The sequence below is a fragment of the Dasypus novemcinctus genome, chromosome 4, assembly GCF_030445035.2.
Source record: "Dasypus novemcinctus isolate mDasNov1 chromosome 4, mDasNov1.1.hap2, whole genome shotgun sequence".
In the NCBI taxonomy this organism is placed as follows: Eukaryota; Metazoa; Chordata; class Mammalia; order Cingulata; family Dasypodidae; genus Dasypus; species Dasypus novemcinctus.
Window position 1 is genome coordinate 31,694,006 of NC_080676.1, and position 72,089 is coordinate 31,766,094.

Genomic DNA, 72,089 nt, shown 5'->3' on the forward strand with positions numbered 1-72,089 from the left:
TGAAATGCCTACACAGTTAAATTAAATGCATTTCTAAGCAATAATTTGGGGGGCAAATTCTCCCCATGACCTCCAGACTGAGTGGTCATTATGAGTTCAGTTTTGGTACCTACTCCAATCTTGCTACAGGAATGAAATGAGAAAACAGAGCAACGACCATCTTTGAGCTCATCTGAGAAGAAGAATTCTGAGGATTTCAGCACAAATGAGACACTGACATGGTAGCAGTGGCTGAAAAGAAGGATCAGAGCAAAAACTTCGCTTTCATATCCCCTGATTCTTTGTCCTTCAAAGACCCAGTATATACAAAGTTTTATTGTTGAAAGTCATTTTGGTACATCTAAGTTTATTTCTGCATTTTTCTCTCTTATCTTTTAAGATACCTATGAAATTCATTTTATAAAATATTTCCAGATACACTACGATAGTAGTTCTTGCCTCGCTACTTAAATAAAAAAATTAGATGTTCATTAAGTGATAACATCCTTTTAAAACTACAGTAAAATATTATAAATGCAATCTCTACCATTTTGGGATTTGCAATAATGGAGAAATTGCTCAGGTAGTATTATTGTAATTTCATTATTTTATTTTTTTCTGTTTCTCATATTGGGATTCAACATAGGATTTTATTTGCATTTTTAAAAGACTTGTTGAAACATAGTACACATGTAGAAATATACACAGATTATAAATTATAGAGTGAATATAAGTATGAATTTCACAAAATGAGCACTCAAACATTTTTTTCTTAAAGATTTCTTTATACTGTAAATTAATAGTGAAGTAGGATTGCAAGTGTGCTATTTCAAATTCTATACTTTAGATGTGTCAAATGCAAACCATTCTTTGCTACTTAACTTAATTGCTGTTAAGGATCTTCTCTTCACCTGAGAACAACAATACCTACGTTCATAGTAGTTTTTGCAGTTTAATTAGCACTTCAACATACCTTATCTCAATCAATTTCACAACAGCTTTATGAAGTAAGGATTAGTACCCAGTTTTAGAAAGGAGGAAACTGAGGCTCACAAGGTAAAGCAACTAACTGCTTAAAGCCAGGGTCTATGTATTACAAATCTGGAACTTGAAACAAGAGTTTTGGTGTCCAGATCTTGCATCATTTCTACTAGATATACCACACGCTGTGAAGTGATGCCCCGTCAGGAATGAAGGATTTATTCCTCAGTTGCAGAGGGATCTGCTGGCAAAAGGCCTCTGTTTCAACCTGCTTCTGGGACTGCCTTGACTAAAGAGGGAAACCTCACCCAGAGTGATTGCACCTTTCATAGACAGTCACATCCAAAGCTTTATCAGTGACAAAGGCCCAACCCCCTCCGGAAAACTCCAATGGTCATTTTAGCCTCAGCGCTCCCTGCAGCGTTGGCTGAGGCCTTTCAGACTACACTGCAAAATACAACTTCTCCCTCTGCCAACTGTGCTTCCTTTCCTTCTCGTCCTCACGTGTTGATACTCCTGAAAAACTCTTCACTAATCTCCAACAAATTACACCTTGATATTCCAAATGTGGTATCACATTTAACACTGTGGGGGAAAAGATCACTGCATTTGAAAGTTTTGTGTAGAATGCCGCTGATCAACAGATAGTATTTGAGCATGTACTAGTTGCTAGATATTGAAGATACTTAAAAGTAATAAAAGTCTAAAACACCCATTTAGTTACCTCCAAGAAAATTTTTGTACTCTAAAAACAAGAGAGATAAAAAGTCAGTATTTATATTGACCTTAATTGGTTGAGAAAAGGATTTTATGGATTCCGATTTAAATCTTTTTGATAAGTTTGTGGATGATGAATCTGCAAAATGAAAACTAACTTGCTAAGAGGCCATGGTAGTCCTTTCAGGAATTCCATTTTCCTATGAAGTTCAATCATACAGAATCTAAGTTTGTAAAAACATACTGAAGCTTAGATTTGAATAAGGACAGATATCCTGAATTTGAGGACACAGGAGAGGAGAACTCATTTTTTCAAGGCGAGGTTTGAGGATTAAATAAAAAATGCAAAATGAGTTTGTGTCTGGCATAATTTGCCAATATTATCCCACTCTTGGACCAATCCTAGCCAGCTCATTCTAAGATATGGCAGAGAGTTTACACCAAGCACTTTCTTCTAACTTCCGGAGATCTCAGTACATGTAGGAGACAGGGAGGGGGCCATGTGAGTATTTCATTTATCAAAAGCCTGTGAATAGGAGTAGCCTGTCTGAGACATACAAGGGCAGGCAGCTTAGTACAATGGTGAGAGCACTGATCAAGACTTAGATAAGCTGTAGTTCAAGTCTTGGTCCTGCACTTACCAGCTACATGGCCACTTGCCAGCTACAAGACTTTGAGCAGTTTACTAATCTTTTGGAATATCAGCCTCATCTGTAAAATATAAGTTCCATGAGGTCAGGAATCATGTCTGTGTTGTTCACTATTGTATGTCCAGTACCTAACAAAACTGGCACTTTTGCACTTAGTGACAAATCAAGTAATTGTTGAAAAATATATTGAGAAAGAAAAAAAGGGCAGCCCCTGACATTCGGAAGCTGGCCTGGCTTTCACAGCTAGGCCATGTTATTCCTCTATTAGACATAAATAATCTCACAGAACCTCAGACGAGATTACTCAGAGACCATGATAAAATGAGACAAAGCAAGAACACTTCCAAATTTTGTCTAAGCACAGACAAAAAGTCAACTGTGTCATCCTCAAAATACCAAATACTCCTTCCCTCAGCCCAAATGAGTGACTCCATTTATCAATTGCAGCTTTATCCTCCTGCTAAACTCACTACCATCCTATTATTTAGATTTATTGATATATCCAGTCACAGAATAGCCCCTACTTTCTGAGTGCATCTAATCTAGAGGAAACTCCTGCTTCCTTAGATCCTTCCCAAATGACCCAACCAATGCCCAAATCCAATAGGTTTCTTTTAACCCTCTCTTACGGAGACATCCCATGAGTCCCCATGGCATGTGTTCTCCCTCACTGCAGTGAGTAATAAACCCAACCTATTTAAGTACACCAGTATCCCTGGTTTTTGGCTGAAGGGCACTGACTGCACAAATGGAAAAGACTGGGAGAATAATACTGTCTCTTCAGAATTGTGTGGGTAGTCAAATGGATAATTAATTTACCCATACCTTTTGAAGGGGCATGGAATACTGAGAAGAACAAGACCCAGACCACTATCCAGGGGTTTGAACCCGTGGAGCATGCAGAGTAGAAAATTAATGATCCAATTCAAATGTTGTAAACACTACTACAGAGGCATAATCTATAGGCAAGTCATATATCTAATAGGCAGATCCTCCTATAAAGATGTTATAGGACCATAGAGGAACAACTAATTTAGGGAAGAAGAGGATGGAAGAGGAGACAGAATAATGCCCACCTCCCCATGAAGTCCATGTCCTAATCCCCGCAACCTGTGAATATGTTACCACACATATCAAAAGGACTTTGTAGATGCAATTAACTTTAAGGATCTTGAGATGGGATGATTCTCTGGGATTATCTGGTCGGGCCCAATGTAATCAGAAGGGAGGTGGGTGGGTGGGTTAGAGAATGAGATAGGATGACAAAATAATGTGGTGTGACAAACTAAGAAATGCTGTTAATCTCTAGAAGCTAGAGGAGGCAAGGAAATGGATTTTCTCTTAGAGCTTCCAGAAGGAATGCAGCCCTTTCTACCCATTTTATACTGCTGACCTCCAGAACTAAATTTGTGGTAATTTGTTACAGAAGCAATAGATTAAAATGAGTTTGAGTTTAATCTTTAAGTCAGAATGTCCCAGCATAAGCAAAGGGAGACTAATTCCCACAAGGACCTGTCAGCTGGACTATGCGGCCATGTATTTGGGAATGTGACAGGATATCTTGAAGTCAATCCTGGATGTCTTCTTTATATGCAAAGATGAAATAATCCTGACGGTGATCAGAGATCATTGAAGGAGAAAAAGCAGGGGAGTATGACAAAACCAGATTTACATTTTAGAAGAGTGGAGACAATAAGTAGGGAGAATAGAGGGGAGGTTACTGAGGGCCAAAAATGATGAGAGGCTTTCTTTGATTATCCTCTATAAAATAATCTTGCTTATTCCTTGAAATGTGTGGTGAGAAGACCCTGATAAAGGTCTCTTCACACATGTGCTCTTCACATATTTGAAATGCTGTCATGAAAAAGCATGTCATGAGAAGGCATGGTCTGGGTGGCTCTAAACAGAGGTTCTTAACCAGGAGTCCACATGGAGAGATTTCAGGGGGTCCGTGAGCTTGAAGGGGAAAAAATCGACTTATTATCTTTATTTTCTCTGACCTCTGATGTTGAGTATCATAAAACTATCTGCTGCTACATTCTGAGAAGGGGTTGTTGGTTTTCACCTGGCAAAGGGGTCTGTGGAACAAAAAAGGTTAAGAACTCCTGCTCTAAAATCAAGGGATGAAGGCATATGGAAATATTATGAGCCCTATCAGGAAGCACTTCCTAATAAGTAGAGCTGTCTAAAAATAAGACTTTTCCACAGATAATTATGCCTTATATTTCATTATTTCATCTATTCAATAAATATTCATTTGATCACTTAGGATATGCCAGACATTGGACATAAGATGCGAATAAAATAAAGACACTACCCTCAAAGAAGTTTACCCTAATTTCTTTGTGTAATCCTGTATTGTTTACGGATAACTTTCATGTAAGGTTATCACTGAAACGAAGAACCAAGCTCCCGGTTGGGAATATCTGAAAGGTTGTCTATACATGGGTAAGTTGGGTTGGAATAAGCTCTGGCCTGGCAAAATCAGGATAACCCATTTACAAGGGTTGTAACATCTGTAGAAGTCTCAGGCACCGGAGGGTTAGGACAACTCCCAGGACTTCTCTCCCCCTCCTCCCAGCGGCCAGGTCTCTCCCCCTGGGCCCACCCCTTCCCCGCCTCCCGCGTCTCTTTAACACGCGTCCTTCCGGTCGCGGGATTTCGCATCCTTTTCTCGCGAGATCTCCACCTAGCTGGGTGAACCTTGGCCGCTGCTGAAGTGGCTGAGGGGTTCGTTCTGTGTGGGAGATTTGGGCAAATCTGGGTCCTCCTGGGAAGGATTACGTCGGTTCCGGGTATCGCGACCGAGGCTGCCGGCGCACCAGGTCCCTGAGGAGAAGGTGAGGACGGGCTTCCCTGACCGGAACCGGGCTCGGGTGGACCTGGATCCGCGTGTGCGCCGCGTGTTGCCGCCGCGAGCCCGCAACGAGTCGCTCCTGCGGGTTCGGGGTCTGAGTGGCCCACGGGCTCAGGGACCACGCGCGGGGACTCCTGCTGCGACGGGGTCGGGGCCCGGCGGCCCGGGCGGCCCCGGTCCTCCCCACCCCGCGCTGGATCCGCCCGCGTCGGCGCCCGGCGAGGCCTGAGGTCAGCGGCCCCGCCGGTGGGAAGCTCCAGAAGTCACTTCTTCCAAAATTACCAAATGGAATGGGTTTTCTTGCTTGCTTGCTTTACGAGTCTCTTATGCCGTATTTAGAGAAGCAGAAGAAAGACTTACCTGAAGAGGTGACTAGGTGAATGATTTAAATGCCACGTGTTCTCGTCTTCTGTGTTTAAGTTAAGGTGTACAGGACAATGGAGTACATGACGGAGTCCACCGACCGCAGCCCTGGACACATGTGAGTCATGGCCTTTTTTCCCCATCTCCCTTACATTTAAAGATATTAAAGTGAGTTTATGAAACTTATTGCAACTGTAGGGAAAGCTTTTTTGGAGGGGATTCTTTAGTCATAAATGGGAGAAATTGAAAGTCTTAATTCTTTAGCAAATCGAATTCACTTTTAGTTAGAAAGGTGGTTGTAGTAAATATATGCTTTAAGACGGCCTAAATAGTCACTATATAGAGATCTTTCTAGATAGGTAAGGTCCAAAATGGTAGCCTTAGGCTACATATGGCAATCTAAATTAATTAAAATGGGATAAAATGAAATAGTCAACTCTTCCATCATACTAGCTGCATTTCGACCTCCCAGTAGTCATCCTGTATTGGACATTACGGATTATAGAACTTTTGAACAATGATGCTTTACATCAGTGATTCTTAAACTTTTTCTGTTCCAGTATACCTAGGGTTCTGACACTCGCGTCAGCTGAAACGAATCACTAGACATTGATGCTCTTATCCTGTTAAAAAATTTTTTGCTCTGGGTACATGTTTACATTTTGTTAGTCTTTGTGCTATACTAAGGTCTTTTTTTTTTTTAATATTATTTTTTTATTTCTCTCCCTTTCCCCAACCCACCCCCCCCTTGCCTGCCCTCTGTGTCCATTTGCTGTGTGTTCTTCTCTGTCCACTTGTAGTCTTTTCAGGGGCAACCGGAATCTGTGTCTCTTTTTGTTGCGTCGTCTTGTTGTGTCAGGTCTCCGTGTGTGCGGTGACACTCCTGGGCAGGCTGCATTTTTTTTGTGCTGGGCGGTACTCCTTGCGCATGGGGCTCCCCTACGCGGGGACACCCCTGCGTGGCAGGGCACTCCTTGTGCGCATCAGCACTGCGCATGGGCCAGCTCATCACACGGGTCAAGGAGGCCCAGGGTTTGAACCGCGGACCTCCCCTGTGGTAGGTGGACGCCCTATCCATTGGGCGTCCCTAAGTGGAAAGATCCACTTCCCCTAAGGCCTTTTTAAAAAAAAAAATATTGCTATCTAATGATTATTATGGATCATTTAGATTTCAGTTTCTGTTGGTGAAGTTCAGTGGTTTAGCCTTAGCCCCTGTCAAGAGATCAGCAGGCAGTGGTAATTCTTTTTGTGTGATACCTTACTCCTGATCTAAGCTATGAGGTCCTCTGTGGACCCTGAGTAAATGAACTAAGTTCCCATCATATCACTAGGGACAGTGCTCAGAACAACTGAAGTATCAGCTAGATAGTTGCATTTTTAAAGGGTTAGTGTTTAGAGATCTGGGCTTAATTAGAAAGAGGCAACTGTTCTTGTATTTTGACAGTTTTCTCTTAGTTTTAAACAAGGATTTAAAAATTCCAATTTTAAAAGGAATGAGGAATACTAGTGCTCAGACTTTCCCAGAATTTGCTATTATATCTTCAGTTATGAAATAAATATTTCAGTATTTGAAATTTCAATTGATATAAGCTTTGTATTCTCCATAATATCTCTGCATTTGTTTTTATGTAATGTAAAACATTTGCTTTAGTAGAAAAAAAATGTTTAGACCTGTGCTGGCCATTTAAATGTCATTTGGATTAATTGAAATGAGAAAAAATTAAAACTTGTGTTCTTCAGTTGCACCAGACACTTTTCAGGTGTTCAGTAGCCACATGTGGCTAGTGGCTACTTTACTGGACGGCATAGAAACAGAACATTTCTATCATCACATACAGTTCTGTTGAACTATCCTAACTCTAGACCCTTAGGACATCAGCCATCCTTTGACTGTTTATGGAATTGGGGCCATTCTTATGTGTTTTGTTTTTTTTTTTTTGGTCCTAGCTTTCCAAGGTTTTCTTAATGTGCTGTATCTGTGAAGCTTGCTTTATTTCTAAGTCAGTTTCAAAAAGCGGACATAGATGTTATAGCCTTATATTAGAGACCTGTTATTTTGGTAGTATTTATTAGTGCATTTATGAAGTCTAATTTGGAAATTTTATGCTTATTTTATTCAAGCTTGTGTTGCGAATGTGGTGTTCTTATCAGTCCAAATCCTGCCAACATTTGTGTGGCCTGTTTGCGAAGTAAAGTAGACATCAGCCAAGGCATTCCGAAACAGGTCTCGATTTCTTTCTGCAAACAATGTCAAAGGTACGGTGTGATACTATTTTATTCTACTTAGAGTTGAGATGTATAGAGAGAAGAGCTGCCAAGATATGCCAAGATTACAGTAAGATATGTAGAATAAAGCACATGCCAAGATTACAGTAAGATATGTAGAATAAAGCACATGGAAGTGAGATTTAATTTTTATTTCTGTTGGTTGTCACCAAAGATGTTAGAATTTGCAATTTTATCATTTATTTTTCTAGTTTGCCTGGATAATCTGGTAAAGATAGTGTAAAGGTATTTGTCTCTGTTATTTTTCTTTTAAGTTATAGTTTAGGTAGAGTTGATATTTGTAAGGGTAAGGGACAAAGATTGTTAAGAACATATTCCCATTATTTCCATGAGTTGTTTTTTTCTTTAGTGACCAGAAGCGATGTTTGATTTTTAAAAAACATTTTAAGTAATTTAGTAGTGTTTCAAAACTATGTCTTTTGAGGTGTACATATAGTTAAAATAACCATAGTTATGGAAAAGAAAAGAAAATATAGTAGGATAGTCTGAGATAAAAGACTTGATTTGAAGTCAGAAGACTAATTCTGAAAGTTAATGTTTCATGCCCTCTTTACTTTCTTTTCTTGTTGGCATAAACAGAACTGCCCAATGAGTGTAAAATCATTTACTGTGACTTTCCAAATGGACAGGACTCTAGTACTTGTTTTTGGAGGGGAAGGGAAGTGTTCCTGAACTCCTTTGAGAATTTGAAAACTATTTCTCCAGAAAAATGCTTACATGTTTATATATGTACACTAATACATGAAGCTTTTTATACTCTATCAGATAGTTTACAGTTTTCTGCCTTGGTAAGTGTGATATTTTATAAATATTTTATAAATATTTACTGTTCTTAAAAGTATGTTGGGATGAAAAAAGCACTGGACAAAGAATCAGGAGACTAATTCATTTTGGATTCTTTCACAAGGTAGCTTTTGGAAACTCTTGGCCATTTCATCTCTTTGGGCCTAAGATCCTCTTCAGAAAGAAGGGGTTTTACTAGATGATATGTGAAACCCTAACTCCAAAAGTATTATAAGCATGGGGAACTGTGTAAGACTTTTGAATGACATTTAAAAGTGAAAAACAGAACTTTCACTTATTAACAAGAATGGCAAAAAGTCATTCACATAACACATTTGGACATATTATGTATTTAATAACAGTTACTTATTGCTTTCTTACTGTGTTCCAGGCACTATACTAAGCCCTAAAATAAGGGACTAAAATTTTAATTTAGTCAGGTTTTACCTAAGATTTTAAAACTTGAATTGTACAATTTAAAATTTGAAAAGGGACTTGAAACAAATGAATAATACAAGCTATTGCTAAAACATAGTGCTGTGAAGTACTGATTTACCTTTGTTATGAGAAATAAGCAGTTCTCAAACATTTTAGAAGTATACAATAAACCTTTTTTAATGCCATTTTTAGATAATTCTTACCTGTTTTTCAGAGCTTAGCTTCAGGGAACTTTTGGCATTTTATTGTCCTCGCTGGAATTCAAATAGTCAGAATTTTCCTACTGTATCTAAAGCTGCTGGCCTAATTCAAAGCTTTCTGGAACTATTAAAATATGTTTGGGTTAAGTGCTTCATCTCAACTTTGGATATTATTATTTCTGGCTAATAATCGTCGTTGTTTTTTTATTTTTGTTGCATCATCTTGCTGTGTCAGCTCTCCTCTTGCTGTGTCAGCTCTCCATGTGTGCGGCCCCACTCCTGGGCAGGCTGCACTTTGTTTTGCGCTGGGCGGCTCTCCTTACTGCGCGCACTCCTTGCGCGTGGGGCTCCCCTACACAAGGCGTACCCCTGCGTGGCAGGGCACTCCTTGCGCGCATCAGCACTGCGCATGGCCAGCTCCACACGGGTCAAGGAGGCCTGGGGTTTGAACCGCGGACCTCCCATATGGTAAACGGATGCCCTGTCCACTGGGCCAAGTCCACTTCGCAATAATCATTGTTATATGTGCATATTCATGTGGGCATTTCTGTTTTTCCGGAGGGATGTTAGATTTCATTGTTACCTTCTTTTTTCAGATATTTTCAGCCCCCAGCAACTTGGATACAGTGTACTTTAGAATCCAGGGAACTTCTTGCTTTGTGTTTGAAAAAAATCAAAACCCCTCTGAGTAAGGTAGGTCACAAGCTAAAGTTATTTTTGTAGGTGTGCTTTTGTTAAAACTCTCATTTTCAGAAAATCCGTGTATGAGAAGGTTTCCCCAAAGTAATTATTAAATGTTACTGTTGGTAAATACCCTACTACAGCTGCTGTTTTCTTTTTATATATATATATATATTTTAAGGCAAAAGAAAAATGAAAATATCCTTTTGATTTAAGAGATTTATTATAGAATAATTATTTTCTTTATTTATTGAAAACCTCTTATGTGTATTAATTTTTTCTGAAAAGATATAAAACCATTGCTAAACATAATTTAGGAGATTATAACATTAGGGGTATAGTTTGTTTTTATTTTGTTTAGTGTTCTGGAAAGAAATTTTTTTTCCTATTAAAGTCAATGGGAATGTCTCTGAAAACCAAGTAGGGTTTGGTTGTGAGTTCAGTTTACTTCTCAACATACACATACCAGGTATGTTTTTAATGAAATGGACTTTTTCATTTTGAAGGCTGTTCAGATTGCCTCCTCTAAACACTGGATAAATTTTCATCTAATAGTTTAAAATTTCTTCCTTTATTTTCCTTCTTTTCTCCCTTGTAACTCTGTTAGTCAAATGTCGCCTTCCTTGCTTGAAACCTCCTTTACCCCTCATATCAAAAACAAAAGACTTTTTCTTTTTTTCTGTGTTCTTAGAGATTTCTTTGACTTTATCTTTCAATCACTTTTTTGTTTTTTTTGAAAGTAGTAGTTTTTTTTTTAAGTTCCAGTGTTGTAACTTTCATGTTCTTGATGCATTCTGTCCTTAAGATTTTCTGAAGATTTTGATTTGACTTTTTTTTTAAAAATTTCCTTCTATTCCCTTATATACCTATTTTTTGGTCTCCTGACCTCCCCACAGTCAGTAGTCATGTTTTTTTTTGGCCTATCTTGGTCTTTCACTTTCATACTTAAGGCTTTTATGAAATGTCTAGTGAGCCTTAAGAATTCATTAATTCATTCAGTAGATGTTTATTGAGTCCAACTCTGTTCCAAACTCTGTGTTTAGGTTTTGAGACTGCCAGTGGATAAGTGAGACAAAAATCTCTGATTTAGGGAGCTTACATTCTAGTTGGGGGGGAAGGTTGGTGTAGAAAACAAGCAAAATAAATATATAGTATATTAAGAGCTGTTCTGTGGAGAAAAATAAGTCTGTGAAGGAAATAACTCTGCAGGGGAGAGTTGCAGTTTAAAACTGAATGGTTAAGGAAAGCCTTGCAGATAAGGTGATAGTTGAGTAAATGTTAAAGGTGGTAAGGGAAGGAGCTGTGCAGAAATTTGGAGGCAGAATGTTAGGTGTAGAGGATATCGTGTAGAACCAGAGGCAGGGCATAACCATCTGGTTAGAGTGGAGTGTGTGAGGGAAAAGTAGCTGGGATGAAGTTAGAGAAGTCCTGGAAGGCCAGAGCATTGTAGGGCCATGTAGGCACTTGTAAGCACTGGTTTACTGAGTGCATTGGGTATAGAAGGTGTAGAGCAGAGTAGTTATGCTCTACACCTCATGATAAGAAATGGTGGTTTTTGAATCAGCAGTGGATAGATGTGAGAAGTGGTGAGAAGTGGATAGATTGTGAATCCATTTTGAAGGTAGTTAGTAGGATTTACTGGTGTTGTTGGGTGTGTGTAAGAGAGAGGAGTCATGATGACTTAACAAGGTTTTTGTCCTGGGCAACTGTATTAGTCAGCCAAAGGCATGCTGCTGCAAAATACCAGAAACCTGTTGGCTTTTATAAAGGGTATTTATTTGGGGTAGAAGCTTTCAGTTACCAAGCCATAAAGCATAAGTTATTTCCCTCACCTAAGTTTTTTGCCCGTGTGCAGCAAGATGTCTGCTGCCATCTGCCAGGGTTCATGCTTCCTGGGTTCCTCTCTTCCCAGGGCTTGCCTCTATCCAGGCTCATTTGCTCTGTTATCTCCTCAATGTCAGCTGCATACTATGAGGCTCTCTAGGCTTTGCCTCTCTACAAGGCCAGCAGTAGACTTTTAGGCAAATGACTCTGTCTCACTCTTGGGCTTCTGCCTTGTCTAAGGAGCTGTCTCTATTCCTCTGTGTTCACTTCCTGGACTCCAGCATCAAAACTCCAACAGCAAACGCTCCAACTCTGTCCTTTGCCATGCCTTTTATCTGTGAGTCCCCACCCACCAAGGGACAGGGACTCAGTGCTCTACTGACATGGCCCAATCAAAGCCCTAATCATAATTTAATCATACCCAGGTACAGACCAGTTTACAAACATAATCCAGTATCTATTTTTCGAATTCATAACTATATCAAACTGCCATAGCAATCAAAAGGAGGGAGTCACTTTTAGTGGGGGTAGGAAAGGCCTTAGGAGGAGCAGGTTGGAATGGGGAGGTGGAAAGGGGAGTCAGAGCGGTCCACTAGACATCTAAGTAGAAAAACTGAATAGGCAGTTAGATAAATAAGCAGGGGAGACATTTAGGCTGGAGGTAATGAATTTGGGATATAGATGGTGTTTAAAGCTGTACAACTAGATAAGGTTACCTAGATTGTAAGTTTAGATAGAGAAAGGAAGAAATTTGAGGACTGAATCCTGGAGTCTTTCAGTGATAAATGTTGGAAAGATGAAGAACCCACAAAGGAGACTGAAAAGGAGCTGCTAGTGAGGTAGGAGTCATATTACCTGAGTTTGGTATCCTGGAAGGCAAGAAAGTATTTCAAGAAGAAGGAAGTAATTAGTTATGTCACTTTCATTTGATGAGTAAGGTAAGAAGAGTTTTGTGTATTTAATAATTATGGAGGTTGTTAGTGACTTTGACAAGCAGATTCTTTTTAGTGGTGGGGGTAAAAACCTGATTTGAATGGAATTGAGAGAATGGGAGGAAAAGAATTGTAGACAGTAAGTATACATAGTTCTTTGGAGAGTTGCTGCAAAGAGGAACAAAAAATTGAGTAGTGGTTAGAAGGGGAGGTGGGAAGGGGACCTGATTTTTAAGATTGGAGTTACAGCAGTATACTTTTACAGTATCTGGAAATGATAAGAGTTCAAAGGGAAAAATTTGTGAAGCTGCAGGAGACAGAATAATTGACTGGTTGGATGTAGTGGAAAGAGTTAGGATGTAGCATAGTAGAGAAAGAATATGTTGATTTATCCATTCATTCATCCAACAGATACTCAGCATTGACTCTGCCAGGTACCATTTTGTGCACCTGGAATATTTCAGGGAATCAAATGATTTCTTCCCTTTACTAGGGTCTCCTAGGGGCTGATCTTGATAGGAGCAAGGACAGTTCATCTGTATTAACAGGAGGGAATGTGTTGGTAAATGGAAGCTTGCGGAAGTTCTCTTGATTGCTTTTTAAAAATTTTTTATTGAGGAAACAGAAGCATAGGCAGTAGCTATGAGGTAAAAGGTATTAGATGTTTGAGGGGAAGGTATGAAATGGTCCCTAGTTGAGTATGAGAGGGAATGCACTGGAACAATGTTGAAGTTTGCTGGGCAGCACTAAGGGTAATGTAAAATAAGACTAGTCAGTATGGTATGCATTTTCCTAATTCTGTCCGCTCAACTGTACAGGTAAGGCATAGAGAGCAGGCAGAGCACTGGAATTAACCAAGATTGTGACTTTGTGACTTAGTTGTGTTACGAAAGTGAATTCCGAGAGGGACCAAGGGGGTTAAAAGTGGGTACATGAGAATGACTTTGATGATTGACCTTGAAATTATGCTGGGATAGGATGGAAATGAGAAAACGAGGAAGGGATGAGGGATAGTGAAAAGATGGTAGGAGGAATGAATTGTAGGTTGCAATAGACTGAAGGATTTTGGGTCCCCGCAAACTAGAGGCAGTGAGGTGGAAAGATGAGAGGTGGTGGTTAGGGAGTGAGAGGTTTGAAACTGAAAATTTGAAGGTGTTACATTTGTTGATAATACGGGTATGAGTGACTGAGTGGTATGAGGACAAGACCATGAAAGGAAAAGAACTCAAAGAATGGAGAGGCCAGGGTATGGTAAGGATCATCCCTGTGGATATTGAAACCACCGGGTATTAAAATTACTGTTGGAAAGAGTGACAGTGTTGGCTAATATCTTTGAGAAATGAGAGGAAGAGACCCAGCGATTTACAGATGACAACATCAATGAAAATAGTGGGTGATATAGCCTGATGATTTCAAATTCAGAGCAGGGTGTATTTAAGGAGAAAGTGGGGAGAATGGTGTGGAATTAGTCATTAAAAGCAAGTAGAACATACACCTGTCTATGTCCTGGCCCAGTGATAGGAAGGGAATAAAAGAAAATTTAGTCAACACTTAAATTAGCTGCAAGGGGAGCAGTATAGTCAGGAGATGTAGAAGGCAAAGAAGGCAAAGGGAGTGTTCAGCAAAGAGGTTGAAGATTTAAGAGGTTTTGTTGTTAGTGAATGTTGAGTTCCAGAGGTCATGGCAAAAGGGTTTCAGGATTTGAGGAGAGATGTTAGATAGGGAATGGCGGGCAGCAAGGACTTTCTTCCTGCGGATGGAGGTTGGAGGCTAAGTGAAGGACGATCTTACTCAGTGTCCATAATCATTGGATTGTAATTTTGCTCCTGTTGTTGCCATGCCTCTGATGATGAATCTTTTCTTTAGTACTGATAATGTATAGTGATGCTAATCACATATTCTTCAAGCTTCTATGAAACCTGTTATTAATGAACTGCTCTTTTCATTTTCTACCCTCTGATGGGGACTTACGTTTCTTTTTGTTTGTGTTCTGTTGAAGGTACGACTTGTAGATGCAGGCTTTGTTTGGACCGAACCCCATTCTAAGAGACTTAAAGTTAAACTGACTATTCAGAAAGAGGTAAGCAGTACATAAATCTCTCAGCATGGTTATAGCACAGGTATTGAGAGTGAGGATCTAGTGGTTAGTGATTTTATGACTCGAAAAATTTTAAAGGAAAAAAAATGCACTCTTAATTTTAGCCCTTTATTTCCTTTTACATCATTTGCACAAAAATGAGGTTGCTAGGAAGCACAGCCATTGCTCATGATTAGTGGCTGATAATCGTAATGACTCATAGTAACTGAATCAAAAGTCTCTGGGTGTGAGACCCAGGAATCTGTGTATTTTAAAAGCTTCCGAGGTGATTTCTGATGATTGTCTATGTTTGGGAACCATTAAATTAGGGAATATTTTATTTTTTGAGAGTTTCTTTGCCCTATTTTTCTCCTAAGGATGTTTGTGTATTTTGTGAGCATATATACAGTTCCTTAAAGATTGTCTTCATGTCAACTCAGTTATAATTTGGGTAAATTTGAAGTGTTAATCAATAAACCCTAGGAATTAAACCTGTATATCTTTCTTGAAATACTATAATTAATTCAGATGATTTTAAATTTTACTAATTACTGATAGTCTCAAAGCATTCATAAAAAAAAAGACTAAGTTAATCATTAAAACATCTACTATTAAGAAAAGTATTCGTTATTGAATAAAAATGAAAGAATGTAGGAATGGAAGAGTATGATTGTTTCCTTTATCAGGTGATGAATGGCGCTATCCTTCAGCAAGTGTTTGTGGTGGATTATGTTGTTCAGCCCCAGATGTGTGGAGATTGCCATAGAGTAGAAGCGAAGGATTTCTGGAAAGCTATAATTCAAGTCAGGCAAAAGGTAATGAGAGAAGGATGATAAGTGAATCATCCATCTTGTATTCATCATTCGTCTTGTTCAGTTAATAAAATCTGTTCCTTTTCCTTCTTTCTAACTCTTTCAGGCCCTCAAGGTAGTCTTGGTCCCTGGAGCATTCACCTTTGGAGATTGATGACTGTTACAGTGTAGATAACCTTTAGCAATTGTTTTTTGGTTTTTTTTTAGGAGGTACTGGCGATTGAATCCAGGACCTTGTATGTGCAGGACCTTGTATGTGGGAAGCAGGCGCACAACCACATGAACTACATCTGTTCCCCAATTGTTCTTGTTTTAAAAATCAGTGTGCTAGCAGAGTGGGTATGGTTCAATGGTTGAGCTCCTTTTTCGCATGTGCAAGATCCTGGGTTCAATCCTTGGTACCTCCTTAAAAAAAAAAAACCAGTGTGTACTATGTATATAGGTGGTATGCTGGTTTTTGCATTTTATCTATTAATCTAATGCATTTATATTTAGACCTTGCACAAAAAGACTTTCTACTATCTGGAACAGTTGATTTTGAAATATGGAATGCATCAGAACATGCTTCGTATCAAAGAGATTCATGGTAAGTTAAAATTTAAAAGCATTTAAAATGATGTCAAAAATTTTATTTCTTCTTACCTAATTAATCTTATATCTTTACCAATAATATCTAGAGTAGTACTGTTCAAAAGGACTTTCTGCAAGAAAGAAAATAATCTTAGTTCTCTATCTGCACTCACCAATATGGTATCCTCTAGCCATGTGTGGCCATTGAGCACATGTAATATTCTCACTGTAATTTCCAGAGGAACTAAATTTTTAATTTTCTATTTTAACTAATTCAAATTTATATTTAAATAGTCACACATGGCTAATGGTTACAGTAATAGATAGCACATATCTAGAACTAAGATTTTTTCATCAGATTCTCCCCATACCACCAATTTAAGTCATTTATTATTGTTGGGGTTTGATCCATGTGCCCCACAAAATACATGTTCCCATCTTCATCTGTATTTCTATGGATAAGAACCCATTTGTATGTAGGACCTTTTGAAGATGCTGTTATTAGTTAATGTTTGACCACACTGAATCAGGATGGGTCTTAATCCATATTACTAGAGGCCTGATAATAAGGAGAAGCCAAAAGTCAAAGAAAGAAACAAACAGAGGAGAGCAAGGACATAGCCATGTGATGAAGAATGCTACTGACTCTGGGAGAAAGCATGGCATTGCTGTTTTCTTGATTTTGGACTTAAAGCATCTAAACTGTGAGCCAGCAAATTCTTGATTAAGTCAACCCATTGCATGTATTTGTCATATTGTATGGTATTTGTCATAGCAGCCCTGGAAAACCAAGACATTAGTCATCAGTTTTGTGATAGATGCTATTCTGGGTTCTTAGAATATGAAGATGAATTAATATTAGTCCCTGCTCTCAGAGGATTACTCATCTTGCTACTAAATAAGTAAACCATTAACTACATTAATTGGAGTATAAATCCATCAGAGACTTGTTTTTTTTGGCAGAGATTGGGTTCTGATTAGAAAAGTTAATTATTTTTGAGATCTTTTATGTTTTTATATTTTTCATATGCCTAGAGGCATTTGTAATGGATATATTAATTTAGATGCTTAAACTCACTAATTATAAACAGTGATATACAAATTATGTAATTAGATTTCTTAAAGATGGAATTTTAAAAGTTTTGCATTCAAAATTTCATAATGGCTCATTAGGGCTTATTCTGTCTTAGCACTTGTTGATGTTGCATACTTCTTACACATATTAAATGACAGATAAATGTTTCTTTAATAATTTAAAACATAAATATCCTGTAGCAAACTCAAGTTTTATGCTGAAAATTAATGTTTTTGGTTGGTGCTTGCTACTGGTGGACATGCTTTTTATCTTAGTCTCTATTTTATACTATTTAATTTTTCAAGGAATGAATGAAGCTTTTAATAACGGAAGGAAAATTTCCACAACTATGTGGAAATTAATATTTTATGAAATAATGAATGGGTAAAAGGAAATAACACAAAGGAAGTCAAGAAAATTTTTAGACTTGAATGCAAAGAAAAATACAAATACAGTTATCTATGGGCTGCAGCAAAAGTAGTGCTGAGAGAGAAATTTGCAGCTGTAAATGCCTACACTAAAAAAGAACAAAGAACTCAAGTTAATCATCTATATTCTCATCTTGGGAAACTAGAAATAAAGTGGAAATTGTTAAATTTTTAGAATATAGAGAATAATAGAGGTATTGCTGAGATAAATGAAATGCAGAAAACAATAGAAAGAATTAATGAATCCAAAAATTGATTCCTTGAAAAGATCGATAAAATTGACAACCATTAAGTTCATCTGACAAAGCAAATGGAAAAAATGCACATAATTGAAATCTAAAATGAAAATGATACCTTATCTTACAGAAATTAAAAGTATAGGAAGCGGATGTGGCTCAATCGATTGGGCTCCTGTATGCCATATGGGAGGCCCTGGGTTCGCTTCTCAAGGCTTCCTTGTGAAGGCAAGCTGGCCTGCACCTGTAGAGAGCTGGCAGCCCGCACCTGCTTAGAGCTGATGGCCCCCTTAGAGCTGAATGGCCCCCTTACAGCTGACAGTGCGCGGAGAGCTGACAGCCTGTGCCTGTGCAGAGCTGATGGCCCGTCAGTCTCTTTTTAAATGTAGGTTTAGAGATAGTGCTTGAAGGAATGGCCAAATTCTTAAATTATAAGTTCTTATTTTAAATCTGAGTTCCACTGTTACTTGTCTGTTGCTCATTTATTTTGTATGTGTTGAGGAAAGTGTGGTCTTGGGTTCTTAAATGGGGGGTGGTGGTGTGGGAAGGGAATGACTATCACTTATTAGGCCAGGGAATATCTTTTTAGCCTTGCATCTGACCTGAGTGCACCACCACTAGACTAAGGATTAATAGTCTGAATCAGTAAAACAAAGTTTTTGAATACTTACTGTAAGGTAACTTACCATCTGCTTAACATAGTGCCTAGTTAGTTGTGGCCAGACACAAGGCAGGAAAAGTACACCCTTGATTAATTTTACTCTGTATAACTTTTTCAGGGATGAAGAGACCAAAAGATTCTAACTAAGGAAGCAAAATACTATTATTACAGTTGATCACCATGGCGGAACTATCCTCATACTGTCAGTAATTTTTGGTAGCAAAAGGACTTGGGCCTCAAAAAATTAAATATGGAGTTACTTTATAACCTGGCAATTCCATTTACAGGTATATACCCAAAGAAAGTGGGTTCCCTCTGATTTCCAGCTTCTGGCTCCTCCCTGTGGCTTTCTCTGTATAAAGGTCTCCAGTAATAGGATTAAGACCCATTCTAATCAGTTGGCCATACTTTCACTAACATCTTCAAAAGATCCTATTTACAATGTGTTCAAACCCACGGGAATGGGATTAAGATTAAGAACATGTTTTTTATGTGGCGTATAACAATCTTCATTCACTTAATGGTGTCTTTTGAGTTGTGAAAGTTTTAAATTTGGATGAATTCCAATTAAGTCATTTACCAATCTCACTTTCAGGTTGTGTTTAAGAACTCTTTACCTAACATAAGGTCACAAAGATTTCTTCCTTTGGTTTCTTTCAAAAGTATTATTACTTTAGCTCTTACATTTTAATAATGGAAGGAAAATTTCCACAACTATGTGCAAATTAAACAATATTTTATGAAATAATGATCCCTTTTGAGTTAGTTTTTGTGCGTGGTAGGAGGCAAGGGTTTAAATCCATCTTTTTGTATGTGGAAATCTTGTTACCCATCACCATTTATTAAAAAGATTGTCCTTTCCTTGTTGACTTGCCTTAGTACCTTTGTTGAAATCTATTGACAATAAATATAAAGGTGTATTTCTGGAATCTCAACTGTCCTTTTAATCTCTATATGTATGCTTGTTCTGGTACCACACTGTCTTGATTATTTAGTTTTATGAGTTTTGAAATTAGCAAATGTATGTCCTACAGCTTTGTTCATCTTTAGAGTTGTTTTATCAGGTAATTTTAATTTTGATTTCCTATTTGGGTAAGTTATTTTAAACATTCTTAGCAGGTAGGTTTGGTTTTGGCTACCCCTTATTACTGATTTTTAATGCTATTGCATTGTGATTGGATAATGTCTGCAGTAATTTCTATCTTTTGGAATTACTGACTTTTTAAAAAATTCCTATTATTTTATGAATGTTTTATGTGTTTGAAAATAAAATATGTATTCTTTTTGGGGACCATGTTATCTACATCTCAAATCAACCTTGATAGTTGGTTATTCACATAGGTTCTTTGTATCCTTACTATTTTTCGGTCTGTTTGGCCATTTCTATTATGAGAGAGGCTTGTTCTAGTTCCCCACAATAATTGTGCATTTGTTAATTTCTTCTTTTCTTTTAAATAGTTTTTGTTTTCTGCATCTCAGTGCTATTATTAGATACATTTCTATTATCCTCTTGGTAGATTATTCCATTTATTACATAAAATATCCTTTGTTTTGTTTAGTGTTTTACTTTCGTCTTTTGGACTTGAATTTTATTTTGTCTGAAATTAAAATTGTGACTCTTGTTTTCTTTAGTTAATATTTGTCTGATTTATTTTGTACATCCTCTGGCCAAATAAATGTGTATTAGTCAGGGTCCTCCAGACAAACAAAAGCAACAGGGTGTGTGTATATGTGTTATATGTGTTGTATTAGATGTCGGGGTAAGACATTTGGGATGTGGAGACCAGTGATTGCAGGCAAGGATTTGTTGGGAAGTTCTCCCAACCGAGGGTTTCTGAAGAATAAACTTCAGTGCCCCCTGCCAGCATGGCAGGAGTCTGAAGAGACACTTCAGCCCACCCCTGGCAGAGGCAGTCATGAATTTATACAGTACATATAGGCGGGAACATGCTTAGTCAGTGGGAGTGGGTTGGGGCTTAGGTAAGACCCGAGGTCCTATAGGGAGGGCTAGGGCATGGTGGGCTAGGGGCAGTGAATTCTAGGGGTACAGGTGGGGTTGGTGGGGTCACGGGGCTTCTTTGTCTATTCTTGTGAGAAAATGAACTGTATCTGGACACATATGCTCTGAATGGGGGGCTGTTCTATGTCATGGGACGTGGCACCTTCTCAGTAAATGGCTGGTCATGCTGCCATATGGGGCGGTTTAATAAACTTGCAGCTTCTGTAAGTTGTGGCTATTATGGGGGCTAGGGATGGGACCTAGTCCTGTCATGTGTGTATATGTGTGTGTGTGTAAAATAAGAAATTGACTCATGTGATTGTGGGGTTTGGAAAGCCCATGTTCCATAGGGAGGCTGGAAATTCCAGTAGGAGTGATGTTGAAATCCTGAGTCTGAATTTCTTCAGCTGGAAACTCAAGAAGGGAGTGGAGGATATAGAGACAGAACCCCTTACTCCAGAAACCTCAGTTCCTTGTATTTAAGGTCTCTCTCCTTACTTAAAGTCAGCTGATTATAGATGCTAATCACATCTGCACCAGAGTCTCTACAACAAATCTAGGCCAGTGTTTAACCAAACAACACTGTAATCTAGCCATCTAGACATAGAATTAACCCTTACCGAGTATTAAGTGATATTCTTAATTTGTTGTGGCTCCAATATATTTTACATTTTCTAATAATTTGATTTTGTTGTTTGAAACAGATTTAATTTATGATCTAGTCATGTTAGTGTTGGAAAATCTAATTTTGCAGTTATTTTCATGTGGGCTTTTATTACTATTTTTAAGATGGCCTGGACTTCTATTATTCTTCAAAACAGCATGCTCAGAAGATGGTAGAATTTCTTCAGTGTACAGTTCCCTGCAGGTATGTCCTAAACTTGGAGGTGACTAAGTCTAAGGACCAAGGAATGTGCATAGGTCACATTCATTCTTCAGACTTAGACAATTTCTCTTATGTAAAACCACTTGAAAGTGTAGTAGGACTCCTTACCCAATCAGTAGCATTTATTGGATTAGCTATTAGAAATAGTGCCAGAAGAACATGTAAGAATTTATTTGGGTAGTTTGAGCTAACACATATACTAATAAGAGCACTGTAGTGCTGAGCCATTGACTTTAAGTACAAAGGGTTCTCATTATTGACAGTAGTTATGGTCTATAAAGTTGCCATAAACAATGAATTAGCAAATACTGAGCATTTGCTCCTGGGGGAAATTCAGAGTTAAGTTACTATAATGCCCTGATCACAATATATTTGTTAGCTGATCAATATTTATCCTTATTTATGTGTGTTTCTACTTAAAAACACATTATATATATCTCTATATAGATAGATATAATTGATTCATTAATGTAATGCATAAACGAAGCTTATCTGATACATGTATTTTCTCTGTAAGGCACACCACAGCCTGCTTGTGCTTAGGAACACTAGCCAGCCCTTCAGCATTATGTTTGGGGGCCACCAGCAAAAAGCACAAAAATTTGAAGAAGAAAAAAAACCCCACTAAATATATACCATGTAAAGGACACTTGTTTACAGTATGAGAGCTGAAACCAAAAGGCAGGGTATTGCTTTGACCCCAGCTGAGAATGTGACCCAATACTTAGAAATACTTAGACAGTAGTTCTAAGAAACTTTACTACAGGAAATGAGTCAATATTTAGAAATGTGAGGGTGACTCAAATTTTTCACTGCTCTGTGCATATCTGTCAAAGACTGCGAAAGTACTGGGAGTATTGATTTGGACATTACAAATAAATTTTAGTGAGTAGGGAAATTGGAAAATAATGACTTCACAAATAAGAGGATTGAATGTATTTAAATAAGAGAAAGAAAAAGTGGTATTAGAGTACTCATGGAGGAGATAGAACTTACTCTCCAAAAGTTTTATAGGTGTTTATTTTGATAGGTGAAGAGATTAGTGTGAACAAAGTCAAGGTGAGTGTTAGTGTGACTTTTAATAGATTCTATATATAGACTCGATTGGTCTAAGCCAAGGGCATGTTTTAGAGTTTTTTTAATGGGTTAGGTTGAATTGGTAGGGTACGGTCAGATTGATGAAGGTTTTGAAGTACAAGTGAACAAAATTAGGCTTTACTGTAAGTGACATCAGTGAGCCATGTCAGATGATTTGATTTGATGAAAATTGATATTTCTGAGTCTAGACAATTAAGAAACTTTGTTTTTTATTACTCTTAACTTTTTTTTTTAAATAGATACAAAGCGTCACAGAGATTGATTTCTCAGGATATCCATAGTAACACATACAATTACAAAAGCACTTTTTCTGTGGAGATTGTCCCAGTATGCAAGGTACTGTCTCTGAATAAATCCACATTATAAAAAGAGTAAAATAATTAATTGGCTTGTATGTAATTATTAGCCCCTGGTTTCCTTCTGGGTTTGGTTAAAATTTAGAATAACTTCCCTCTTAAGTGATTTCTGACACACAGGCACATAGAAAAGATGTAATAAAGTAATCATGCTTTAAATTATAACTTGGTATGCTATTTATTTTAGTGTATCACAGTGAAAAGACCTGGTTGCAGTTTTTATACATCCATATTCCTTAAAATTTGTGATCCTAGTGAAATGACAGTAGTTCTAAGAAACTTTAATACAGGAAATGACATTAAAATAAATATCAGGGAACCACTTTGTAGATGGAACGTGTGTGTGCAAACTGGGTTTTGGCAAGATGAAATCTAAGCAATATTGTGGAAATCATAGAATCATTTTTAGGTTTTAAAAATAATCTGAATATCACATTTAAAAAGTTGATCATTGTTTCATTTAATTGTGGTAAGGTAAAAACTGCTTCAAAAATATGAATGAATTAAAGTTCACGGTAATAGTTATTGCGTAACTACTGTTAGAAGACTATGTGCCGAAGACTATATATCTATAGATCTCTGCCATGTAGGAACTTAGTGTGTCGAAATTAAGTCACTAATAATGATAGCTGCCATAATTTATGTGACTATTCTACATAAAGTTAATATCTAGGTATTTTGGTATCTTTTACCTCATTTACTTATCATAAACTAAGCTGTACGTCATCATTGCTTTGAAGTTAAGGAAATTGAAACTTGGAGAGGTTAAGTAACCTGCCTAAAGTTACATAACCACAAAATGATGAAGCCAGAATTTGTACCATGTCTGTAAATCTAAAGCTATAAATCTGTTATAACTAATTTATTTTGTAGTCCAGTACCAAACTTTCTATAAGGGGCAGATAGTAAATATTTTTTACTTTGTAGGCCATGCATTCTCTTTTACAGCTACTCGGTTCTGCTGTTATAACACAAAAGTAGCCATAGTTATTGTGGAATGGTTATGACTATTTCCCAGTCATACTGTATTTACAAAAACAGGTGGTAAACCAGATTTGGCTTAAGGGTCATACCTTGCCTACCCCTGGTTTGAAACAGTGAACATTTTCTTGGCACAAAGCCTGAGAAATCTAAATCTAGGTGTGAAAGCATATTAAGGGCTTTTGTATTAAGTGCTTTGAGTGACTCATACAAGCACTGGAGGAACACATAATGTGAAAAAGTATTTTCATTTATCTTCGAAGACTTCTTTTTTAAAAGATTATTTATTTTTTGTTTCTCACCCCTTCCTCCCTCCCTCCTGTTGTCCCGTTGTCTGTCCATTCGCTGTGTGTTTTCCAGTGTCCACCTGCATTCTTGTCAGTGGCACTGGGAATCTGTGTCTCTTTTTGTTGTGTCATCTTGCTGTTTCAGCTCTCTGCGTGTGCAGCGCCACTCCTGGGCAGGCTGCGCTTTTTTCACGCGGGTGGCTCTCCTTGAGGTGTGCACTCCTTGCATGTGCGACCCCCCTATGCGGGGGACACCCGTGCTTGGCATGGCACTCCTTGTGCACGTCAGCACTGCACATGGGCCAACTCACCAAACGGTTCAAGAGGCCCTGGGTTTAAACCCTGTAGGAGGCGGACACTCTTATCAGTTGAGCCAAATCAGCTTCCCTGGAGACTCTTAATAAATTAAAAACAAAGTACTCGGCCAAGTGCTATTAGGGATGCACAGATTATCCCTTCAGTGGAGGAGCCTGTGTTGTGAATAGTTAAGTTTAAAATAAGACCTGGTCCTTTTTAAATTTTAATACACTTTAGAAACAGTTAACTGCATTGCTACCTAACATCTAATGTATCTAAAGACATATGTGGCTTTTGTGGGGATTAAGTTTTAGGTTATGTGTTGGTACATGTGGCCATGTAAGAGAAACATGTTGTTCCTTTGAGATTTGGTGTGCATGGAAGTTGAAAGAAGCCATCAAACTTAGAAAATCGCTCTTCCTTCTGATACTAACAATACTTTACTTAAATTATTGTATACTGCATTAACATATATGGTGGTAAGCAAGCATCTGAATGTCCATGAAATTGAAATGAAATTAATAGTAAAGGGCTAGACTTTGAAGGAAGATACATTTTAAAGTATTCCTATTAAGCTAGATATGTCCATCTTAAGAAGGTGTAATTTATTTTTCATTCCTTTAAGGTCTGATACTTTTCTTTAGGCCCTTTGTTGATAAAATTAAAAATAACCTTTGGGTTGGGCAAATGCAGTTGGATTTACATTGATGAGTGTTTATTGGAAGCGTTATTTAGGATTTACCTCACTTTAAATGTTCTTATGCCTAGGATAATGTTGTCTGTCTGTCTCCAAAACTGGCACAAAGCCTGGGAAATATGAACCAGATTTGTGTGTGTATTCGAGTAACCAGTGCCATTCATCTCATAGATCCAAACACTTTACAAGGTAAGTTTTGAGAACTATTGACAGTTTTGTTCTGCATGGCAAATAATTTATGTTGTTAATTCTATGATTCACAACAACACAAATTTTAAAAACTAGTTAAAATTTTTGCTATTGTTTAATACTTGTAAAAACACTGTGGAATAATAAAACTTTTGATTAGGTACCTTTGCATTTCTTACTTGAAGACACAATTTTTTGAACTTCTTTGTGACTAATTTAAATTCATTGCCAAATTTTAGTGCATGGCAAATGTTTTCAAGTTGGGAACATTTGATTTTTGTGGCCCAGTAGAACATTTAATTTGAACAGAAATTTTTAATTTCTCTATTGTTATAAATCTTTTTTTAACATTTTAATAATTTAAAAATTATTTTTTAAAGAAGATATATAGATAGGTGTCAGAGTATTTGACTGCATCTTCTTGTCTTTTTCATGCAGTAATAGTTTTTTGTTAAAAAAATTTTTTTTTTTTTTAGGTTTTCTAGAAAATCATAGTCTTTATCAATTAGAATTCCTCAGGCAGGGCCTACTAGCTATATGGTATGGAGTATTCTTTATCTGTCATGTAGAACTAGGCTTTATTTGCCAAAAGGACCAATATGTGTCTAGAATAAAATGCCAGAGTATGAAACAATTATAGAGACACTTAGTTCTGTGACATTCTCATTACACTTCCTACTTATTTTTTACTTTTGTTACTTCTCTTATGCTGTGAAAAGTTTGCGGCTGATATATAGAAATAAATGGTGACCCCAGAGAGTGTAATTCTTGTTGCCCTAATGCTCTCCAGCCCAGTTGGTATATAATACCTTCTTCCCAGTTAACACATTTTGATGACTTTGAAATATTTTAGTTTTCTGTTCTTTAATCTAATATTCTATATTTATTTTTAGTTGCGGATATTGATGGTAACACTTTCTGGAATCACCCTTTCAGTAGTTTGTGCCATCCCAAACAGTTAGAGGAGTTTATTGTGATGGAATGTAGCATAGTCCGAAATCTAAAACGCAGTGCAGGTGCTGGAACAATGTCCAAAAAAGTAAGTTCTATCCTACCCACCTTTCTTTTGCTAAATTGTATTATTGTTTCTGTCCCTCCTCACTTCCCTTTTATTTGATGGCAATTCCAAAATAAAGTCCAAGGAAGCTAATACAACATTAAGTTAAAAATGAATTTTATTTTATTTTTTTAAAACATGGTCATTGTGAAAATTATCAGACTTATATGCTCTGGTAAATAAATATTTTTCTTTAATGTTGGAAAACTGATTTTAAAAAATGCTTATTACTCCATTATGAAAAAGCATTTCCTTGTTTTACTTCTCTAGAGGAGGACCAAATGACCAAGTAACCTTGTACTTTTTAAAATTTTTGAAACATTTTGAATTACAGTACTGATATACAACTGCTAAATATTAAATACTTCAGTATGCATTTCTAAAACAACATTTTTCTACATAATCGAATTTTATTGTACCTAAAAAATACCTGGTCTATTATATTCCGATTTCTTCATTTGTCTCAGAAGCGAGTCTTTTATGATTTTCTCAAACTGGTATCCACACATTGAATTTGAATATTATATCTCTTGTCTCTTTTATAATAGTGACATAAACCCCCATGTTTACTGTTTTACTGGTTAAAATGATGTCAGTCAGATTCTTCCATTGTAATGTTAGGATGCTTTTTACCCACTGTGACCTACAAGTAATCTGTGGGGTGATACCTTGATAATACTCAAATACCAAGTTCTTGTTATCTTTTTTAAAATTATTGTTATGTTCTTGTTAATATCAAATATTTTATTTGTGATTATAAAATGGTGAATTTTCTTTATTATTTCTCCTGCATTTATTTGCTAGCACTACTTAGTAAGTAAGAACTTTCTTTAATAGCTGGGGCTATGTGGTTACCCTGAATTGCTTTTCTTCTGGGAGACTGGATTAATTCTTGATTTCTTTATCTTTTAACGGCTTTTTTGAGAGTTAAGGAGTTGATTTAAGAATCATCTCCAGTGGTGGAAATTAGTTTAGAATTGTTTTTGTATGTTGGCATTCTCTTTTTCTCTTTATTACTCTAGTCTTATTAATGTATGATATATAAACTGTATTTCCCTTCCTTCCAATGCTCAGATTGCCCTAAATTTAGCCAGTGGAAGCACTTTCAGAGTGATTCTTATGCTCTTTTGACATAACTTTTAACTCTTAGTGTTTTATTCTTGATCCTCTTTTACCTTTTCTGTTAGTAAAAGATGTTGACATGTCCTGTTCTTGATCCAGCTTGAAAGTTTGAAATGTCAGGTTACGTTACGAATGCTATAAATGCTTGTAAAATCTCATGTTGGAAAGGTACTGTAATGGTTTTCTAGTTTAAAATTTAAAACTTGGAGTTTTGTTTCTGCAAAAAAAAATAGAGGAAAGTGGATTTGGCTCAACTGATAGAGCATCCTCCTATCATATGGGAGGTCCAGGGTTCAAACCCAGGGCCTCCTGACCTGTGTGGTAAGCTGGCCCATGCACAGTGCTGATGCATGCAAGGAGTGCAGTGCCATGCAGGGGTGTCCGCCATGTAGGGGAGCCCCACACGCAAGGAGTGTGCTCTGCAAGGAGAGCCACCTTGTGCAAAAAAAAAATAGTGCAGCTAGCCCAGGAGTGGCAATGCACACACAGAGAGCTGATGCAGCAAAATCGCACAACAAAAAGAGACACAGATTCCCAGTGCCGCTGACAAGAATGCACGCAGACACAGAAGAACACACAGCGAATGGACAGAGAGAACAGATAACGGGTTGGGAGGGAGAAAGGGGAGAGAAAGAAAATTAAAAAAAAAAATAAAGAAATAAAAAGATTACATATTAGGCTAGTAGATATCGAAAAAATTATTTTGAAAAAGATTTAGTTTCTCCAGTACTGTGCCACCAGTACTGCTAGATGGAATTGTCTGGTTTTCTGAACCATATGTGTAAAGCAAAGGGTTGCCTGGCTGTAAGTTTTTCTCATCTTAACTCTTTTTGCCCAGTCTTTTTGCCCTGTGGAAGCATTCCATTTGTAAACTCTTCATGTGTCTTATTTTTAGGTGATACTTTATCAGTAATTTAATGTTCATAAAAGCCTTATACAATCTGAACAAAAATCAGTGATTTTTAAAATTTATTTATTTCTCTCCCCCACCCCCCACCCCCAACCCCCTTCCTGCTGTCTGCTTTCTGTGTCCATTCGTTGTGTGTTCTGCTGTGTCTGGTTGTATTCTCACTAGGCAGCTCCAGGAACTGATCCTGGAACCTCCTGGAATGGGAGAGAGGTGCTCATACTTTTGCCGCCACCTCGGCTCCCTGATCTGCTGTGCCTCTTAATGTTTCTCCTCTGTGTCTCTTTTTGTTGCTTCATCTTGCTGCACCAGCTCTCCACATGGGCCAGCACTCCTGTGTGGGGAAGCCCTCCGTGCAGGCCAGCACTCTGAGTGGGCCAGCTCGCCATACGGGCCACCTTGCCTTTACCGGGAGGCCGTGGGCATCAGACCCTGGACCTCAAGCCCTATTACTTGAGCCACATCTGCTTCCCCAAATCAGTGATTTTTACGAATTCCTTGTAAACATTTTTCTATATTCATAATTAAGTAATTTACTAATTTTGACAGTGTCTTAGCGTTCTGGAAGATATAAAACAATTCCTGTTTTTATAATTCCAATTAAAAAAACCCAACGTCAATATTGTATTTAACTTTTCTAAATGATGCTTTCTGAGTTATGTTTAGATTATTGAAGAGTGCATTTTCTTTCTTGTTAAGCATTCCCTTGGAGAAGCCTGGGTACAGAAAACATCTGAAATGAATACAGATAAACAGTATTTTTGTCGTACTCATTTGGGACATCTTCTAAATCCTGGAGACTTGGTGTTAGGGTTTGTATTCTTTTATAATTTTCTGAACTGTCATTTACCTTTTCAGATTTTCTTTGGGAGGCATCAAAATTATCAAAAATATCCAAGGTGTTTATTCCAAAAACAATAAGAGTTTGTAGGAGTCTTTAACTCATTTTATTATTGATAACCAAATTAAACAATGGACTAGACAGAAAGAAGCCTTTAGTTATTCCATTGTTAGCCACCATCTTAAAGAGTCATTCGTTTCAAGTTTTTGGGTAATTGAACCCTGAAGTTGACACATATTTACAGTTTCAGGGGATTGGGTAGTTTCAATTTTCTTTTGCTGCTGCTCAAATATTTCACTTTTAAAATATGGAAGCCATATACACAGTGGGTCTTTACAAGTATAGTGTAGTCTTTTCTGATGCAGAGTTCTTTACTGTGTCTTAAGAATTATTTTGTTCCTGTGGTTTCAGTTCTTTTTACTAGGTAATGGCAAGTTTTTTTGATATACTAGATGGATCCAGTCAACTGACCTAAAGTTAGACTGGTACATACCTCAGTTTTGCTTCTTTTACAATATTATAGTAAGATGGACAATAATAGCTAATATGTGAAATGGATACAGATGATAAGGCAGGGTACAGTATTATCTTTACCAGGATTTGCAAGTCATGTTAACTGTATAGTAAATTGCAAAACTTTCAAAGTGGGGATTTTATTAACTGTTTGATCTCAGGATCTTTGAGTTTATCATACATAAAATAAAAAGGACAGGGTAAATGTTTCAGTCATTAAATTTTTCATTATTTCCATTTCAGGTTTGATTTGGCCAATTGTAACTTAAATGATGAGCATGTCAACAAAATGAACACGGATAAAGTCCCAGATGTGGTACTTCTTTAGATTTTTTTCCCTTTTTTCCTTTATTAAAGAGGATTGAATAATTCTTATGGGAAAAATGCACAGGCTCACACTTTTGAAAATAACATCAATTTAGAGGTTTCTTTGAAATTGTGGTTAAGGTTTAATAGCACAAGTCTTCATTTTAAATCATTTTTCTTAGTGGAGTAAATCCAAGATTTATTGAGCTTTTTGTTGCCTCTAGAATCAGTTTTATTTTTCTGTCAACATGCTATCTGTAGAGCAAAAATAAATTTGCAGTGAAATATGATGACCTTTAAAATTTATTCAGGTTCATTCTTACTAGGCTCAGCTTATTTCACATATGTTCTCTTAAGAAAGGATTTAGAGTTAAAACCATTATTCAAGTTTCAATGTAATTGCAGTTGAAAATAATCTTTAGAGCATCAAGTCTTGGAGAGAAAAAATTACTTCTGAAAAACCTGTTAAATTCTAACATGATGAGTTCATAAGAATCGTGGCCAACAGTGAATATGAAATCAATGTGAAAGCCCCTGCCTCCTGTTCGCTTGTTTAATATTTTAAAATAAGCATTGATTTTTTCAGCTGTGGGTAAATATGAAGTCATGGCAAGAGAAAGACCCTCTGCACCTCTCGGGCATTCATTTTTTATTATATTAGAAAAGAGAAGCATGGTTTAGGTATAAGTCTAAATAGATATATCTGACCAGGTTATAGAAGGAGATCAAGATGATCTTATAAAATTGTATATTTATAAAATTAGTTTCATCTATACATTCCACAATTATTTTCCACTACTGTTCTAGGACATACAGTTACATTAATTGGGAAAAGGGATAAAAAGTGTCTTCCTGTAATAATGTTTGAGACAGATTTATAGGAATGAAGTTTGGTGTAAAAAATTCATAATTTTCAGTCACTTGAAATTTTCAGTGACTATATGACTAAATTGTAACTATTATACACATCATGTCTAAATACATTCTTATAAAAAATTAAGTATATTGGAGGGGAAAGGCATTAAAAATCCTCTTGACACTGTCTCTTGATTTCCATTCCTTTCTGCTGAGGTATGACCAGTGTCATCAGTTTGGTATCTTTTCCCTGGTATTTCCATAACCTTTCATTTTTAAATTTCATTGGAGTTTGAGGCCTTATTATATGGTACCTTTTTTTTTTTTTGTAACTGCAAATTCTCTGGTTACTTTTAGGTACTAATAAAGAAGAGCTATGATCGTACCAAACGTCAGCGTCGTAGAAACTGGAAACTGAAAGAGCTTGCAAGAGAGAAAGAAAACACGGATACAGATGATGAAAGGTCCAGCTTTTCTTTAAACCTAATATGTTTGTTGTTTCTTAAAGGAAATCCTTATGATAAATTGTTATGATACTTAAATTGTAAAGAAATAGTCACCACACAATTCATCCTTACATTATAGGATAGAGAACATTTTCTACCCACAGAGGCTAGATTTCTTCTGGTTTGCATGTTACATGTGATAACATTTAGTAATTCCACAATCATAGTATATTTTTCTGCCATTCTTGTGTGGCTCTGATTTACCAAGCTATAGGAGTTTGAGCTGTGAAGACTTGAAGATTGAGCTTGGGGAACAGTTCAGTCATTAGGAAAGATGAGTTTTTTCTTGTAAAATTTTTTAAGCATATAGAAAACTTTAATAAATTTATATTGAATACTCATATATCCTCCACTTATTTTCAGAAATGATTAAAATTTGGCCATATTTGGTTTCTTTCATTCCCTACACACATTTTTGCTGAACCAATTGAAGATAAAATTTGCAGATGTCAAAACATTTCACTACTAAAATAATCCATCATGCCTTTACTAAGGATAAGGTCTATTATTACACCTGGAAATAAATAACAGTAGCTCCTTATTATAATCTGATCTCTGGTTCACAATGAAATTTCCCCCAGCTATCCCAGACTTTCTCATGTAGTTGTTTGTACTTAACCAGGATCCATCCGAGGTTTATGAATAGAAATTATTATTTTTTTAATGTCTCTCTCTGATCAAGAACAGACGTGTCCCCATCTTTTCTGCCTTTTGTTTTAAATGACATTCTAGCAAGTTGTGTTGTAGGAGTCTAACATTCTGGATTTGTTTGTTTTGTAGTGTTATTTAACTTTGTCCTTTAATATTTCTGGTAAACTAGAAATTTAAGTCCAGACACTTGATTAGATTTAGGTTAAATATTTTTGGGGTAAGAGTAATTTGTGAGTGTAAATGTATATTGCATTTATTACATTAGAAGAATTGAACCTGGGACCTCTTATGTGGGAAAGCTGGCGCTCAACCACTGAGCCATATTGGCTCCCCTGAGTTGGTTTTTTCATTTGTTTGCTTGTTTGTTTTTTTGTTTTTAGGAGGCACCAGGAACTGAACTCAGGGCCTCTCATGTGGGAGGCAGGTGCTCAATTGCTTGAGCCACATCTGCTTCCCTTAGTCCTTTTGATATAACTAACTGTTGTTAAGTACGTCCTTGCTTTTTGACTTAGCTGTCCTAGAACTGGAATCTACCAGTTTTTTCAGGACTTCCTGCTTGTTGATGGGTAATTGTATTAGTGACGAAATTGCTGATAAGAGTCCATTGACAATGCAGTATGCCAGAAAAAAATGACCATTATTTTAAATGGTAATGATCAAAGGTATAAAGACAGCCAGGAACTGGGATGATTTGTAGCATTTTAACTTAAAAAAAAAAAAAAAAAAAATTCTCCCCACCCTCCCCCTGCCCCCCCAAGATGGCATCTGTCTGCTCAACTTTTTCAGAGGCACCAGGAACTGAACCTCAGACCTCCCATGTGGGACACGAGTGCCCAACTACTTGAGCCACTTCCACTCCCTGCTGCTTGCATTAGTTGTGGCATCTGCTGGTTGCAGCAGTTGCAGCAACTGCTCAATATGCCTTCTGTTCGTCTTCTTTGGGAGGTGCTGGGAACTGAACCTGGGACCTCCCACATGGGAGGCGGGTGCCCAGTTGCTTGAGCCACATCCGTTCCCTGGCATTTAATTTTACAAACCCTATAAAAATTAGGTTTTTATTTTGGATTTATAGATAATGGGCTTAGACATCTGAATTTTTAAAATTCTTTTTATTGAGGTATAATAGATTATACAGAAAAGGATATAGGTGTTATAGTTAGTGTGCAAGCTTGATAAACTTTCACAAATGGGACATATCTGTGTTATAATCACCTTTATTAAGAAAGAATCCCAGCATTCCTTTTCTCCTTATACTCTTTAACAGTCGCTGATACCCCCATCCCCAAGTGACCACTTTCATTTGTACTTAACCTAAATTCAATTATAATGTACTCTTTTGTATAAAACAGTTTGCTTAAAATGTTTTTTGATGCATCAGTATTTTTTTTTAAGATTTATTTATTTATTTCTCTCCCCTTTCCCCCCCACCCCCAGTTGTCTGCTCTCTGTGTCCATTCGCTGTGTGTTCGTCTGTGACTGCTTCTGTCCTTATCAGCGGCACCGGGAATCTGTGTTTCTTTTTGTTGCATCATCTTGTTGTGTCATTTCTCCGCGTGTGCAGTGCCATTCTTGGGCAGGCTGCATTTTCTTTCACACTGGGTGGCTCTCCTTGTGCGTGGGGCTCCCCTACGCGGGGGGACACCCCTGCGTGGCGCGGCACTCCTTGTGCATATTAGCATGGCACATGGACCAGCTCCACACGGGTCAAGGAGGCCCAGGGTTTGAACCGCGGACTTCCCATGTAGTACGTGGATGCCTGATCCATTGGGCCAAGTCTGCTTCCTGATGCATCAGTATTTTTGGTTGTCATTATAGATTGTTCATTTTCAGTTTTTCATTGTGTTGTGATGGGTATTGTGGTGGGTGAGTTCTAATCAGTATTGTACCCACTACAAATAGTGCAACTATAAATGTTTAGTACATGTCTTTGGAGAGCACATGGATTAATTTTTATTGTATATTCTGGGAGTGGAAGTGCTAGTTATAGGTATGCCCTGTGGTAGATACCATACAGTTTCCCAAAGATGATGTGTTCTGTTTACAAGCCCTTCATCAGTGTAAGAGAGTTCTGGTTGTTCTGCATCCTTTTCAGCACTTATTTTCTATCTTTTTCCTTTTAGCGATTTTTGATATGTTGTAGTTTTCACTTTACTGATGACTAATGAAGTTTAGTGCCTTTTCATATGTTTATTGACCAATTGGATATGAAGTGTCCAATTCTTAGTCTCATTTTCCAGTTGGATTGTCTTTTTATTGTTTCATAAAAGTTCTTTTATATATTCTGGATATGGGTCCAGTGTATGAGTCTATGTGTGTGTGTATATGTATTGGGAATATCTTCTCCCACATTGAGTTGCTTTCTTAGAGCATCTGGATTTTAAATAAGCCTCACAGAAGATTCTGGTGCATACTACACTTGGAGAACTATGATGCTCCTCTCTGTGCAGTAAGAAAGAACAGCCTCCAGCATACATCCAGGTTTTAGAGTTGGACTGTGGTATAATTTCCCAAAATGGGATCTCTGAAGAAAAAAAGAGTTAGAACATGTGTTAGAACATGTTTTTGCATGTATACCAGGGTATGGATGAAAGGATTTGGGATTTTGTGAAATTTTAAAGTCATACTTAGAGTATACTGATAATGACTAGGAACTCGGAAGACTGCTTAGTGTTGTTGTCCTGCCTCTCTACCCTGAACTCTCCTGCTTCTCCTTCCATTGTTTGGATGGTTAGCATTATGCTCATGCTGTGTAGGCTTCTCTGTGCCAAGCTGGGACACAGCCTTTCCTTCGCCAAGAAAAGAACTTAGATAGGTGTTTTTATTTTAAAAGCCAAATATATCTCTTGATAAAATGTTTACGAAAACCTTAATGATAAGTTAAGTGCCTAGGAACAGTGGAGATAATATGAAAAGTGGCATTAATTTTATTATTAAGAATTGGTTATTAAGATTAGAATTTAATGCCAATTTCAATTTAAATTCCAGTTTTATTGTGTAGCAAATAAAATAGCATGACATATAAAAATAAACGTGTTTAATGGAAGGTAAGTATTGGCTTTTAAAATTGCTACTTTGACGCAGACATTTCACATTTTAGTTTTAATGTTTTTTAAAAATCAAATACAATTTACAGTAATAAAACTGAAAATTACTTCAAAATGTTGATCTTATGATCCTGAGATCTTAAATTTATTCTGGAAATTTTAAAAAGAAAAATTGAATTAATTTTAAATCATTTATGTAGAAAGTATAATTAGATTTCATAACTAATGATACAAATACAATAGAAAAATGCATTAATAGAATGAGTTGACTTTATTTTGTTTCATTTTATATATGCTATGTATACCTAAAGATATAGCAAACCCACCCTCCCCATTATTCTTCTTGTCTCACATTTGGGGTACTCAAAATTTAATTTAGTTTGAATGACAAAATACCATTTAGGGAAGACAGATTTTCCTGAAATGACTTTTTGTGATTCTTAGTGAGGTATCCATCAAATCAATGCAAAGAGATGTAATGATGTAGTAATTCTTTCTGGAGTTATAACCTGACAGATACAATGTTACTGTAAACTATCCTTTTAAATACCAATTGAAAAGTAAAATATAGTAAATAACTATCTTGTAGATATCACAAATAGCAATTGAGTACTTCTGTCTTGGATTAAAAACAAAACATAGCTCATTGAGATCAAATATGCTGTTTCTCAATCAATTTAAGCAGAAGTGAAGATAATGTGCTCTAGAAAACTGTATTGAATGATTTAAAAATTGGCCTCAGTGAAATGGTGAAGACATTAATTTCTAAAAAAATGAGTTTAAATAGTTTCATGAAATGTGAGTAGGAAACAGCATATTTCTAAAATATCTTATTCTGTAGTTTAAAATAAATGCATACAAATATATATAACATGTTAAGTTAATTGGACATTTTAAGGCTATATTTGATGATTTGATCTTAGTAATAAAAATATATGCATATTCAGCTTGACCATGAGACTTTTTTGGGGGGGAAGGCAGGGCAAGGGATGATCATATTGTCTTATATTTAACAGCACCTTATATTCACCCATATATTTTTAAATTATGTAATATTGAAGGAAAAGATTTTTTAAAATGTCAGTTATTAACATTCATTTTGACCTTGAAATTTTTATTTTAAGATTTTAATATTTGGAGTGCATTTATCTTATAAGCACCTGTATGCTGAAAATGAAGAAAACAAAACTTCCCATTTTCTTGATAAAAATAAAACATTCAAATGTTTCTTATCTTTTTTAGGCAATACCAAGATTTCCTTGAAGATCTTGAAGAAGATGAGGCAATTAGAAAAAATGTCAACATTTACAGAGGTTGGTGTTTTTAGGAGTGTTTGTCTATTGATTTAAGCCATATCTTTTGTATATAAACATATTACCCCAGCCTGAGTGCTTCAGTATCTTAAACTCTGATTCACATAAGAGACTTTTATTGTGTGTTTTTTAACTACTCTGTCATCAAATTAAAGAAAAAATTGTGGAACAGTAAAACTTGTTTGCTATCCTGCATTTTAAAACACTTTTTATTTTAGTAATATATACAGCTCAGAATTTCCCATTTTAACCACTTTCACATGTAAAATTTGGTGATATTAATTATATCTAGAATATGTCCACCATCACCAGCATCCATTGCTCTACCTTTTTCATCATGTCAAACAGAAACTCTGTACCCATTAAACAATAACACCTCCATTATACCACATTTGTTATCATTTGCATCCTTGCATATTCCTTTTTTAATTTAATTTTTTAATTATCTTTTTTAAAGTTAATAGATCACACAGAATGTTGCATTAAAAAAAATAAGAGGTTCCCATATACCCCACTCCCCACCCCCATCTTTTTTTTTTTTGTATTTTTTTGAAGATACATAGATCACAAAAAATGAGTTACATTAAAAAATATAGGGAAGCGGACTTGGCGCAATGGATAGGGCATCCACCTACCACATGGGAGGTCTGCGGTTCAAACCCTGGGCCTCCTTGACCCGTGTGGAGCTGGCCCATGCGCAGTGCTGATGCATGCAAGGAGTGCCGTGCCAAGCAGAGGTGTCCCCCACGTAGGGGAGCCCCACGTGCGAGGATTGTGCCCTGTAAGGAGAGCCGCCCAGCGCGAAAGAAAGTGCAGCCTGCCCAAGAATGGCACTGCACGCATGGAGACCTGACACAGGAAGATGACGCAACAAAAAGAAACACAGATTCCCGGTGCCGCTGATAAGGATAGAAGCGGTCATAGAAGAACACACAGCGAATGGACATAGAGAGCAGACAACTGGGGGGGGAGGGAGAAATAAATCTTAAAATATATATATATAAGAGGTTCCTATATACCCCACACACCCCCCACCCTACTCCTCCCACATCAACAATCTCTTTCGTCATTGTGGCTTATTCATTGTATTTGGTGAAAACATTTTGGAGCACTGCTACACCACATGGATAATAGTTTACATTGTAGTTTATACTCTCCCCCAGTACATTCAGTGGGTTATGGCAGGATATATAATGTCCAACATCTGTCCCTGCACTTCCACCCAGGACAACTCCCAAGTCCCGAAAATGCCCCCACTAAGTCCACTGTAATCCGTATTTTATTCCTCCATTCTGTGGACCCTGGGATGGATATGTCCACTCCACCTCTATATTGAGATGGGGCTTAGATCCCAAATGGATGGTGGATGCAATTCTCCTGCTTGCAGTTGTAGGGACTCTCATTACCCTGGTGTGGTGGATGACCATCTTCACCTTCCTGTTAGCTGACTTAGGTAACTAATTCCAACGAACCAGAGAGTAGGAGTCTTGCATATTTTAAATTGCTGGCCCCTGTCCTGGTGAAATTTATTCAGTTCATTCATACAGAGAATATTTGAATGTCTTCTCCAGATATACTATAAGAGCCACTGATAAGTATAGTTAGCTAATGATGATGATGGGAGCAGATATTTGTGTATTTCCATATTTGTATTCATTTGAAATTCTCGTATTTTTTCTTAGATTCAACCATACCTGTGGAAAGTGACACAGATGATGAAGGAGCACCTCGAATTAGTCTGACTGAGATGCTTGAAGACCTTCACATTTCCCAGGATGCTACTGGTGAAGAGGGTGCATCAATGATGACATAATGACATCATGTTGTAGACTGTTTCCACATCTCTGGACTTCAAGAAATTGGACAAAATAATCTTTTCTGTCTATTCCATTTGTGCCTCCATATTGAAAGAGAAAAGTTTTGCTTTTAAACCTAAATAAAAACAAGTAGTTTTATTGGTCTCTCAAAGCGCTGAAAAAGATTGATGGCTTTGAAGTTTTAGATAACAAAAGAATATGGAGGATATAATTATTACCATTATTTAGACCATTTCTGAGCTTGTCGAATATTATCATTTTTGTTTTTTATATGAGGTGCAATAGTATTTTCACATACTTTAGTGCTGGATTTGGAGCTGAAAAGTTGTGATACCAAGCATAAAACAAGGTTTTACTTTTTTTTGCATCGTTTTAGTAAAAGAGCATATGAAGAATAGTTTTTAATGTGAACTCATTACTCACTTTGATCCACTGTAGATCATTTTTATGTCCTTGGAGTAGAGAAGTTGGGGTTAGTTTATCACTGGACATTCGTAAGTTAATCTTTTAAAAATTTCTTCAAAATATTAACATCTTCAGAAACTGTTAAACTTGGAATTATCTTGATTTTTGTTGCATTAGAAGAAACTATTTAAAATATTTGTGGATTTTCAGTAAACAGACTCGTTATTTAAAGGTTAAATAAAAATTCTAATATTTGTTATTTTTGCCTGTGCCAACAGCTTTGGGCAATAGCTGCCAAAGTCAGTATTTTCCTACCACCTAGATTTTGTTTTCAAATTTTGACTTACAAATTAAGAAGTAAGGAATTTGTTCTCTATAAGTTTTTATCGTTGCACATATTACCATTAAAAAGAATAATATATTTCAGCATATAGATGAAGTAATAAAAATGAGCTACATGCTTTTAAAACCATGAAAGAAATTTGAATGAGGAATGCCTTCTACATCCTCGAAAGAAAAATCGTAGCTTAGGTTTCTAAGTTTTCTGAGAATGAAGTATTAAGCTCCTATTACTCTAAGCAAGATCAGACTTGCTAATTATGCCACAACAAAGAGCTAATTCATTAATTCTATGTATAACCCTTAATAAAGAGATTAAGCAGTGCTGTGTGGAACATTTGATATTTTTAAGATTGGATTCCCAGATTCTAAAGTTATGAATAAACGTCTGAACCTTCTAAAGTAGTCCCTTTTTTTTCTTTAAGTTATGGAACTAAAAGCATATCCTATGCTTCATGATAGCCTAGTAGGGATGGCTTGTCCAAGTTCTTCAAAGGTGAGCATGCCCACAGCAAATTCACACTTATAGTGTGTTTTCCTCTTTGTCAAAAAATTTTAAAGCATAAAAATACATTCTTTTTTGTTTGTTTCATGAAGTGATTCCATTGGTGTCATATTTAAATGACAGGGTATCTCATGCAGGTTTCCAAATTGAAATAATGTTAAGTACCTTTCATATATGATTTCTCCACTGAAAAATGTAGTTTCCTACTAATCCTGTTTGGTCTTATTTTTGGTGTTTTTGTTTTTGAATAATAAAATTCATTGGTTGAAAGAAGGCTATGGTAGAAAGAATGTAGCTAAGAGCAAAGCTGTCAGCCAAGAACTTACACAGTTATACAATATTGATAATTCTCTTTTATAGTTTGGTTCCCAGATTTGCAGGTCCTGAAATTCTTTATACCCCAGAGTAGATAGGGCTTGGGGAGGCTAGTATTAATATTATTCATGAGAAGCTGGTGTATAATTGAATATATAAATATGACTTATTTATGAGTCAATATGATCATTATCTTTCTTTGGAGTCGGGTTTGTACTTGCAGCTGCTGTTTTATAGTCAAAAGTCACTTGAACAAGGAAACAGGAGGAAAGTTGCTTGTGTAATTCATCATCAAGCTGAATGTTTAACATCATCAAGCTAATTCCTTGCCACAGTAGATCCCAAGAACTCCAAGCTGTGCCCTGGGACACGCCTCTCACATTTAACCTCATTTGCTTTTTCTCTATATTTTTTCCGGAACTACTTTAGGAGCCGCAGATATAATGCCTTTCCATCCCTGAATATTTCAGTCCTCCACCTTAGGGGAAAAAAAAGGAATTCTCATAGTGCAGTTATCAAAGTAAAAAAACTTACATTGATACAAAGCTATTACCTAATTAATGGGTCACACTGAGATTTTTGTCTGTTGTTCCAGTAATGTCCTTGATAGAGAAACTAAATCTAAGATTGTGTTGTGTTTAGTTCTCATATCTTAGTCTCCTTTACTTTGAACCAGTTCCTGAGTCTTTGTTTTATGAAATTGACTTTTTTTTTAATGAGTATTATTTTACGAGTTATTTTGTAGAGTGACTTTCTGTTTCAGTTTGATGTTTTCTCAGATTCAGGTTATGCACTTTTGACAGGACTTCTCCAGAAATGATGGTATTAATAAGCTTTTAGTGCATAGTATCAGAAGGGACCTGCTGTCTTTAGAGATATTCTCAATCTTTCTTGGCTGTTGGCTTTCTGTTATAAGGAAAAGCTTTACTTTATTCCTCATTTATTTACTTATTTGTGTGTTGTTTTTTAAAAGAAAATGTGGGAGTATTTTATCTCAAAGTGCTCATGTAATTGAGTGATATAGATAATATATCCAGCCTTAAAACAAGTTATAATACAATTCAAAGTACTTAAATCATACAATATACGTCTGATAATAATGGAACTCAACCAGAAATTGATAAAAATAAAACTAAGCATTTTCCAGTTATTTAAAAATTAAACACAACTTCTTAAAATCCCATGGGTTAAAGGAGAAATCACACAGGCATTAGAAAATATCTTTAAGATAAAAAAAAAATTCTAAAATATATTGATTTATTGCAGCATTATTCACTATTGCCAAAAGGTGGAATCAACTGAAATGCCCTTCAACAGATGAACAGATAAACAAAATGTATATAAAACCATGGAATATTACTAACAAGGAATACAGTACTAACACACAGGGTAATGTGGATGAATCTTGAGGACCGTATGATGAGTGAAGCAAGCCAGGCATTGAAGGACAAATATTACATGACCTTGCTTATATGAATTAAGCTAATCGATCAGACTCGGGTAGAGTCTGGAAGATAGGTTTACCGGAAATAGAAAAGGAGAAGGTTTGAGCCAATGGCCATATGGGCAAAATCTATGATAAGGTGTAAGTGGGTAGGTGTGCAGAGAGGGGGTATGACGGGTATAGTGATACTATTAGGTTGGGGGGTGCAAGTTTGACGGGGGTAGCGTTGGTTGGACTGTATGTGGAACTGGGGTACGGTTGGGGGAGGGACCAGGTGAACACGGGATTGGTGGATATGTGGTTGAAACTACAATGTTGGGAAAGCTTTTTGGGCAATATGGCAAGGAAGGGTTACTGGTTTATAGAGTGTTGATGGGTGGGCATTTGGGACAGGGTGCACCTGGAGCAGTCTTCTAGACAATGTACAAGTGATTTTGTCATAGTATGTTGTATCAGTAGGTGGAGGCCCACATAATGAGCAGGAAGGAGTTGGACTCCATTTGGGGGAGGCCCAATATGGGTGTCTCTCAAGAGCATGGGCAGTTCCTAATAGGAGAGGATGGACCATTGTGTCAAGCTCTCAGTGTTGTTGCAAGTAACTACAAATCTTGTCCTTTAAGGAGTGAAGCCTGGTGGTCACCGTGGGCCCTGGGGGGAAGGGGAGGGAGAAATAGAGTAGATGGAAGAGGGGGCATTTAGGGGGCAATGGAAGTGTTCTGTATGATCTTGCAATGATGGATATAGACCATGTTGAATTTCATCAGAAATTTATAAAAGTGTATGATCTAGACTGTAGACCATAATGTAAACCATTGACCATGATTAGTGGCTTTGTTTCAATATTTGTGCATCAGTGGTAACAAATGTACCATCTACATATAAAAAGGTATTGATATGGGAAGGGAGAAAAGGGGGAGGATGGTGGGTGTATGAGTTCTGTATGTGACTTTACTGTGATCTAAAACTTCTTGGAAGACAAAATGAAAATGAGTAAGACACTAGGGAAGAAATGGAAGAAAATGTCACTGTACATTCAGGACAACAGATATGACAGTGATGAAAGGCAAAACAAAAAAATTTTAAAAATTTTTCATTATTTTTAAAATATCCCAATTTTTAAATTTTAGTTTAGTTTTAATTTTTCTAAATAATTAGATATTTTATTTCTTATGTTTAAACCTATCAGTATTTCATTTTCCTAATAATTATATTTGGCAATATTCTTGGCTTCATTTTTGAAGAAGTTTTGGATCACAGAAGGGTTACTACGGTGAAGGGGAGGATCATTGGTGTGGGGTGTCAGTGATGGGGGATACATGGGAGGAAGTTCACCTGGGCATGCATATAAGGTATATAAATGTGTTCAAATGTTCATGGGGCATTGTCACAATGGAGATTCACACAGTAACTGAAAGAGTGCTGAGTTTCCATCCTAGGGAGCTCTGCCACATTCTCTAATGGAACAGCAACAAATCCCCCAACTGTAGGGCAGTAACTAGTGAAGAAGGATGGTTCATTGATGGGCCCTTGATATTCACAATTATGCTTTACTATTGAAATTGCAACTTAGCCTAGTGCTGTAGGGTGCCTAGAGGTTGCCTCCTGAGAGCCTCCATGTTGCTCAAATGTGGCTACTTTCTAAGCCAAACTCAGCATATAAATGCATTACCTTCCCCCCCCCCCCAGCATGGGACATAATTCTTGGGGATGAGCCTCCCTGGCACTGAGGGATTACTATCAAGCACCAGTGAACAATGGAACTGGAAAAAGATCTTGAATAAAAGGTGGGAAAGGTAAAGACAAATGAGTTTATATGGCTAAAAGACTTCAAAGTGAGTTGGGAGGTCATCCCAGAGGTAACGCTTATATACATCTCAGCAGGATCTCATTGACTGCCAAAGTAGATACTACCCCCAAATAGTGGGGCGCCTGACGGTTCTGGAGACACTCAGGTCCTATGGGCATGGCAGATAGCTCTGGAGCTTGATACCTTGCAAATGGGCCTACTTTGGAGTTTGTGTTCCTGAGTTTGAGTTGGATTCAGTTGTGAATTCTCTACATGTGCCTCTTCTGTCCCTTCTATTTGAACCTGTAGTTGGTGCTGGAGTTGGTAGGTGTACTTCCAAGAGACTTGAATTCTTTGGGCTGTCCATGTGCCAACTGGGCCCTGAGCCTCAGTGGAGTTCTAACACCTACTCTCCAGTTCATTGGTCTCACCCAGGACAACTAACAAGGAGGTGAGGATGGACAACTAGCATACCAAGGAACCAAGAGAGTCTACAACTGCAAGCAAGAGAGTCCCATTCATTAGCTGTATGGGATCAAGGCCCCCTCTCAATTGGAGGTGGAGTGGGCATCACTATCCCAGAATGGGGAATAAAATAAGGGCTAGAGTGGACTTACTGTTATTCTACTATAGACATTGTGATTCTAGCAATGGAAGAAATTATATGATTGATGTGGAGACAGTGACCACTGGAGGTGCTGAAGGCAGGGAGAGGGAAAAAGAGGTGTAATATGGCAGCATTTTTGGGACTTGGAATTGTCCTGAATGACCTTTCAATGACAGATACAGGCCATTATATATCCTGCCATAACCTATAGAGTTGAGTGGGAAAGAGTATAAACTACAGTGTAAACTATAATCCATGCTTAGTGGCAGTGCTCCAAATGTGTTCATCAATTGCAATGAATGTACCACACAAATGAAAAAACTGTTAATGTGGGAAAGATTGGGAGGTAAGGGGAGTGGGGCATATGGGAATCCCTTGTATTTTTATGTGTAACATTTTGTGTAATCTAAGTAACTTTTTAAAAAATTTAAAAAAAAATACATTGAATTAGCTAAAGGAAACCCTAGACAGAAGTTTATAGTTTAAAATGCAAATATTGGATAACAAGAAAGATAAAAAGAAAGGAACTTCTATATCAAGAAACTGGAAAAAAGCAAAATAAACTCAGAATTTTACAGAATGGAAATAGTAAATATAAGACAGAAGTTACTGAAATAGAAATTAATGAAATGTATATAAAAGGAATTGTTAAAAAGATTAATAAAAAACTAGCAAAATGAATTAAGAAAAATAAGAGAAAAAACAAGTCAGAATCAGGAATATAAAAAGGATCATCATTACAAATTCTGCAGAACTTAAAAGACTAATAAAAGGATATTATATACAAATTTAAACCAATGTATTTGCCACCTGGGGGAAAATGGATCAAAGCCTTGAAAAGTTCAACTTTCTGAATGCAATTAAAATCTGAATACCCATTGCTGTTAAATTTATTCTTTAATTAAAATCCTAACCCCTCAAAACACACACACGCACACACAAAACTCATTCCCATATGGCTTTATCAATGAATTTTCCTTAACATTTTAGCAAGAAATAGTATTAATCTTACACAAATACTTTCAGGGTCAAAACAAAATTAAAACACTTTTAACTCATATTAGACACCCAGCATAATCTTCATACCAGGATGAAAAAGATTTGTACCAAAAAAAAGTTCATGCAAATACCTTTCATTAATATAATCACAATAATTCTCTCTTTTTTAAGATTTATTTTTTATTTCTTTCTCTCCATCCCGCTTCCCCCCGCCCTGTTGTCTACTCTCTGTGTTCATTTACTGTGTGTTCTTCTGTGTCCGCTTGCATTCTTGTCAGTGGAACCAGGAATCTGTGTCTCTTTTTGTTGTGTCATCTTGCTGCATTAGCTCTCCATGTGTACGGCACCACTCCTGGGCAGGCTGTGCTTTTTTTCACTCTGGGTGGCTTTCCATGCAGGGTGCCCTCCTTGCGCATGTGGCTCCCCTATGCGAGGGACACCCCTGCATGGCACGGCACTCCTTGCGTACATCAGCACTGCTCGTGGGCCAGCTCACCACATGGGTCAGGAGGCCCTGGGTTTGAACCCTGGACCTCCCATATGGTAGGCAGATGCTCTGTCAGTTGAGCCATGTCCACTTCCCCTAGATACAATAATTCTTAACACAATATTGAGCAACTCAACTACAGCCACATGCTAAGAAAAAAAATAAAGGTAAAATATCATGACCAAGTAGGTTTTGTTCTAGGAATAAAAGGTTGATTTAACATTTAAATTATTAATGTAAATCATCAAATTGATTGAACTGTGGAGTAAGAAATCTTATGATCAATTCCAGAAATAATTGAATTTGATAAAATTAAATATCAATTCATAATAAAAACTCTGAGCAAGCTAGGAATAGAAGAGAACTTCCTCAATCTAACAAAGGCTATATAAAAACCTTGCAGTCAATAATATAGTTAATGGGTAAATATTTATAACATTCTTCCTATGATCAGGAGCAGAGAAAGAATATCCATTATAACCATTAATCTGTCTTCTTTTGGATTAATTATATTTTAGGATTATATTTATATTTTTTAATTAATAAGCAATTTTAATAAGGTTGTAGGATACGAAGACACAGAATCAATTGTTTCTATATATAATTGTGAATAATGGGAAATTACAAAAGCACTATTTACAAATCCTCAAAAAGGAACTACTCAGGCTAAAATATAAATGAAATATGTTGCAAGAATATATGTAACTACAAAACATTAATGCGAGAAGTAAAAAATTGTAAATAAGGGAAAAACATGGGTTGGAAATATTAATGTTATGAAAATGTCAATTCTACCCAATTTGATCTATGGGAATCTAATCTATAAATTGGTTAGAAGTTGCTCTGTTCTTCCTTGATCAGCAGGTACTGGGTCACTGTCAGTGACTGAGGGGGACTTTTTTTTTTTAAAGCTTTATTTATTTAATTTTTTTTAAAGCTTTATTTATTTTATTTTGTTTCTCTCCCCTTCCCCCCTGTCCCAGTTGTCTGTTCTCTGTGTCTATTTGCAGGAATCTGTGTTTCTTTTTGTTGCGTCAGCTCTCTGTGTGTGCGGCGCCATTCTTAGGCAGGCTGCACTTCCTTTCACGCTGGGCGGCTCTCCTTACGGGGTGCACTCCTTGCGCGTGGGGCTCCCCCATGGGGAGACACCCCTGCGTGGCAGGGCACTCCTTGTGCGCATCAGCACTGTGCATGAGCCAGCTCCACAAGGGTCAAGGAGGACCGGAGTTTGAACCGCGGGCCTCCCATGTGGTAGATGGACACCCTAACCACTGGGCCAAGTCTGCTTCCCTGAGCGGGGACTTTTGCTTCGGGTTGCTCTTCTCTTCAGATGACACCTCTGTCCACTCAGGAGCTTCTGAAAACACAATATCAAAGTGCTGGTGCTCTTCCTCTCCTGCCCAAGAAATTAAGAAATTGAGCAAGGAGCAGTCAAAGAAATCTCAAAAGAGAAGGGTCTTTAGTAACACAAAAGAATACACAGAGAGCAGACAGTGAGTGTAAAACAACGAGGGGGAGGGATGGGGAGAAATAAATCTTTTTAAAAAGTGTTATTGCAACTCTTTGAGGAAAATGTGGTTGCTGCTGAAACTGCACACTGGCTCCCTGCTCCTCTGACTCACTGTTGTTGACTCCACCAAGAATCAATACACCAGAGGTGTCGATTCACCCCTTTAGAATCACCTTAACCACCACAACATGAAGTCTCTGGAGAAAGGGTATGTTGACTTGTTTTGAGTTGCATAGGAAAAGAACTTCAGAATGAAAGACTGGGCTAGGATACCCACCAAGACTCTAAGAAGCACTGCACAGAAAACTTGTGGTGAAAGTTCTAATATTTGGTGTATTAGTCAGCCAAAGGGGTGCTGATGCAAAATAACAGAAATTGTTTTTTTTGAAAGGGTATTTACTTGGTGTAGGAGCTTACAGATAACAGGCCATAAGGCATAAGTTACTTCCCTCACCAAAGTCTATTTTCACATTTTGGAGCAAGATGGCTGCCGATGTCTGTGAAGATTCAGGCTTCCTGGGTTCCTCCCTTCAGGGTCTTGCTTCTCTCTGGGTTCAAAGTTCTTCCCTTCCCAGGGCTTGCTTCTTCCTAGGCCCAGGGTTCCTCTCTTCCAGGACTGGCTTCTCTTTCCTCTGTGAGCTTACTTCCTGGGGCCCTAAATTAAGGCTTCAGCATCAAACTCCAACATCAAAAACCCTCAACTCTGCCTTCTGCCATACCTTTTATCTGTGAGTCCCCACTGGTGGGGATTCAATGCCCTAATGATGTGGCCCAAACAAAGCCCGAATCATAACTCAGTCATGCCCAGGTGCAGACCAGATTACACACATAATCCAATATCTATTTTTAGAAGTCATAACCATATCAATCTGCTACACTTGGGGTTATTTCTAGAGAATCCACAAGCCACTCCTTGATTTACATGGTCCTTCAGAGATTGTTAAACAGGTTACTTCCATCAGTATTGAACCGGGAGTAGAGGATAAAGGCACTACTCCAGGAGCTTAAATCAAATATTTTGATGGCCTGGTTATCAGTTTTGTTTTTTTTTTTTTAGATTTATTTTATTTATTTTTCTCCCCTTTCCCCCCTGTTGTCTGGTCTCTGTGTCCATTTACTGTGCGCTCTTCTGTGTCTGCTGGCATTCTTGTCATGTGACACCAGGAAACGGTGTCACTTTTTTTGTCGTGTCATCTTGCTGCGTCAGCTCTCCGTGTGTGTGGCGCCACTCCTAGGCAGGCTGTGCTTTTTTTGCACAGGGTGGCTCTCCTTGCAGGGCACACTCCTTGCACATGGGGCACCCCTACACTGGGGACACTCCTGCGTGGCACGGCACTACTTGCATGTGGCAGCACTGCGCATGGGCCAGCTCACCACATGGGTTAGGAGGCCCTGGGTTTGAACCCTGGACCCTCCATATGGTAGGTGGATGCTCTGTCAGTTGAGCCACAACTGTTTCCCTGGTTATCAGTTTTTAAAAATATATATTCTGCTAGAGTCCAACTTCTGTATGACCTTGTGAGGAGCTCAGCCAACCTACTCCCTAGTGAAACTGATGAAAACTATAAATAATAAGAACCAACCATAAATACTCCTGTCTTTTAAGTGAGAAGTTTGCCATTGTTTCTACTTCAGCTCCAGATCCCTCTCTTAGACATTTTGCTTGGAGGAAGAAGCAGGCTCTAAAACAGGTAGCTCCTTATATCTTCCCAGCGGGACTGACAACTGACTTCGTGACAGAACAGGGAGAAGTTCAGACTTAAGGGTGCTATCAATAACAGTGGAGAGTGTGTGGAAAGACATTTAGGAGGTGACAGCAAAAGGGGTTCCTTCATGAGGTGATGAAAGCATTCTAGAATTGTGTTGATATTTACACTTCTCTGTGAATATAGTAAAAATTATTAAATTATACACTTTATTTTTTTCACATTATATGATGTTATCATTATCACCTACTAAAATTGTATAATTTTTAATGGTAATACCCAATCAGTAGCAAGGGTTTGAAACAGGTTCTAATGCTACAGTACATCATATTGGCATTGTACATTAGTACAATCCTTTGGTGAAGCAATGTGAAAACATATAAATGAGTCACAAAAATAGTCATACCACATTAAATACACCTTCTGTCCTCTACTTCAAGGGAAACAATTCAACGATTGGAGAAGGCTATATGCATGAATAAATTGTACACTTTGAATGGGTGAATGTATGGTGTGTGAACTGTCTCAATAAATGCTTTTTTAAATGTTAAAAAATAAAAAATAAAGTTAAGAGTCAAGAATAACCAAAACAATTTTACAACAGAAAAAATCTGTAACATTATGCTACCTTGCTTTAAGATTATAAAAGCTACAGCGTTCAAGACAATATGGTACTGGAATAAAGACAGGCATAGATCAGTGGAAGAGAGTAGAAAGTCTAGCAATTGACTCATATATATAAATCCAATTGACTTTTTTATTTTTCTTTTCCTTGACTTTATTTAAAAATTAAAAAAAAAATTTTTATCTTTGAAGAAAATTTAGATTACATAAATGATACATAAAAATAAAGGGAATCCCCATACGCCCTACCCCTCTGCACTTTCCCACAAAACAACACCTTTCATTAGTGTGGTACATTTGTTACAATTGATGAATACAAACATTGCTACTAACCATGGACTATAGTTTACACTTTGCAGTGCACAATTTTATAGGTTTTGACAAAATGTCTAATGGCCTGATCCATCACTGAAGTGTCATGCAGGACAAGTCCAATGTTCCCCAAATGCTCCATGTTACACCTATTCTTCCCTCTCCCTCCCCTCCAAACCTCTGGTGGCCACTGCCTTTAAATCAATGATACAAATACTTCAATTGCTAGAATAATAATAAGTCTACTTTAGTCCAGAGTTGCATTCCCCCTTTAAGTTTGTTCATTCCTCAGTCTTGAAGATTTTTGGGTTGTGATGCCCACTCTATTTCTAATTGAGAGGGGGCTTAGATCCCATGGGGCAGATGGAAGCAGCTACCTTGCTTGCAGCTGTAGATACTCTCTGTTCCTTGGAATGGGCGTTGTCCATCATCATCTTTTTAGTTGTCCTGGGCAAGACCAATGAACTGGAGAGTAGGTGTTGCAACTCAGCTGAGATTTAGAACTCAACCAGCATATGAACAGACCAGAGATTTCAGTCTCTGGGACATAAATTTAACGAGTATAGTGCTAATTATAGATTCATATAAAAGGGGCAGAAGATCCATGCGTAGGGAAATTATAAATGAGTCTAACTATGTTACATTGGGGAGCATATATTCCAAATTAAGGCCCACTGACAGGCTGCCGAATTCCTGAGATTGTCTGCCTCTTCTATAGTGTCTGGATGTCTCTAGAGCCCTCAGGAGCCCTGCTGCTTGAGGCACTGTTTATTGCGGCAGTCAATGAGATCCTGCTGAGATGTGCATAAGGCTAACCTCTCAAATGACCTCTCGACTCACTTTGAAGTCTCTTAGCCATAAAAACTCATTTGTATTCAATATTTCCTCCTTTTGGCCAGTCACTGAAGGACAAATATTACATGACCTCACTGATATTGTTGCAGAATTTGAGAGAAGTTCAATTACTTGAGTATAGAGAGGCCAGGACTCAGGAATGATTTTGAGAAGGAAAAATGGTTTATTGACGGCCGGCCGGATTCGGGAACTTTCTGTTTGAATCGCGAGCCCCGAACAAGATTTTTTAGTCCCTTTTATACAGAGAGGAAAGGCCAAATGGTCCTTTTGTTTCAGTTCTCAATAGGCTTGAATTACCATATATTTCCACATCTTAGTAAGCTTTTAGCATGGACCTCAGGCATTCGATAAGCTTTTAGCATATTTGCTTTGCAATATGACAAGCAAATTGAACAGTGTCACAGAGCTAGAGTCTGGAAGATAGGTTATCAGGAGACAGAAAGGGAGTAGAGGATGGAAAGCCGATTCCCATATGGGCAAAATCTATGGTAATGTGGAAGGGGGTGGTTGGGCAGTGGATGGGGGTGATAGTGGAGCAGTGATGTGATTGGGTTCTATGGTGCTGGAATGTGAGGGGTAGTAAGGTAGGGGAATTGGAACAGAGGGGAAGGCTGGAGGAAGGAACAGGTGAACTCTGGGGATTTGCAAGTCTGTGGTTTAAAGTACAATGGTGGGGATGTTCTTTTGGCAAATATGGTTACTGGTGCAGGGCATGGGGGGTGGTGGGGGTATGCGGGATAGGGCACACCTGGGGCATGCTTCTATGGAGTATACAAGTGTTCATCTTGTTATAGCGTGTTATCTCCATGGGTGAAGACCCACAAAATGAACAAGAAAATATTAAACTCCGAGACTGGGAATTCCTGCTATGTTCTCAATTAGAGAGGAAAAATTCTTTCAACAACATAGGAAGTGCCTAATAAAAGAAAACGGGCAAATACGTCAAGCCCTCAAATTATTATATTTTACTATGAGCCTTATTCTTTAAAAATGGAAACTTAGTGGTTTCCATAGGTTTTGAAGGAGGGGCAGTGAAGAATAGACTAGATGGAACATAGGGCATTTTTAGGGCATTGGAATTTATCTTGCAATGATGGATACAGGCCACTTTAAATTTTGTCAAATCCTATAAAAGTGTACAGTGCAAAATGTAAGCCATAATGTAGACCATTGACCATGGTTACCAGCAATTCTTCAACATTTGTACATTAATTATAACAATGTCCCATACAGATACAAAATGTTATTAACAGGGGAGAGTGGGAGAAGGGGAATGGGTTGGATATATGGGAATCCCCTATATTTTCTTCCCTTTTTTTTTTTTTAAAGATTTTCTTTTAATTTCTCTCCCCTTCCCTGCCCACCCCCCACCCCCTAAGTTGTCTGCTCTCTGTGTCCATTTGCTGTGTGTTCTTCTGTGTCTGCTTGTATTCTTGTCAGTGGCATTGGGAATCTGTGTCTCTTTTTGTTGCATCTTCTTGCTGCGTCACCTCTCCGTGTGTGTGGTGCCACTCCAAGGCAGGCTGCACTTTTTTTCACGCTGGACGTCTCTCCTTATGGGGCACACTCCTTGTGCATGGGGCTCCCCTATGCAGAGCACACCCCTGCGTGGCATGGCACTTCTTGCATGCATCAGCACTGGCTGTGGGTCAGCTCATCACATGAGTCAGAAGGCTCTGTGTTTGAACCTTGGACCTCCTGTGTGGTAGGCAGATGCTCTATCAGTTGAGCCAAATCTGCTGTCCTTTGCTATATTTTCTATGTGACTTTTCTGTAATCTAATGCTTCTTTGAAAATAAAGCGAAAAAGGTTAGACACTTGGGGATCATATAGAATAAATTGTCTGCACATAAGAGATAGATCTTACAGAGATGAAAGACATAATGAAAAAATTTATTTTATTTTATTATTTTTATTATTTTTATATTTAACTTTTATATTTTATTTATTACTATTATTATTTTATTTTTTATTATTTTTATTTGTTTATTTTTTTGGCTTTGTTTTTGGGGGGGTTTGATTGCAGATGTGTCACAATTGTGGCAGGGGAGGATCACTGGTGTGGGGTCTCTGTGATGGGGGGATGTGCGGGGAGGGGTTCAGGTGGGGCATTGCTCTCTGGCATATGAATATGTTCAAGTGATCACAGGGCATTGTCTTGGTTAGTGGAGACCCACACAGTGTTGAATTCCTATCCTGGGAATTCAGGGGAGACCCACACAGAATATTGAATTCCTGTCCTGGGAAGTCCTGCTACTTTCTCTAATAGAGTAGCAAGAATCCCCCAAGTACATGGGCGGTGCCTAGCAAAGGAGGATAGACCATTATGCTAGGCCCTAGATATTGATGATTGTGCTTATGAACCTGTGAAATTGAAACTTAGCCTAATATCATATATTGCCTAAGAGTTACCTCCTGAAAGCCTCCTTTGTTACTCAAATGTGGCTTCTCCCTAAGCGAAATCAGCATTTAAATGCACTATTTTCTCCCCCGAGCATTGGACATGACTCCCAGGAATGACCCTCCCTGGCACCAAGAGATTATTACTAAACACCAACCACCAATGCATTTCATTTGTTATTTTGTATCACGTGGGCACAAAGATTTTTATTTAATTCAGTAGGTTTTAATCCATTATTATCAATTTTCTTTAAAAAATTTTTATTTTTAAAAATTTTATTTTTAAATTTGGAGGCAGTATCATTTCTAGGACAAAAAGGAGGTCAGGTGATAAGTGACCTGAGTCAGGTTGATTGGAAAACCTAGTAGGACTGAATTGGTGCATCTGTCCCCAAGCACAGAAACTAAAGCAACAAAGTGTGTTGTAAAATAATAAAATGGGGTTTTCTTATATTTTTTTAAATTGGGAATGAAAGTTCCAAATAATTTTAAACTTAATTAAAATATCCACCAGATGGCACCAATACATGGTAAGTACTTCTGAAAATCAGAGGTGGTGTTCTCACACCTATCTTACAATCTCTTAGAATAAAAATGTGTTGGCAGTGTAATTAAAGGAGATAGTTCTGACTCCCTACTAATCAGTCTGAAAGAAACCCTTTATGAGCCTCCAAGTTGAGTGAGGTGTCTTTCCTCTGTTTTGGTAGGTGATAGCACTTGCCCTTTTGCTCTAGAATTGTTTGAGTCTGTTTCTATTACTTGAGTTAAAGTTTAGGACGTTTTCATCTTCACTAGGCCTTGAATAGTGTGGCTTTTCTTTACTTTTCTAGTAATCACTAGTTTCTGAGTCAAAGCCAGGTTTGAGGGTAATAAACTCTAAAATATAGATTCTAAAATGTATATTAAAGCTTATAAAGCCTACAGTCTTGGGCAAAAAATGGAAATATTTTGTTGCTTTATTTCATGTATTGTTAATGAAAAAATGGTCAACATTATCCACTTTATTCATATAGGGACTGATCTATAAATCCCATTTCCTTTTGGAAAATAGGATTGAGATATAGCCCTTCAAAAATAAATTTATTTATAATTAATATAGCCAAGGATCATAGACATGACTTCAAAGCAACTGTCTAGACTCCAAAATGAAATTTAGCTATCATTTATCCTGAATAGCACTAAAGAGACTCAGGTTCTGTGACTGTGATGTCAGCATATCCTAGAACATTTTCGATAAGCGCCCTCTCTCTTACCTTCTTAGACATAATATCTTTTCTGGATTATTGGTGCATTGAGAGGCCCACCCAAGCAACAGGCTCTCTTCCCTTGGAAATGTATCTCCAGAACTTTCTTACTGTTGTTCTTCTGTGGTAGGTATTTGGTATACTTTTGCAACTGAATCTTTTTTTTAAAGATTAATACTAAAATTTTCCAAAGTGTAATTAGTGAAACAGTAATCCTTCAAGAAGCTACCTGGAAAAAAAAAGTATTCTTAGTTAAGCAAACCGCTCACTTCTTAACAGCTCACATTATCACCTTGCATACTTTCCAAAGCCCTACACAGGTAACTCTCAATGGAGCAGTATTGCCCTGCAGGGGGTAATTTGTAAATTTGTGCCCAGGAAGCTTATGGATGCTAGTGTGAATCCCAGATCCTCTCTTCTCTATCATATTGTTGGCTCTGATAGCAGTCCGGACGAGCATCAGTTTGCCAAGCCGTTCTCAGGCTTCTCTCCTCTCTGCCATGTGTCTGGAGCCAGGGAGTAGGCAGGGAAGAGGCGGCAACTCTGGGCTGAGCAGCGCTGGTCTGGTGAAGCACTCCACACAGGAAGGGACTGACGATCCAAAGGGTGCCAGGTTCTTCTTTCCCAGCTTCTTGCTGCTTGCCTTTCAAGTTGGTCTCTTTCCTCCTATCTCTTGATCAAATAAGTGAGAGGGAAGAGAGAGGAAGTGAAACTGAAGTCAATCAATGCTCTTAAGTTTTTGGTTAAAACTACCAACCAGAATTTGGAATTTGTGACTTTACATTATTTTGAATTAGTTTATTTTCCCTTTTTTTTTCTTTTTTCCTGTGGCTTATGATTAGGACTTACATAACCAACTTTTGTTGACTGAAATAACAGACCTATTATAAGATAATTTTATTCTTAAAGAGAAATAACAATGACAAGCTGAGTTTACTAGATAAATGGCTGAGTTCTAAGTGCTTTAAATCATATAATTAAGTTTTTAATTCATATAATCATGAAAGCTCTATGAGGTAGGTAGTATTAGCTCCAGTGAGATGAGAAAGTTGAGATACCAAGAGATTAAGTCACTCAAAGCTACACAGGTAGTAAAGTCACACAGCTAATACGTGGCAGAGCCAGAATTTGGGCCTGGGCAGTCTGGCTTCAGAGGACAGTTTGTGGATTACCAATACAGTCTGGGGTATACTCAGAGAATGTAACAGGTGGCATCTTATGGTTCTAGACTGAGTATCGGTGAGAACTATTATCAAAGACTTATAACCAAGTTTGGCTTTATTTATTTTTTTAAATCCAAAAATGTGTTATGGTTAAAGAGATTTTAAAAGGACTTTCCTACGTCCTAAGTTTCTCCATCCAGGTACATAGTATCTTAAATTCTATCAATAGTGTATCAGGCCTTTGATTCTTTTTTTGGGGTTGTTGTTAGAGGTAAACATTCCTAGAAGGTTAACACTTTAAACTAATTGATAGACAAGTATCAGAGACTCAGTTTTGAGCAAAACCCTAGAGATGAGGCTAGAGCCTCCTAGTTAACTAACTCCCTCCTTCCTTTTTCCCCACTATTCCTGCCTCCCTCCCTTCTTATTTTCCTTTCTTCTTTCTTTCCCTTTTCCTCTCTCTTTGATTTTTTTGGCTGTGCTAATAACTGCAATCAAGTAATATCAGTAGCAAATATAAACAAAAATAGAACTAAAAAGGAACAGGAAGGAACAGATATGGCTCAAGTGGTTGAGTGCCTGCCTCCCTCATGGGAGGTCCCGGGTTCACTGCCTCCTAAAGAAAAAACAGACAATGAGCAGATAATGAACAAACAATGAGCAAACAAAAGGAGAAAAAGAACAAGCAAACAAAGAGCAAAAAATAAACAGATGAGAGAACCAACTCGGGCGAGCTGATGTGGCTCAGTGGATGAGCGCCAGCCCTCCCATATACCAGGTCCTGGGTTCAATCCCCAGTCCTAGTACCTCTAAATAAATAAGTAAATAAATAAATAAAAATTTAGAAACCAAAAATAACAAAAAAAACCAAAACAATAAAAAACAGAACATTTTAGTCTGTTATCTGCTGCTGCTAAGTTTCATTAAGCTATTTGCTGGGTTTTCCATTTAGCTTTTCATGATTTTAGAGTAAATCTCTTACCCATCCAACATGTGGGTCAATGCTTCTTTTCAAGCTTGTGCCAATTAAGTATAGAGACCAGAACTGGAACTCAGATAAGGCAAAGCTACGAGTAGAGCCTTGGGTGGGAAAAGGACATGACCTGTCATGAGCTAGGGGGGAGCATGTGGGTGAACAGAGGCGAGGGACAGTGGGAAGAGTAGGAAACTGCGGGGACAGGTGAGCATGTGTCGATGGAGCACCTGCTGCTCAGGGTTGGGCGCTGGCAAGCAGGCTAAGGACTTCCCTGGTATTCCTTCCTGATTTCTCTTAAGAGTATAAACTTAAGACAATCAATGGTATTTTTAAAGTCTCAGTTATGATGAATTGTTCCTTAGGCCTCCTTAGCAGCATGTCTTTTCTACTCTTTACATACAGTCTTCCAAACTGTGATTTTGGCAATTTTAAAAACCTGGCATAAAGGTAGTTTGCTTTACTTTCCCCTCACCGCTTGCAAAGAGGGACCTTCATGATAAAGAAAAGAAGGATGAGGATAATTTGTTTCAAACACTTGCACAAAATATTTTCATGAAGTATGTATTAGGCATTAAGAAAAATCTGGTGCTTCGAATGATAAACAGAGGCAACTACAGGTATTTATCATGAAAGGAACTCAGATGGAAAGCACCTGACAAATGAAATCTGGAGATGGCTAAATAGAATCAGGGTATCACAGAGTTTTTCCCAGTGACCACAGCGCGAAACTCCAGGGGGTGCAGTTATCCTCTGTTAATGACTCCTGCCTACCTCACCAGGGGACATGAAGATCATATGCAATGATGAATGGAAAAGCATCCTGAAAACTGTGAAACTTCAATATCATTTAAGATATCGTAGTTCATTTATTCTGCCTCATATACAAAGAGTTTGAATGAAGTACTTTTTCTTAACCATTCTTAATAACTAATTAATGATTAAAATCTGGTCAAAGACAAATGGCAAGTAGCAGTGCTGTAGGCATCCTAATTCATAATCTGGGGTGCTTCTCTGGGGTGTTCAGGTCATCTGCATACAGTGCTGCTTGGGGCCTCACTTCCTCTTTAGTTTCCCTAACTAGCCAATTGCTTAGTGGAGTTGCTATTTTTCTCTTCTAAGTAGTCAAGGATATTGACCTTCCAACTTCAATATATTTCCACAGCTTCCTTACTTGCTATGGACTTTTTCTTCCCACAAATGTTGCAGTATCTGCGTTCCAGCCTATATCCTATAGATTAGAAAGTGACTACAGATAAGAGTCCCTTAGTTTATGCTTATACCCGAGTGTTCCGAACAGCCTTGGTGTTTCCAGGAAGCTCTGTTCTCTGGTGGCCTCAGGAACAGAGGAAATTACAGCAGGAGATCCCTGGCTGGGGTGATGCCAGAGAGTCAACGATATTCTAGAGGCTCAGGTGGTCTCAGGCCCTCCTGGAGCACCAGACTTTTCCATCTGGGTTCTGGCTCATCTAATGAGGCTTAGATCCCAGGGCCACTCAGAACAGTCCAGAACTCCTCTGAGCGAGCCCAGGAATTAAGCGCTCATGGGGCACTTCCAGATTGAGTTGGATGGGCCATAAGCAGAACTGACTGAGAGCTGCAGTTGTCACAAGCCTCCTGCTCCCTGCATGTGTCCCTGGGGTTCCTCCAGGGCATATTTGGTATATCTGGACCTTCTGTGATCGAGGACTGCTTCAGCAATTAGCTTTGTCTGCCAGAGGGGCACGGGCAGCCCTGAGCCCACTCTGTCCGAGGCTGGGGGTGAAGAAAAGTGTTCTTCACAATGACCGTTCCTCATAGAGGCCTAATCGTGAGGTCTATTTATTTCTCATCATTTTAAGTTCCCTTGAAATATTGTTTCCTATTTCAAGGCCCAGCTCACATGTCTCACTTTCCCCTGTGGGCACCCAACCTTAATAGAATAAATTACACCATAAAGTGCTGTGTACCTATAGCACTTTATCCTTTCCTCTAGTAAGTCTCTTAACACAGAAGCATCTAAAATGTGTCTGCGTTATATGCTTAAAGGGAGCTATAAACTTCTTGAGAGGGAAGACTCATTTATCTCACACATTTGCAGGGCTCTGCATCATGCCTGGAGCAATGCATGAGCTACTGTGTTAAGTTCTCTTAAAGGACAGTAAGATGGAGATCAGAGACAGAACTAACCTTTTCCTAATGATGTTGCAGACACTGAAAGACCCTGACGATGGCAATTATGAATGAGACACACCAAGGCTCTGTCTTCAGAGAGCCTGCAGTCCGCTCCACTTTCGCTCCCTGGTTTCCCAATTCATTTCTACTGCTTTTGATAAATCAAGGGTTGCTTCAGGAGGTGGTGAACTGCACCGGCACATTCCTCCTTGCTCACCCATGACAGTAGGAGGGGTGAACACCCACAGAAAGGTGCTGCTGGTGGCTGTGGGAGAAGCAGCAGACAGCGTGGCCGAAATGTGCCCTCCTTCTAACTGTAACGATGATGACTGTAGCATGTTCAACCATCCCTTACTACTCAGCGTTGCTATTCGGTTTTCTCCAAGGGGGAACCTAGGTGAACCCAGCAGAGGGCTTTTGTCTGGTTAGTGACACATTGGGTGCTGGGAGCCTAGGCTTGATCTGCTGGTACCCAGGATGGGTGGAGACAGAGAGTAAGGGGGTGGGGGCTCAAGTCAGAAGCCAAATCCACTTCAGATCCAAAAGGCAAATATGGGAAGGGCAATGGGGGACAAAGTTGAGGGGCAGTATTGGATGGGGAATGAAGCTGAGAGTGGCAAGAATGGAGCTAGAGGGTTAAGAGTTAGATAAAAGAGTCTAAGACATTTGTGGGTGAAGAGAGCTGGGATGCCCAGAGCTCTCTGCTCCTGTGTGGCTTGGCTTGCTTCAAGATACATGTTTGGGCCAGACAATGGTGCATAGGTCAGTGGATACAAAAAAGTAAAAAAGAATATTAAATATGGTTCCTGTTCCTTAAGGAACCTATGCCTATCTGCGAGAGAACAATTACACTTGAAAAAAAAGAATGGAGTAAGGTGATATGGAATATAATTGGAGTAGAGGACTAGAGTGAAGGCTAAGTAGAAAACGTCATTGTGAGCTGGGCCTGGGAAGGCTCGAGGCTCTGGAAGTACAGGCAGGGCTTAGAGATCTTGGCTCATTCACAGTCAGTAATCCACATCACACAGTCCTCTCCCATGGGCAGGGCTGTATCAGGCCACCATTAACTTGCTTAAGATAAGCACAGCTGTAGAAAGCTCTGTAGAATGTACAGCCTTAATTAAATGTTCTCCTTCTGAAATCCTTATGACGAAATCTCTCTTATCACAGACGTATTCCTGGCTCTCATATTTGAGCCATGGGAAAGTCCAGAGCTCCGTAAACCCTTTATTTGGGGGAAAAGAAAACCACAAAGTGGTGTAGAGAAATGGGCAGCCACAGCTGCAGGCATGACATTTTACTACACGTGGATGCATGGGTTGGTCTGCCTTTTGGAGGTGGAGAATTTTCCTGCATGCCTGGGACCTGACTCACACCTTCTGTGGCATGTATTTCATTCTGCTCCATCGCCTTTCACTGGTTGAGAAGAAGGTTGGTCACTCACTGCTACCTGTGCAGGCAGGTAAATCTTAGCACCAAACGAGAGACCCTCATGTCCTGGTCTCCCAGGACACTCATACACACTTTCCCAAGGTCTGCATGTTGCCCGCTTATATTTGTTAGGAAGCATGGAAACTTGGGTTTCTCTGAGGCATGACATAAGATGTTCGAATCAATGCCTGACTTTCCTGTCCTTTCTCTGCAGTGAGGAGAGAGCTGGATCATAAAACCTGTGATTTACTGGGCCTTGCTCCATTAAGAACTGATGGGGTGCTGATCCGATTCCAGTAATGCTTTACCTCTTACTCTGCATTTTGATATTTCCCTTCCAGCTGTGCCCCTGCCTTAAGTGACTGTTAATCATTAATTCTACATTCTCTTCAAGACTATAAAGCAGTTTATGTCACCTAAAATCTTAACAGAATAACCTTTGTCATCACAAAATTTTTTAAGAGTTTCAAAGTCTTCCCTGAATTCATCAAATGGACGAAAAGTCTAGAAAATGTATTGGTTCACTTTTTTTTTTTATGATTTATTTTTTATTTATTTCTCTCCCTTTCCCCCACCCCTGCCCATTGCTGCCCTCTGTGTCCATTTGCTGTGTGTTCTTCTGTGTCTGCTTTCAGTCTTGTCAGTGGCATGGGAAATCTGTGTCTCTTTTTATTGTGTCATCTTGCTGCATCAGCTCTCCGTGTGTGCGGTGCCACTCCTGGGCGGGCTGAGCTTTTTTTCGCGTGGGGTGGCTCTCCTTGCAGGGAGCACTCCTTGCACATGGGATTCCCCTATGCGGGGGACACCCCTGTGTGGCATGGTAGGTACTCCTTGTGCACATCAGCACTGCACATGGGCCAGCTCCACACAGGACAGGAGGCCTTGGGTTTGAACCCTGGACCTCCTATATGGTAGACGGATGCTCTATCAGTTGAGCCAAATCTGCTTCCTGTGGTTCACTTTTTGACTGACAGACTAACTCACCTTTCCAATGTAAAATTGGCTGTAAGGTGATAGGTTTGCTGATGAACCGGCAACTCATTCATTCAATACCTATTTATTGGGTGTCTACCTCCCTCTGTCATACTCTGGTTGTAGGGAGCAGAGAGTGACCAAAGCAAAGACCCTGACCTCATTTTGTAGAGGAACACCGACAAAAAGCCAAGGAAATGAAGTAATTGGCTATTCAAGGATGAGAAGGTTGTGGAGAAACAAAAACCAGGGAAGGGAGTGTCGGCTGCTAGTTTGGGGAGGCATGTGGGGAAAGAATTTTAGTTTTAAATATTGTTGTCCGGGGAGAGAGGCTGGAGAAAGTCACCTCAGAGCAAAGGCTTGAGGGAGGGGACCACGTGGATGGTGGGGAAGGGGTATTGCAGGCAGAGGGAGCAGAGGGTGCAGAGGCCCGGACGTGCTCCAAGCCAGGTTGGTGGCACAGAGGACACACATCCACAGAACTTCCTACGTGTCGAAGGCTGTCCCGAAGGCTTTCTCATGTAATCCTCAATATTTTCCCCAGACCCCACGTACGGATGAAGAAACTGAGGCCTAGATGGCTCATAGCTTGTCCAAGGCTACTCAGTCCACCCCAGAGTCTGTGCGCCTCACCCCTCCGCTCTGCTGCCTTGACTCTAGTCCTTTGGAGATGCGGAGGGAATTGCTTACCGTGTAGTACTGTGCTGCTTTTGCTATGGCTTTCAGGAGAAATGTTCTTCTGATTTTAATATTGAAAGAAGTTGTGCTTGTCTTGAGCTGCTGGATTATTTCCAGCTAATGGACACTGTGGTCTGTGGCAATGACAACTAATCAGTAATTTTATGTTGATCATTGAATACTTAAAGGAAAGAGTCTGGCCCCATCTCCTTCTCCTTCTTCTCCTTCTCCTTCTCCTTCTTCACCTACTTCATGCTGTTGGCTCATCACCTTCTCCAGCCTCACGCCCTGTGGGTCCTCTCTGTGGTATTTCCCCCTTCTGCCATGGCTCCCCAAATGAAGATGGCCTTTTGGAAAACTAACAAACGAACAAATATTGATAGTGAATAAAACCAACAACCACTGCCAGGTTCCAACTATTAAAAGCACTGAAGTTTAGAGGATGGGGCTTCACAGAGATGCCCTGGAAGGAGAGGAGAGGTCAACTGGCCCTTTTACTTTTTGACCTGATTGGCCTCTCCCAACTCCTTTCAATTGCTCAAGACTAATTTAAGCTTTTCAGAAAATGTGCATTTGCTTTTTCAGGGTTATTTAAGTTCTGCATCATCTAGCTAAAGAGGCTAAAAAATACAATTAAAGACATCATAATTAATAAAATTAATATACTTTATGTAGTATAATTAATTATATAAGGTAAATGAACATCAACAGAGTAGAATTTTTTCAAATACCCTGTGTGTTTGATAATATTTTTTCATCCCATAAACATGCTGACCCTGGCAGAGCGACAGGGTGCTGTGAAAAGAGTGTGAGCTTTGGGATCAGATGGGAGCCCAAGTCCCAGCTGGATGGTTGCAGGCTGTGCAAACGGAGGTCAAGTTCTTCAACTCACTGAGCCCCAGGTTCCTAATAATGCAAAGTGGGGATAACACTTACCTCCCAAGGCATTGAATAGATTAAATGATATGATGTGTAGGAAAGCTCCTAACATGTCATGACTTTTGGTGGTGTTTTATTTTTTGAAGCCTTTAATTATTTCACTTTCTTTCACATGATTAAAATTTTTTATTCAGGATTTAGAGATCCAGTTTATGCGTCATAAAAGGCCTTTGCTAATAGTGCTCTCTTGATGACTTTTTAACTTGTAATATCACTATATATATTCAACATCAGTAGTGCTGAATGTCTCAGTAAAAACATTTATGAGGAAAAAGTTTGAAGCTGTATTTAAAACAAAGCTTTCTTTAAGTTTATTTTACCTAGGGATAGATTTTATAAGTTTCTAGTTTTCTAAATTTTAAGAATGATTTTTATTCTGATTATGCAGTAATCACAAAAATGTATAGATTAGAATAAAATCACTCCTAACTCATTGTAAAACATCTTTCATGTGAGAGGCAGCCCTTCTACCAGATCATCTTCCACCATATTATCCCAGTTAATTAGAATTTCCCCTAGGGAATGGAGCACAAGCTAGGTAAATATGGATAGTTTAGAAATTTTAAAAATTCACCTCTTCCCACTGTTGATCATTTGGGTGTATTTCCTTCTCTTCTTATATAACTTTTACAAAACTGGAGTCACCGTGTATGAAAATTCTTTGTGATTGGCCTTTTTGTACTTCATCTTTTATCTTTCCATCTCCTTAGTAATACTAAAAATCCTGCTTCAATGGTTGAATTCCATATATGTAGGTATACTATTTATTACCAATTGGGTTTGGGTCATTTAGTTTTATTTTCCTGTTATAATTAACACTATAATAAACATCCTTTTACACAAATCTTGGAGCTCGTCTCTGGTTAATTCTCTAAAACAAATTCCTAGAAGTGGAATTACTAAATGCATTTTAAGAAATATTGCTGGACTGCCCCCCAAAAAGGTTTTACCTATTTACTACTCCCACAGTGGTGTATATGCCTATCAGTGATCAAGTCGTTGACCCAGTGGAGCCATTTGGTTTTACAGCTTTAACCATTTAGAATAAATAAATGACTGAGGATTGATTAGTAAATAAATTCTGTGACATCAGTTAAAATACTTAGCCTGGCATTCAAGGTCTCCCAATATCTTCTCCTAGCTAATGTTTCTTTCCTTTTTGTAACTATGTCCCTGAATAAAATCCTGTACTTTAGATTTTTCCTGAGTTCTAGCCATACTTTTTCATTCACTGACTCCTGAAAATCTTTAGGCTTTTGCCATATCTTTCTGGAAACATCTTCCTCATCTTTTCTTATCTCTGAATCACATGTCCCAACTCATCTGCAAAACCTCTTCTGATTGTCCAACTTAGTCAGCTGCATCCCTCTGACATCTCTCACCCCTCTGTTCTTTTTGCCACTCATTTGGCACTCATCACATGCTGCCTTATATTGTGAATTTTCTTCTTCTGTATACCTGTGTTGTTTCCTGAAGGACTTGAAAAGTAAAGAATTACACTTAATTACTCCTTGTATTACCCATAACATATATAGATGTGGCTTTGCATTTGTAACTGTATGGTAATATACATATGAACTCATAATGTATACAATAATGTATCATAAAATTACAAATGAGGGATCATAATGAAATATTAAATCACCTTTGGATAACTGCCGCACCAAATCAAACTCCCCTCACTGTTCCAGTCACTAACAAAAAAACATGTGTGCCTGTCAGAGCTGACCCAGACATCCAGCAGGTTCCACCCCACCTCCCTAAACCTAAACCTTCTGTGTGTGATGGGCATATAAATGATAAAACAAGAGGGACTCTTTTCCACAGAGCACTTCAGCTCTGTGGAAAATCATAAAATTGTTATGTGAATTATCTGATCAATGTCTGAAATCAGGACTCAAAGTAAATTTGACAAAGGAAATACATACACTGCAACAACCAACCTATCAGCACCTTAAAAATATTTTAACCTGAATGATGCAGAAATCCAGATATTGTTAGTGATTAGAAATTATAGCTCTTTGAGAAATACTGAGATTGAAAATCATTCAGCAAGCCACATCATATAATAAGTAACTACATAGTGCAAACACACCACAAGAAGCTGCCGATTCGATAATTTTATGTTGCATTTAGATTTGATAAGTGCCTCATCAATGATTTAAAATGATTTAGTTAATAGTCTTGGCGATCTTAGAAGACAGGTGTGTGAGAAGCTAGTTAAAACTAACATTTATATAATACTTAAGCACAGTTAAGCATAGAGTCCATTATCGACTGGAGGATCACGATCACACTTTCCAGGTAGGGATTAGATGTACACGTGAACTGTTGGGAGACTTGGATAAAGCACACACCAGTGAGCAGGGCCCCTGAGCCTCTCTCCCGGGCCCCTCTGGCTCCTGGTCTAGTGCTCTCCCCTGTAATCGGCACTTCTACTGCCTAATAGGGCCAGGGCTCATGTTTTGACACCTTTTCCTGCCTCAGGGTCTTCACACTCGCAATTCCTTCCGTCTGGACTGCTCATCTTGAAGATGCCCTCTTGGCTCACTCCCTCACCTCCTTCAGTGCTCTGATCAAACGTCACTTTAGACTATTTGAAATACCGACCAGCCTCCCCTGCCCCAAACACACCCAAGGATTTCCTCACCATTTCCCTCTTTCATCTCCCTGAAAGCACTTGTCATCATCTGACATTTTATATATTTTATTTGCATCATGAGCATGAATGCATAAGGACGGGGGTTTCTTTCTGTCCCCCCTGTAGCCCACAGCTCTGGCTGGCCCCACAGAAGGTGCTTAATAAATATTTGTAGGATAAATACAAGTGAAAAAAAAATTCCATATATTTTTAAGTTTGAACAAATAACAGTGGTACAATTGGGATTAAGTGGCAGGATAATCTGAATGACCTGGTTTCTAGCCCTGAGTTCTTTGCTCTTTCACTTGTTTACCTTGCTTTGTTTTTCTTCATACCCCTTATTGCCACCTGAAACTTTATTATTTGTTTACTCATTTACTTGTGTATTGTCTACCTCTCTCTCCCTCATTATAATATAAGCTTTAAGAGAACAGGAGCCTTTTTTCCTCAATACCCTACATTGAGAACAGTGTCAGGCACATAATTGGTGTTCAAGAAACATCTCTTTTAAACTAATGAATTAATAACTGTATGTATTTAAAAAACATTTATCAGCCACCTACTATTTGCCTGGCACAATATCTGTCTTTGTCTCATGAGAGAGAAAACCAAGGAAACAGGGAATTGCAACCCATCATAAGATTTGCCATGGAAGGGACAATGGAGGATTCTTAACTCAGCTGTGATAGGTCAAGGAGAACTTCCCTGGTGGGATTACCCTGCGCCAAGCCTGCAGGGTGACAGCATATGCAGAGGCATCGGGCCAACGGAGGGCATGGCAACGCTGGTGCCAATACTTTGAGATGGCGGAGACCAGGACTTGGGTTTGGAGGAAGAGGGGCAGGAGAAGAAGCTGGGCCGCGGAGGAGCTTGTGCACACATGCACACTTTTATTCTGAGGTCAGTGAAGGATTTTAAGCAGGATTTGATATGAGCATATTCTCTTTTTTTTTTTAATCATCCCATTGTGAACATTTGAGTGGAAGGACAGGGCAGCAAAAATCAATCCTCATATCAGATCCACAAAGTCAGCAAATTGCAGGTTTGACACAGCAGCTGAGGTTTCACTTCATTAAACAGAGTCATGTTTAACTGCCCAGTTAAACCTCTGACCTGGTTGGTGCGGAAGCCCAGTTACAAGCCCTGCCTTCCGTAGCTCTGCCCCCAGGGGTCCACACCCCTCCCACCCAGGACCTGCCTTACTGACAGCTTACACAGGTCTTTGAAATGCCTGGGAGATACTTTCTCCTTAGTGTAAAAGCTGGAATTAAGTAAAGCTGTGAAAGATCTACGTATCTTGATAAGTGAGTATTTATAATCTAAATCACTCCAGGCAGTAGCAGGAAGATACGACATACTTCTTTTCCACTTTAGTCAGGAATTCAAAACGCACAGGTCCTTAAGCAAAAGACAAAGAGGAGACTTTTTAAACAGTAGGGTGGATAAGCAGAAAGAGAAATCAAAATAATAACATGAATTAATAAAAAAGTCCATAACTTTGACCAACTCTTCTGCTTCTTAAGACTCTATGCCAATTTGTGTCAGCAATAGCAACCTAGTGTAATAGGGTGAGAAACAATAGGGGGCCTAGGAGTGTGGGAATGGGGAAGAGGGATCTGTACCTCTGGGGGAAAACTCCCAGCAACAGTGGGAGAAAAAGTTTGGTGAGGAGCAAGTACCCATTCATTCAGCTCACGTTTAGTTGGACCTACATGTAAAAAGTGCTATGTTAACTATTTACCTACAGTAATCAAGTTTGTATAGTATTGGTGGAGGGATAAGCACATAGATCAATAAAATGGTGTAGAGAACTGATACCACCCCTGTCCGTGGCTCCCTAGTCTGTTTGCTCACAGTTTTTGCTTGTTTTTTTCTCTCTTGTTTTTGTTCATTGTTTGCACTCATTGCCTGCTCATTGTCTGCCCTTTGTCTGTTTTATCTTTAAGAAGCACTAGGAACCGAACTTGGGACCTCTCATGTGGGAGGCAGGCACTCAACTACTTGAGCTGCATCCACTCCTTGCTCATTTTGTTTTTGTTCATTGTCTGCTTATTGTTTTTGCTTGTGGTCTGTTGTTTTTACTTGTTGTCTGCTCATTGTTTTTGCCCGTGTCTGCTCGTTGTTTGTTTGTCTTCTTTAGGAGGCACCAGGAACTGAATCCAGGACCTCCCATGTGGGAGACAGGTATACACTTGCTTGGGCCACATCCACCCCTTGTCTAACTGATATTTTACAGAGGCAAAATAAATTCAATTGAGGAAGGATAGTCTTTTCAATAAGTGGTGCTGGAGCAATTGGGCATTCATAGGCAAAAAAAGTTAATGAACTGAACTGCATCAAAATTTTAAAATGTTGTGCAGCAAAGGACCCTGGTAAGAGCATGAAAAGACAAGCTACAGACTGAGAGAAAACATTTATTTGCAAATCACATACTTGATTAAAGACTAGTATCTGGAATATACAAAAATTTCAACAGCAAAAATAACCCCAAACAATCCAGTTAAAATATTGGCAAAAGACATGAACAGATATGTCACCAAAGAGGAGATATGGATGACAAATAAGTGCATCAAAAGATGTTCAACATCCTTAGCTGTTAGGAAAATTCCAATGAAAACCATAATGAGACATCACTACACACCTCTCAGAATAGCTGATATATATATAAAAGTGATAATACCAAATGCTGGCAATTATGTAAAGAGACTGGATCACTTACTTATTGCTGGTGGGAATGTATAATGGTACAGCCATTCTGGAAAAATAGTTTGGCAGTTTTTTATATAATTAAACATGCACTTACTATAGTGACCCAGCAATTGTACTCTTGGGCATTTATCTCAGAGAAACAAAAACTTAAGTTTACAGAAAAATCTGTACATGAATGTTTTTAAAGCTTTATTTGTGATAACCAAAATCTGGAAACAATCAACCCTTGGTACATCCATATTATAGAATACTATTCAATAATAAAAGGAACAATCTATTGTTACATGCCATACTTGAATGACTCTCAAGGACATTAGACTTCATGAAGAAAAGCCAATTTCAGGTTACATACTGTATGATTCCATTTATTTAACATTTTCAAAATGACAAAACTAAAGAGACAGAGAGCAGATTAGTGGTTGCAGGGAAGAGGGAAGCGGTATGGAAACAGTGATATATCTTGATTGCGGTGGTGGTTACATAAATATATACATGGGAGAAAATTATCATTGTACTACACACATGCACACATTCACAAAATGTTGATTTCCTGTTTTGATATTGTATATAAGTCAGTTATATAAGACGTCACCATTGGGGGAAGCTGGATGAAGGGTACAATGACTCTAGGTACTATTTTTTTTAACAAATCAATTTTATTGATACATATTAATAAAGTATAAATCTGTCCAAAGTGTGCAATCAATGGTATTTAGTATAATCACATATTTGTGCATTCATCATTTCTATCATTCTTAGAGCACTATAACAGTTCTATATGGTTATGAATTCCAAAAATAGATATTGGATTATGTTTGTAATCTGGTCTGTACTGGGCATGATTAAGTTATGATTAGAGCTTTGATTGGCTACGCCACCAAGGAGTGACAGATGAAAGTCATGGCAAAGGACTGAGTTGAGGGTTTTTGATGTTGGAGTTTTGATGTTGGAGTTTGATGCTGAAACTTTAAGCTGGAGCCTGGGAAGTAAGCTCACAGAGCACACAGAAGCAAGACCCTGGAAGAGAGGAACCCAGAGAGCCTGAACCCTCACAGCTGTTGGCAGTCATCTTGCTCCAAAACGTGGAAATAGACTTTGGTGAGGGAAGTAACTTATGCTTTACAGCCTGGTATCTGTAAGCTCCCACCCAAAATAAATACCCTTTATAAAAACCAACCAATTTCTGGTATTTTACATCAGCACCCCTACAAACAAAACTCATCACCTCTCAATCTATGTTCCCCCTGCTGTACAAAGCTGTGATTCTTTTTCCTTCTTGCAAGTATATTTATATTTTGTAAAAACAGTATTATATATGCAACATCACCCAAACTCATGTTTTACATGAGATTTTACTGTCTTATACAGTCCCATGTTACAGTTTTGAATTTTCCTTCTAGTAATATATAGGACCTTAGACTTTCCCTTTCAACCACTGTCATACCCATACAATAGCACTGCTAGTTACAAATACTTCCAGGTACTATTCTGCAAACTCCTGTGAACCTATAATTATTTCAAAGTGAAAAAGAGTACACTAAGTGGTGAGTTACAAGGCTTATGAAAATATTTTTAAGTATCTATATTTTATTAAAATTTGAATAAACGCAATAATGATCATCTTAGTTTCCTAAGCTGCAATCACAAATAACAAAACAGGTTGACTTAAACAATGGTAATTTATTGGCTTTCGGTTTTGAGGTTAGAAGTCCAAAAATGAGACATCAGCAAGGCAAGGCTTTCTCCCTGAAGCTGTGCCACTCGGTGGTTGGCTGCTGGTGGCCGTTGGGTCCTTGACTTCCCCACCACCTTGCGATGCACGATGCACGTGACAATGTCCTCTTCTTCCTCTTCCAGGTTGGTTTGACTTCCCATGTCTTCTTCTCCCTGTCTGAATTTCCTTCTGCTTGTAAAGGACTCCAGTAAGGCAGATTAAAGCCCAACATGATCAGTTGAAGTAACATCTTCAAAGGTCCTATTGACAAATGAGCTCCTACCCACAGGACCAGGAACTGGGGCCTGAACATGCCTTTTGTGCGGGCATGATTCAATCCCCAGCAACTATTTTAAACATGAAAAACAAAAGTGTGATGTCAGGCCTTGCAGAACGTTCTAGACCGTTAAGAGGAAGTCTGTGTTCTGTAAGTGCTTAAGAGTAGTGGGGAAGACAGTTCAATAAATGACACACATTCTAAGGGAAGGTGAGCGGAAATAACTGCCTCTAATACCTGAGACAAATTGAATAACTCCAAGCAAACGAAGCAGGAATTAATAGGGTGACTGGGGGAAAAGTTCTTGGAGGAGGTGATTTCTGAAGCAAACATTGACAGGTGGGACAGAAAAGAGTAAGGAGGTTTACAATATATATGTTAGATATTTTTTAGCTATTTTCTTAATCAAGTTTTGATTCGCCCCCCAAAATTATTCTTTCATGCCTTTAGCCTGTGAGGCTAAATGTGTTTATATATGCTAAAAATGCTCCTTGTGGACTGACCTGAAATATGTGTTTTGAAACTCAAAGAGTCACTTTATATTTCTTCAAAGGGAGGTTGTCATTGAAATGGGAGACTTTTACTTTTACCTATTGCCATTTGCCAGAAGGTACTATGCTGAAGTCATATAGCTGGACCCCTGCCAAAGTAACATAATTTTTCTTCCATCCTTATAAAGTTTTGTCAGGAAGAACTTGAAAAGTGAATCTCAATTGAAAACCAAGTACTGGCAACAGTAAGGAATATTGCCCCTGGTAAAAACACAACAAACCATTTGCAGTTAATAAGTCTCACTTCTGCATTTTCTTGCATTTACTTAAATTTGGGCTCCTGCCCAGAGGTGTCAAATCCAAAGGAAAACTAAGTGCCAGCTTTAAATAGGCCTGGAGCACAGGCAATCTATTTCATCATTTGTTACAATGAGCAACTTACATTTCACTAGGTCCGACCTCACCTTATTGGCAAGTGTTAACTGTGTCATTTACCCTGGTGAAGTTTTATTCTGCCTAGACACACATTAATTCTTCTACTCTAGGAGAAGGTTGAAACAGCTTTTTAAATTATGTGGAGAAAAGATGTCCCTGATGAGCAAATTGTTAGAGTGCATGTTCAATTACAGAAAAAAATCCCAGACAGTAGGCTGAACAGAGACCCGGAGATCATCTTGTTCATCAACCTCATTTCCGAGGCAGGGAAACTGAGACCAGAATAAAATGCTCTTTCTTCAGACAATACGTGGTTTTCTAGTTGTTCATTAATTCATTGGTTCTGGATGCTGAGGATGAAGGGAACTGCTCCCAGGCAGCTTTCAGAAGTGTGCTTGTGGAGGAGGGCTAGATAATAGCAAAGTAAACAAATCAACCACAGACTGTCAAGGGTGCTGAAGAAAAGAGCAAGGCAGGGCGCTCTGGTTGGGAGGAGGGAGGCTCAGGGAGGCCTTTTTGAGGAGATGACATTTAAGGCGAGGCCTGAAAGATGAGAAGGAGCCATCTGTGTTAAGATATTGGGGAGACTGTCGCAGGTGGAGGAGAAGCCAAGGCCCTGAGGCAGGAAGGCAGTGGCTGGTTCAAAAAGGAGAAAACAGGCCAGGAAATAGGAGCAAGGGGTGCTTTTAGGTTCCAGAGCTTGGCGGTGTGGGGGTCTTGCAGGTGAAGGTTTTGAGGCTGTTGATTTAAACAGAGGCTTTACAGGGTCCAATTTATATTTTTAAAAGTGTTTCATTGAATGTGGTGTGGAACGGGTGGAGAGAGGCTTGAATGGAAGTGGGGAGACTAGTTACAGGGCCCCTGCTCTTAGGGCCAAGCAAGAATGACATGGCCCGGACCAGGGTGATGGCAGAGGTGAGCCAGGGTGGAACCAGGACTTTAAATCTGTCAATATTTGTTTCTTTCAGATGGCTGCACGTCTTTTAGGAAATGCTCAGTCTTTCAGATTTCTTATCTCTCTACCTGCTCCTGTCCAAGAGGGCATTTGGGTATATGGTAAAGGGAGGCACATGGGACCTCAGGGTGGCTGAGGAGAGAGAGGCCTTGGGTCTACAAGCACCGTTGTTGTGCTGCCCTCTGACTCCTCCTGTCTCTGTGGTGATCCTCCCGGCCCATCTGGTCCTGAGAAAACCAAGGAAGGCTCTGATTGGGTAACTCAGGCCCTCTCACTACTTAGCTGTACCCCGCTGAGTTTTTACTTTGCGGTGGCCATTCCTCGTTGCCACTTCATGTGGTGACATCTTCTCATGGTAGTGAATGGGAAGTGTTCCTACTCCTGACTTGCCTCTGGACCCTTTGTCCTTTCTAACACCAGCCCCTCTGATCTTATGGGCTGGGCAGGGGTGGTGGTGACCTATAAGACAAATACATCTGATAACTGGCTTTCCCGCCTCTTTTCTTTCCCCAAGGTCTACTTCCTTGTGGGTGTTTTAAAATGTCTGCAAATTCTCTGACACTCTTCCCACAAAAGGGTGGGATCTATGTCACTATCTCTTGAAGCAGGGTGGGACTGTGTGGCTTCCTCAATGAAAAGAATGTGGCAGAAATGATGCTGCATGATATCTGAGACTAGATTAGAAAAGGCGATGTAGCGCCTCCGGTTTCTCATGTGAGAAGTGCATTGACCCTAAAGAAGCCCTTT

General features: G+C 38.4%; 1 protein-coding gene across 3 annotated transcripts; it reads left to right on the forward strand.

Annotated features, from left to right (window-relative positions):
* Nucleotides 1-4,990: 4,990 nt before the first annotated feature.
* Nucleotides 4,991-39,418, forward strand: NMD3 (NMD3 ribosome export adaptor). Of its 3 annotated transcripts, none has more exons than XM_004462300.4 (16): nucleotides 4,991-5,167; nucleotides 5,605-5,665; nucleotides 7,669-7,803; nucleotides 9,851-9,947; nucleotides 14,691-14,771; nucleotides 15,455-15,583; nucleotides 16,076-16,166; nucleotides 21,339-21,417; nucleotides 22,773-22,869; nucleotides 25,223-25,340; nucleotides 26,234-26,379; nucleotides 29,126-29,238; nucleotides 30,024-30,096; nucleotides 31,299-31,405; nucleotides 36,385-36,455; nucleotides 38,138-39,418. In XM_004462300.4, exons 2-16 carry the CDS (start codon nucleotides 5,622-5,624, stop codon nucleotides 38,266-38,268), a joined length of 1,512 nt encoding a protein of 503 aa, XP_004462357.1. In that variant the 5' UTR covers nucleotides 4,991-5,167; nucleotides 5,605-5,621; the 3' UTR covers nucleotides 38,269-39,418. The 3 variants fall into 3 exon arrangements, with proteins under 3 accessions (XP_004462357.1, XP_004462358.1, XP_012382144.1); XM_004462301.4 differs by having other exon boundaries at nucleotides 5,000-5,167; nucleotides 5,610-5,665; XM_012526690.4 differs by lacking the exon at nucleotides 4,991-5,167 and having other exon boundaries at nucleotides 5,231-5,665.
* The last annotated feature ends 32,671 nt before the right edge of the window (nucleotides 39,419-72,089 follow it).

Coding starts and splice junctions, on each gene's coding strand:
- NMD3 (XM_004462300.4), top strand. CDS start 5,622: ATGGAGTACATGACGGAGTCCACCGACCGCAGCCCTGGACACAT. Junction 29,239..30,023: donor CCTGGAGACTTGGTGTTAGG/GTTTGTATTCTT, acceptor TTTCCATTTCAG/GTTTGATTTGGCCAATTGTA. Junction 36,456..38,137: donor AAATGTCAACATTTACAGAG/GTTGGTGTTTTT, acceptor ATTTTTTCTTAG/ATTCAACCATACCTGTGGAA.